This window comes from Lepidochelys olivacea, assembly GCF_965140295.1.
Source record: "Lepidochelys olivacea isolate rLepOli2 genome assembly, chromosome: 4".
Taxonomy (NCBI): domain Eukaryota; kingdom Metazoa; phylum Chordata; order Testudines; family Cheloniidae; genus Lepidochelys; species Lepidochelys olivacea.
In genome coordinates, this window is record NC_140414.1 from 126,977,438 (window position 1) to 127,038,385 (window position 60,948).

Here is a 60,948-nt window from a genome sequence, read left to right on the forward strand (position 1 = left end):
GTGGGAGGGAGAGGGGAGGAGCGGGAAGAGGGGGGGCCGGCACAGGGATTTGGGGAGGTGGTTGGAATGGGGGTGGGGCAGGGGCGGGACGTCAAGCACCCACCGGCACCAGCGCATGTGCCAATGAGAGTTCTTTCCAGGTAGAGTCAAGTGTTCCAGATAGCCATAAATTAGGAAATGCAGAAAAGAGATGATCTTTGGATGAACTGTGCGCATTTTCAGGGTCTCAATTATCCAGCTGTAGATCAGGGCCCCCATTTGCTAGGTGCTGTACAAACACAGAACAAAAGACAGTCCCTACCCCAAAGAGTTTACAACCTGCCACTGTTGATTTGTTGCTGTTCCAACAGATAAGTAATTTTTATTCCTTCCTGCAGCAGGGTGGGTTGCCCCTTTAGGGGCAAGAGGCCTGGCGCCAGCCAACCCTAATTACCAAGTAGGAACGCTTGAGCAGGGATCGGGTGACTCTCTTATCATGGGCAGCAGGAAGCTCCAACGTGAATGTCCAGAACCAGAGAGGAGAAGCTGCAGGAAGGGAGCGTCTCCTGCACTGGTTCCTGAGGAAGAGAGACTCCAGACGGGAAGCTTGAGAGTTGTAAGTGAGTAGAAAGCCCCAGATGGGAGTTTTGTTTTCTTTTGGCGAGAAGGCTAAGAAGGCAGGCTAAGCCTTGTGTTTTCTCCAGCTGCTCAGAGAGAAGAAGAGACAGCTCTCAGGAAGGAGGGGCTGTTCTCAATTCAAGGCAGCAGTGGAAAGCTTTTGTATTTATTTATGAATACAATCAGACCCTAAGGAGAAGTGTTGTCATTAGACTCACGAAAGCCTGTGTGGCATTTATCTGAGGAGCCCTTTGAGGGGAAACTGAGGCAGGGCACCTGCAGAGTGACTTTAGGCCATGAGGGGGCATCTAGGAACAGGCTACTTCTTACTCATGTTGAAAGTACCAACTCTTCAAGACATTCCAATGTCATTCCGATCAGCTCAATGGCACTAGTCATAAAGTGAGACACTGAATAGCATGACTATGGATGCAGAATCTGGCCCTAACGTGTCTGTCCTTAATATTATGACAGCATAGGTAGCCTACCTAGTGCAGACATTTCCAGTCCTAGTTTCACCAGATTCCTTGTCCCAATCTATTCCTTTCCCTCCCCTCTGGTCCAGCTTTTTGCCCCCGTCTGCATTGGAATCAGATAGAATCGTAGGACTGGAAGAGATTTCAAGAGGTCATCTAGTCCAGTCCCCTACACTCATGGCAGGACTAAGTATTATCTAGTATTATCCAGATGGCTTTTTTCTCCATGATGCTTCACTGCCAAGAAGGGCATTACTGAGAGCGCAGGAGAGACAGGCTCACTGTTCTTGGTTCCACTGCCTAACACCATACTGGCCCAGACCAGATGGGAGGAGCCATTACAGGAAAAATTTGGCTTCAGCCCCCAACCCTAGGTTGGAACATGCTCACTTACTCTGTGGTAATGGTACATGTGCAGTCTGGTCAGCATTAGTAGCTGTGAAAGACTTGAGCATGCTCAGTGAAGATGGAATCTTTGGTGATTTTAGCTACTTAAGTCTATCTCTACAGAGCATGCACAAACTGTGGGTTTTCAAAATCTTATCACTTAGCCAAGTTTGAGCAGCCCTTCATAGGGATGGCAAAAAAGCACATCCCTGGCACAAAGGCCACTCTCCCACCAAATGTCAAGTCTCTGCTCCAAACCATGGGGGCACTATAGCTGTTCAAAGAAAAAGTCATCAGAACTTTTTACTATGGGCAAAACAACATCGTTTCTTAGTCTCGTTCTTGGAAATGGCTAAACCCTTTCTGATAAAATTTCCCAGAAAAAATCAAACTGAGCTAGATGCTGAGTGTACAAAATTTCAGCTCGGATGTTTAAAGTTTGGCAAAGTTATAAGCCACTAAAAATAGGGTCATATAACGAGAAGCATAAGACAACTTTAATAATAGGTGGCAACTACCAGTCTTACCTATTGTTCTGTTTTATATAGGTTCTTGGACCAAGCCTCACAGTTAAAAGGGGCACTCCGGAAAGTTCTATGGCAAATGGGGTAAGATGCAGTCTTCCCGACAGTCACTGGCAGATTTTTTTAGTATGGAATCCAATCGGCATACAAGGCTGCAGACCAAATTAACAATTTGAGGACACTTATGTCATGTCCCATGTTCGTTTTGGAGACAATTCAGGGTGCCATCATATCATTATGTGTTATATGTTTAGACAAGCTTTAAAGGTCAAAAGAACCTTAGGGATGAAATTTGAAACCCAAAATACTTTTAGAAAAGATAAAGATGAATGAAAAATTGTCATTACTAAAATGAGCCAATCTGTGGATTTCCTTTCTTTCTACCAGTTGGTGAATGCATAGTGGTGTGAGCTAAATTGCAGAGGCAGATGCTTTGTAGGTGAGTTTCTTCTCCTCCTCCACCACCATATCTGTACCCTCAAGCTACTGAATTGTGAGACTCTTATTATATCTGGGTCATTGGGCAAGACTCTCTTCACTTACTTTCAATTGCTCTAAAGCCTTGAATTTGTTCATGTTCTCAAGAAAACCATAATGCCAGCCACCAAAATAACAGCCATAGAGCAATGAGACAGAGACGGGAATGAGCCTTATAACAAAAATAATAGGCAGGAAATGAGAAATAAGGGTAATAAAGATCTGGATTCCCTAAATTATTGGCTTTTAGCTGAGGCAATTCTGGCCTTGGAGAGTGAGTCAGAAGGAAGAGTACATAATAAGAACAGCAAATCTGACAGAGATTGAATCAGAAAGCGAAGTCACATTAGAAACAGGCTGGCACATATGGAGGAAGCAGAAAGTAGGCAGGAATTGTTGACAGATTGCATAAAATATCTAAGTGACACAATGAATGTCAGTGGACTGAAGAAAGGTGAAGAGCTCTTAAGTAAGGTAATTCACGCCATCAACATTTAACTGCAAGCAAACGTAATGTTCAGGTTTTAATTTCTGGCTTTAGAGATGTGATGGAACTTGCATAAATATTTCAGGGGTCTTGATTTCATGGTACGACATGCGCTATCAGTAGTTCTCAAGCAACAATGCATATGTATTTATATAGTTTTGTCTATACTACACTTTATCTCTCATGTGCATTTTTCCATTCCCTTAAAACATGCTCTTGACAGTAACCTTGTTTTCTCAACTCTCAGTGTTGCTTCTTCCTGACTGAACATGCTTGTGCTGTGCTACTTTGAACACAATATTTATTCCAAAAAAGCAAATTTAGGAAAAAATCTATGACCCCAATTCTTATTTCTGGCCAAACTGTGCTTGCTGAAGGGAGGGGGCAAAAGGTAGCTTTGCACTCCCCCAGTCCTGGGGCGACCAGTTGACTGGTTCAGTACAGTAGCAGTGTGGCTATGCAGTTACCCAGGGTGTGCCCCAGCATGGCCCCAGCACCAGCTGCTATGAAGAGAAGGTGGTGTAGAGACGGGCTCTGCACAACCTAAGTATTTCCCCACGCCGAAGGATTCCTCAACTGGCTGGCTAGGCCAACTGTATGGCCCCTTTCCACTGTTTATAGTGGGAGATCAGGATCTGGCCCTGTACTGAAAATGCAGGATGAGTCAAATTCCTGTCAGTGTCAACATCCACTCTTTCTTCTTGACATTTTATGGTGGTTTTAAAATGAACTATTTCATCACTGTCACTTCTCTCCCCTCCCAATCCTGTCCCACCAAGTTATGTAATGCCAATCAGTTGTTTTGAAGGGATGGACACTAAATCACTATTTCCTGAGTATCAAAAGCCATTCCATGACGCAGCATCAGCACGCAGAAATCATCAGTTTCCCAAAAGTTGACATGAATGTTTGTTTTTCAAAAGCTATATCTCAGAATGATGCAGAAAACAAACGTACTTAGGTGTCCATTGGGCTTTTTTGGTGAAACTCAATTTGATTGATGCGAATAACCTAACTAGTTTTAGGATGGAGCTTGATCCATTTATGACTGGGATGATAGGACAGGTTTGCCTGCAGGAGTAGGGGACCAGATACAATGATCCAGGAGGTCCCTTCCTATGTCAATGTTCCTATAACAACTTTTGGATTTCCTTTCTTCAACTTGGACTGCCCTGGGGCTAGGAACCTCCAGGCTTTCTGTCTACTTGGATAGCTGGCTTCCCAGGCTGCCTGACTCCAGCAGCCTAATGAGCCAGATGCCCTAGAATCAGGACACTTAGGGAGCCGGCTGGCCTGGCCAGCTAGAAGCCTTGGTGCTCCCCAGCCCTGGAGCTGTCTGTATGGCAGAGCTGCTGCCTGAAATTAGCATTCTTGTCAGTTTCACCATTGCTAATGTCAATTTCAGTCAACTGTCCCTGGTTTTGGGAGGGTATTTCATTTTGGAAACTATGTGTCAGTGTTTCTGAAAAAATTTTTGGTGTGGGGAGGAAGACGGGATTGCCAGTTCATGAGACTTTTTTTTAAAATTTGGTTTTGATCCGATTCAGAATGAACCAAATTTCAAAATCTTGAAATTTCTCATGAACTGGCATGAGAACTGTCAAGGTGCCTCCCCCACTCTGAACTCTAGGGTACAGATGTGGGGACCTGCATGAAAAACCTACTAAGCTTATCTTTACCAGCTTAGGTCAAAACTTCCCCAAGGTACAAAATATTCCACCCGTTGTCCTTGGACTGGCCGCTACCACCACCAAACTAATACTGGTTACTGGGGAAGAGCTGTTTGGACGCGTCTTTCCCCCCAAAATACTTCCCAAAACCTTGCACCCCACTTCCTGGACAAGGTTTGGTAAAAAGCCTCATCAATTTGCCTAGGTGACTACAGACCCAGACCCTTGGATCTTAAGAACAATGAACAATCCTCCCAACACTTGCACCCCCCCCCTTTCCTGGGAAATGTTGGATAAAAAGCCTCACCAATTTGCATAGGTGACCACAGACCCAAACCCTTGGATCTGAGAACAATGAAAAAGCATTCAGTTTTCTTACAAGAAGACTTTTAATAAAAATAGAAGTAAATAGAAATAAAGAAATCCCCCCTGTAAAATCAGGATGGTAGATACCTTACAGGGTAATTAGATTCAAAAACATAGAGAACCCCTCTAGGCAAAACCTTAAGTTACAAAAAGGATACACAGACAGAAATAGTTATTCTATTCAGCACAATTCTTTTCTCAGCCATTTCAAGAAATCATAATCTAACACATACCTAGCTAGATTACTTACTAAAAGTTCTAAGACTCCATTCCTGGTCTATCCCCGGTAAAGACCAGCATATAGACAGATAATAGTCCATAATAGTCTCTTGTGACAAAACAGTGGGCCTGAGTCTCATTTACACTAAAATCCCTTTACGCCACTCTGACATTGTGAAGAATGGTTACATTTACTCCTATTTTAAGTGGTGTAAAGGGACCGCACTGAAAATGTAAATTAGGTCCAGTAGCTCAAATGCAATGCTGACTGAAACATTGCTTGGAGTTGGTTCTAGTAATTTTAAGAGACGGAATGACTTAAACCTTACTGCTGCTATACTTTTTTCATTTCCAGCACTTCATATTAAACAGAAGCTGCTCTTAATCGAATAGTCATGCACAGTAGGAACCCACACAGTTCCTTCTGAAGGTGTTTAATTTCTTTAATTTCTTTTTACTCTGTGCTAACTCCTTAAAACCTATGCTAATTAAAACCTTTCATGCAGCATATTCCTGACTGAAACCAATAGAAACACCACTGGAAAAACAGCTCCCCCGCCCCTCCTCCAGAGACCCTCTGAGCATCCTGCCTTGTTCGCCATGCAAAGGCCACCACAGCTATAACAACCTCCGCAGAATCACTAGAGGAGAGAGAGGCAGCTCTGTAATGATGTTCTTCCTCTGCAATCAGTTATTACTTGTTTGCAAGTGGGGACAGAGGAGGGTTGATAGCAGGATAGTATTCATCCTCCCTGCTCCCACGCTTGCCTTGAGGCAAAGGGATTCTTCACCATGATATGCTCTGTCCCTCCCCTGGCTGGTCCATAGAGCTGTCAGCTCGGCTGCAATGTTCTCTGCATCTGACTGTCATGGTCCATTTCCTCTTATTGTATAGCCAGGGAGGCACTGCCTAGGCAGAGGTTATAAAGAATAGACCTTGGCAGGTGAACTTGATTAAAAAATCTACCCCATACCCAAAAAAGCAAAGGCCTCTTAGACACATAACTGCTACTGACAGTCAAAGGCGCATAAGTGCGATTTGAAAATGTACCCCTCATTTACAAAATATGTGTCTGAAGGGAACAAACGAGACATAATATATCTGGCTTTTAGGAAAGCATTTGGCACTGTGTTTCATGAAATCTTACTGCCAAATTAACTTGGATAGCAGCATAGTCAGGTGGGCTGAAAACTGTCTGACAGACTGTAAACAAAGAATGAAAAGCCACACGCTAAGCGACCACAGGGAGCTAACAAACAGGGGCAGCAAACAGGGAAGTTTGAGATGGAATTTGTAGGAGGGAGACAAAATAAACTTAGTATGGTTCAGAAAGGCTGCCTTGCCAGTGCCAACATTGTTCCTGGCTCCTCCATCTGCACCTGTGTCCAGACAGAAAATCAGACCATAGGCCTCTACTCAGGTCCTGGTGTGGATTTTCAAAGGCTGTGCCCTCCATTTCCCCCTCACAAAAAGCCAAGCAGAGGAGACCATCCTCTATGAGAGGTTCCTACTGGTGGAATCTTTCAGGAAGCAGGTGGGAGAGCTACAGGATGAGGTGGCTAGGCTGAGGAGCATCTGTGCACATGTATGCGGAAACCTTCAAGTTTGAGGAAGAAATCCAGCTCGAGAGGACTGCAGTAGCACCAGCAGGGGAGGAGAAACTGTTCCTTCACAGAGAGGAATGGGTCTGCCAGTTACTTGGGGCAGCAGGCAGTGCACCACCCTAGTTCCCAACCCACCATCCATAGAGATTTAAAAATGGTATGCTGCCCTGGCAAAGAGGGATGAGGAATCTCCCCCAAAGGTAGAAGAGGAGAAGCCATGTACCCCTAAGACGGGGGGATTGCCATCACTCTGAAGAGGAAATGAAGGGTGGTGGTGGTCAGTTGACTGCCTTTTAAGGGCGGGTGGAGACATCTGTTTGCAGGCCTGACCTGGCATCATGGGAGGTGTGCTGCCTGCTAAGGTCCTGTATCTGAGACATAATAGAAGGATTGCTGAGGATCATCTGGCCCTCTGCCTGCTACCTCACATTGCTCATCCAGAGTGAGGGTGAAAGAGTTGGGGGCACAGGTGGTGTTCTCATCAGTCCTTCTGGTCAAGGGTAGGGGCCCAAGCAGAGACAGCCACATCCTGGAGGTAAATACATAGCTGAGTAGATGGTGTCACCAGGAGGGCTTTGGCTTCCTTGTCCATGGGATTCTGTTCTGAGAAGGATTGCTAAGCAGAGGTGGGGTCCACCTATCAAGGAAGAGGAAGAGTATCTTTGGATACAGACTTGCTAACCTAGTGAGGTGAGCTTTAAACTAGGTTCGACGGGGCAGGAGACAAAAGTCCACAGGTAAGTCAAAAACATGGAGATTGGGTGAAGAGTCAGAATCTGGGGGGAACATGAACAATCACAGCAGGGACAAAGGAGAGACAAAGAGGGACTATGAGGGGAAATATATCTATATACTAATTCAATAAGTTTGGGGAATAAACAGGAAGAATTAGAAATACTAGTCAATAATCACAATTATGACATTATTGGCATCACAGTGGTATAATTCACAAGACTGGAATATTGGCATAGTGGATACAGCTTGTTATGGAAGGAGAGACGGGGGAAAAAGGGAGGAGGTGTTGCCTTGTATATCAAAGGTGTACACACTTGCAAGGAGGTTGAGATAAAAGTGGGAGTAAGTCCTGTTGAAAGTCTCTGGATAAGGATAAAAGGGGTGGAAGACAAAGGTGATGTCATAGTAGGTGTCTACTATACCAAACCAGTAAGAAGAGGTAGATGAGGCTTTTTTAAAACAACTAACAAAATCATCCAAAACACAGGATGTGGTGGTGATGGGAGACTTCAACTACCCAGACATCCGTTGGGAAAATAATACAGTAGGGCACAGATTATCCAACAAGATCTTGGAATGCATTGGAGACAACTTTTTATTACAGAAGGTGGAGAAAGCGACTAGGGCAGAGGATATTCTGGATTTGATTCTGACAAACAGTGAGGAACTAGTTAAGAATCTGAAGGTGGAAGGCAGCTTGGTGAAAGTGATCATGAAGATGAGAGTTCATGATCTGAAGGAATGGTAGGAGGGAAAACAACAGAATAAAGACAATGGACTTCAAGAAGGCAGACTTTAGCAAACTCAGAGAATTGGTAGGTAAGATCTCATAGGAAGCAAGTCTAAGGGAAAAAAGTGTTCAGGAGAGTTGGCAGGTTTGTTTTTTTTTAAAGAGACTTGATTAAGTGCACAAAAGCAAACTATGCCAATGCATAAGAAAGATAGGAAGTATGGTAAGAGACAAATCTGCCTTAACCAGGAGATCTTCAATGACCTGAAACTCAAAAAAGAGTCCTGTAAAAAGTGGAAACTGGGTTAAATTACAAAGGATGAATATATATATATAACAACCAACACAAGCGTTCAGGGACAAAATTAGAAAAGCCAAAGCACAGAATGAGATAAAACTAGCTAGTGGTATAAAGGTGTGATGCTGTATGATTGAATATGACCATTTATATCATTGTCGCTACCACTGTTATACAGTTGCATCAACTCTTGTACAAAGTATGTCACGTAAGGTGTCAATGGAAAAGTTATGATTTGCTAAGTATGATTATCCTGTTGATATACATGTATCATCTTTGTGTATCTGAAGTTAGGAGTCTAGTCTAGGTGGTGAGACAAGGGCTGGAATGCATAAGGAGGCTGCATTTCTAACTCCTTGTTAACCAGTGTGATGAGATAGAAGTTTACTTTAGTTACTGTATTGGTATAATCTAATGAGAGAATAACCACCAGTTTGGGGTGAGTCTGCCCTATTTCTGAGCAGTTTGTCCTGACTTTGGCATCCTCAGTTGTGACCCACTGAGGCATGGTGACAAAAGAGTAATGAGAGAACATTTTACAAATACATGATAAAGACCAAGGGCAGGTTAGGGCCATTACTCAATGAGGAGGGAGGGACAATAACAGAAAATGCAGCAGTGGCTTAGGAGTTAAATGCTTTTTTTGTTTCAGTTTTCACCAAGAAAGTTAGCTGTGATTAGAGGACTAACATAGAGAACATCAGTGTAAATGGGGTAGGCTCTGAGGCCAAAATAGGAAAAGAACAAGTTAAGAATTAGGCTATGGCTACAAATGCTAAGAGAGCTTACAGCAGTGCAGCTGTGTAGCCGCTCTAAGCCTATAGGAGAGAGCTTTCCTGTTGGCTTAATAATCAGAAACATGGATATTCAATGGGCTACAAAAGGCTGGGGAGCAGTAGTGATGAAAGAGACATCGGATTAATAGTGAAGAGTATATTTGACTGGAGTTTGCATCATGACAAAAGAGCAAAACAAGCCAATGAAATTTCAGGCTGGAGCTGCAGAGGTGTGTCATAGACTAGAGAAGGACTAAGGAGGCAGCTGTGACTACAGCATGCTGACCAGTATTGTTTCCTTAGGTTCTCCCCATCTATTGGTTGCATCCACTTGTTGTCTCTGAGCTTATATTTAGACTGTAAACTCTTCAAGGCAGGGGCTGTCTTTCTGTTCTGTGTTTGTACAGCGCCTAGCACAAAGGGGGTCTGGTCCATGACTAGAGCCCCAAGGCAACGCCTTTCCATACAGCTTTGGTTTGAGTGTACTCAGAACTCGGCATTTGTTTCTGAGTACCACGTTACCAGAAGTTATTTGCAAGTAGGAGGGAGTTCAGAGGAGAACATGAAAAATGATTAGGGATGGGAAGGACTGATTTATGGGGAAAGACTGAAAGAGCCAAATATGTGGAGCTTGAGCCATGTAGAGATGAAACAATATGGATATGATGATAATCTGCAAACACGGGGCTAGATTCCACCTTCCTTGTACTTGCACTCCATTGAACTCTATAGGACTACTCATGAAGTAAAGTACTACTTGGCATGAACACATGTGGCAGAGGCTAGCTTGTATTTATTGATTTAGGTTGCAGTTGCACTCAAAATGTGCTAGATTTTTTTTTAACACAAAGACAGACATAATATTTGTCCTGGAGAGCAAACAATCTAAAATTATTGATGGATGTAAATTTCCAAGGATCAAAAGGAATGACTTAGGGAGCTATGGGAGAATGGGAACAATGGGATAAAATTAAGAGAGGGAAGATCTGGTCTGCATTTAGTACGAGGAACATTTTACAGCCTTCAAGATGTGGAATAATCTGTCAAGGAGGTGGTGCAAGCCCTCATTGACTAGGATATCACTGCATAGTAAATAATCCTGCATGGAAATAAGATTTTCCACCTTGATGTTCCATGACTCACACAATTTGGGTAGGCCTGCTAGAAAATAGGTAAGAATTGTTTGTTAAACTGTCAATATACTGAGTTAAATGGGGAGTCTGGATATGTTATAAAACAATTGGAGACAGTGGAGGTGCACCAGGGATACATTTGGCCCAATGTAATGAATTTATTAAACTAAATTCGAGACTAAATTCTGGTTGCTGTGTTGAGGGAAATGCAGGGAGAGGGTGCGGACAGCCTCTTCCCCTCAAGCATGCGTATGCAGGACCCAGCCATAATGTTGACACTTGCACTTCCTCTATTCTGGGGAAGTCAGATACCGTGATTGGAGGTGCTCCAGTGGTCCTTGTCAAGGTTCCTTCCCCACTCTGAACTCTAAGGTACAGACGTGGGGACCTGCATGAAAGGCCACCTAAGCTTATTCTTACCAGCTTAGGTTAAAAACTTCCTCAAGGTACAAACTTTGCCTTCTCCTTGAACCCTATGCTGCCACCACCAAGTGTGTTAAACAAAGAACAGGGAAAGAGCCCACTTGGAGACATCTTCCTCCCAAAATATCCCCCCAAGCCCTACACCCCCTTTCCTGGGGAAGGCTTGATAAAAATCCTCACCAATTTGCATAGGTGAACACAGACCCAAACCCTTGGATCTTAAGAACAATGAAAAAGCCATCAGGTTCTTAAAAGAAGAATTTTAATTAAAGAAAAAGTAAAAGAATCACCTCTGTAAAATCAGGATGGTAAATACCTTACAGGGTAATCCGATTCAAAACATAGAGAATCCCTCTAGGCAAAACCTTAAGTTACAAAAAGACACAAAAACAGGAATATACATTCCATTCAGCACAACCTATTTTACCAGCCATTTAACAAAAGAAAATCTAACGCATTTCTCGCTGGATTGCTTACGAATTTTTTACAGGAGTTCTGAAGAGCATTCCTGATCTGTTCCCGGCAAAAGCATTACACAGACAGACAGACCCTTTGTCCCTCCCCCTCGCCCCCTCCCAGCTTTGAAAATATCCTGTCTCCTCATTGGTCATTGTGGTGAGGTGTCAGCGAGGTTATCTTAGCTTCTTAACCCTTTACAGGTGAAAGGGTTTTGCCTCTGGCCAGGAGGGATTTTATAGCTCTGTATACTGAAAGGTGGTTACCCTTCCCTTTATATTTATGACAGTCCCAAAGTCTTGTAGCCAGCTAAACGGGTTATGTCCATGACCCTGCCCTCCTTCATACCTCCATAATAGGTGAAGGAGGATGCTCAAGCTATATCTTTTCCAAGGGTTGTGCTGGATTTTCCATCACTTGCAAATCTTAACACAATATTGGATTTCCTCTCCTAAAAGATATACTCTAGTTCAAACAGGAATTATTTTGGGGAAGTTCTATGGCCTGTGTTATACTGGAGGTTGGACTAACTGATCATAATGGTCCCTATGAAACTTTAAAGAAAGGGCACGATTGGACAAGATGCTAAGTATCTCCTGAAAATTATTGAACATCCGGTGCTCCCACTGACATCAGTGGGAGTGGTCTGATGTTCTAGGGCAGCAACAAATGTCACTGCTAATTACACCCACAGATTTATTCTGGCTTCATTTGTCCTGAAGAGCCCTTTGTCCCAACCTCCTCTGCTGAACTACTACAGTTCTACATCTCCTCCTCCCACCAGAAAAGCCTGGATTTAGAATTTCATATTTTGATTCAGTTTGATAAAATGCACGTTTAAAATATATATTTTCATATCTGTTCTCACCCAAACTAAAGAGGATAAAATGGTGGTGAATGCTAAATCCGTTTTAAAAAAGGAACTTGTATCTGAAAGAGGAACAAAGGTAAAACAGATCCATGGGTTACCCATATTAATTAACTCAACATCCATTTATATATCTACATCCTAATAGTATTTACTTTTCAGACGTGCAATATAATGAAACACACTGGTCAAGTGGCCAATTTGCTTTAAGACTTGATTGGCAAGGCAGAGTGGTTTTCTTGTTAATCATTCTCCATTAGTGCTCGTTCAGTGGAAAGAGACACCAAATATAACTGCTTACTCTCCAGCACTAATGTTATACATTGAGAATAATTAGAGGCAGTCGATAATGAAGAAGAGAATATATTAATATGGTGCAGTTTATTCATAGTGCAACCAAGAATATACATGGATTGAAGGCAATTTCTTGTTTTTTTTCTGAAAACTTTGTCGCATTATAATTTCATATGCAAAAAATAAAAACAAAAGAACTTGATAAAATGGATGAATTACACATTTTTGTAGCCTAAAAATGTCTCCTGGTTAACACATAGTTCTCTTCTCTTTCCAGCATATCGATTCTAAACTCATCTTTTTTATTTTTGCTGCTTACATCATGAGTCAGCACCAGCTTTATTACCAGAAAGGATGGATTGCACTTGTCACATAATGTAGACTTACCGGTTTGGAAAGGCAGGGCATATGCTTAGTCACTCAAACTCAGTCTTGCTGAGTGTGTGGGACAGGGGTATAAAGTGAGGAAAAGGAAACTGAAGCTGAAGTAGAGTGGCGAGCCCTAAGCATTGCTGAAAAGGAACAGAACCAGTTCTCACTTGAAGGAGAAAGGGGATATGATTATGATCGGGTCACTTGTCTTTCAAACATATAGAACATAATTTTCAAAAATGTGAACTGTTTTATTGTAAATGCAAATGTGCTGCATAATATACAGTATTGTCTTACAACATGAATTAAGAAGGAAAATAAAAGATGCTTACAACACATTAGCCTGGGATATTCCAAGTTAGGTGTCCAGCTCCCAGTGATCACAGCCTTAGGCAATAAAGTATATTGTTTATTAGATTACAGCTGTTTCTTGTACAGTATAGCATATCACTGCCTGCTATAATTGTACATTGACCTTTGACCCCTGACTGGTTTTTGGGAGGTCCATGACTAGGATCAAACTATAATCTATATGTTAGGAAAAACTAAGATGCTTATGGAAGTGATACTACAAACAATTAAAGCTATAACACGAGTAGGGAAAAATATGATGCAAAAGTATTTGAAATAAACTTTGCAATAAGCTTGAGGCCTCACAGGGCCTCATGGTTTATATAAGGCCTGAATAGATAGCCTAAGTGTTTGACTTAAGGTTATAAGATTTAGCAATATGGAACTGGTGATGAACACACAAACAACAAAATAACAGATTGAGTTTAAATTATCAGATTTTTAGGGACTTTTTGGTACATGTAACCCTGGAGTTTATGTGCCAAAACCATTGGGGAATGTATTGATGTAATTAGCTGACGCCAGCAGTCAGAACCCTAATTATGGTCCCCCAGAATAATAAACATGGGCAAGAGGTTGAGACCTAATCAAATATAGTCCCAGATGTATGGGGATGTAATGAAAAAGGGTTCTAAAAGATTGTCAGAAAAACCCCTAATTGGGATGACCAGATACGGTGGAAACCGTATCATCATTCCCATATCTGGTGCTTTTCCACTTCCTGTTCTTTCCATTTTCACTTCTGATGATCTCCATAAGGCTGTGATTATGCACAATGCAGGGGATCATTTTGCTATGTTTACCTTACTTTTCTATAATTGCTATTATATGTGTATGTATTTAAGTACTAAATAAAGTTTTCATGTCTCTACATACATGACTCACCAATCTCATTTCCAATAACAAATAGTCAAGTAGCCACCTGACTAAAAGAACCTGTTATTAGTGACTTATGCATTTTGCATCCTAAGTTAGTTAAAGGCAAAGTGTATCACATCTTATTAGTTGCAGATTCTGAATACATAAATGGTCAGATCTGAAGTCTTAAAGTTTGGAAAGGAATTTTCTCCAAAAACTACAATAAACTTATCAGTTTTTACCTACTACCTGGTTACTATGAAAATTAATATATGTATTCATTGAATGGGCATCTCCTCTAGAATCCTGTTTGTATCTTGATTACTGATTTTTAATATTAACAGTTTTTTAAAATGTAATTACAATGCTACACAACCCTAAAATTAGTAATGTTCATGAACATCCAGGTTTTAGAATGCCACTTTTGCAAAATAATTTGAGTGCAATAACATTGATACACCCTTAAATCGTGTACAATATCTTATACAAAATAGCTTACAGAACCAGCTGTTATATTCTCTACTAGGCTTAGCTAAGTATGTGCAAAGAGAATATTTCTTGTAAATTTTCTGGTTTAAGGCCTTAAGATATGACTGACCAATACATTATCAGTATATTATAAATATATTATCCAAAAATTATAAGCCTTTTGGGGACAGAGACTGTAAACTCTTCTGTGTTGGTTCAGTACCCATCACATTTGGAGCTACTGGAATAATAATAACAACAGCAATAGTAATTCATTATCTATACTACAGTAGTGCCTGTCACTTCAATCTGAATCAGGGCCTCATTGTAATTAGGTTTGGGTAGATTTAGATTGAAAGACAGTCTGTGCCCAAAGATTTTACAATTTAAATGTAAGACAAGACACAACAAGTTGCTTAAACTAACAAAAGGACGGATGGGGAAGAGTTTGGGATTAACAGTGACAAAATAATGCAGCACCACAGAGGAGGCAGGTCAGCCTGATTGTTTCTGAAGAGAGCTGGCGGGCAAACAATTCCATTTTTCAAAACACGTTGAGGTTTTGAAATGTGTTTTTGTTCCCACTGGAATGAAAACAAGACCTTTCAAAAATTTCGTGAAAGTCTGGCAGGGGGAAAGACGAGTGGGTTGAAGTCCCTATAGTCTGGTGGTTAGGGCCCTAGCCTGGAAAGTGCAAGACCAAGGTCAAATCCCTGCTCTGGCCGATTCAGAGCAGAGTTTATATGCCAGATCACTCTGAAGCAGGCCCTCAAACCTCTCTCTCTCTCATACCTGAACCCAAGTACCGTAACCACTGGGCTCCAGAGAAAGAGTCTTGCTCTCCAGATACTTTCCCAGCATTTTTGTTTGTTTGTTTGTTTGTTTGTTTGTTTGTTTGTTTGTTTGTTTGACACAGGAAGAGTTCTGCAAAACATTTCAGTTTCAAAGAAACTTTTTCCCATCAAAAACTTTTTGAAGAGCTCTATATATGAATCAGTTGCATTTTCTCTTTCTTTTTGATAGCCATAGGAACCAAAACGTAGCTGCAGTTTCAGTATTCTTCTGAAAACAGACGTAGATCTAAACAGTCCTAGAAGACCTTTGTCTGGTGTTGTCTCACTTGAGAAAATGGGCACAGTGATTTTTCACTTGCCTGTCTTGCCACATCGAATTTGTATAACCCTTTTTGATATGATAAAGGTGTGCACCTGGCTGCTGGATATGTGGTTACAGAAATCCAGATCCAGAGCTAAGGCTGTGTTAATGAAAATGACTATGCTGTCCAGACACAGAGGCTAAATGTGACCTGCAAAGGGGCAAAAATGAATTTCACAATTCATAATCAATCAATAATTTACCAGTTTGTTTCTGTAGAAATTATAAAAGCTGCTCTATGAGACAGCTCAGATGAGACCTTTTCAAGAGTCAGATCAGTATAAAGTTAAGTACGGGAAGGATCCCCTTGCTGAAAATAAATGAAATCATAATGAGTTTCTAAACAAAGTAAGGTCAGATAAGCCACACAGTATTTTCTCTGGGGCTGTGATTGGTTAGTGAAAGCCATGTTGACTCAGTTGCTCCGAGGAACTGTTTATATTTTATGTGATCTCCCTGAGCCAGTTCAAACAAAAGGCTGGTGATCACCGGAGAGAAGAGCCATGTGGTGTTTCTTCTTTTAGTGTGTATGAGAGGGTCATTACTGACCCTGATGACCAAGAATTGAAGAGATGATCCCCCACATAGAAGCCAAAGGGGAGAGGGGGGGCACAAGGTTAACTGTTCACCTAGTCCTTTTCCTCAATAAAATAGTACTAGCTATGTGTGGAGGGGTTCAAAGGGGTGGGAGATCCGTCCCAGGAACTTATATCTAGATCAGTGGTTCTCAGCTGTGGTCCATCGCTTGCTCAGGGAAAGCCCCTGGCGCACCGGGACCGTTTGTTTACCTGCCGCGTCCGCAGGTTCGGCCGATTGCAGCTCCCCTGGCCATGGTTCGCTGCTCCAGGCCAATGGGGGCTGCCGGAAGCGGCGCGGGCCGAGGGATGTGCTGGCCACCCTCCCCACAGCCCCCATTGGCCTGGAGCGGCGAAACGTGGCCAGTGGGAGCTGCAATCGGCTGAACCTGCGGACGCAGCAGGTAAACAAACTGGCCTGGCCCGCCAGGGGCTTTCCCTGAACAAGCAGTGGACCACAGTTGAGAACCACTGATCTAGATAGATTGCTATAAGTAAACTGGTTGGATAGGAACTATATGAGAACAGAGGATCATGTGGCCTCCATAGATTTGCTGAGTGGCTCTGCACAAAAGCTTACTGACCCCAGCAGCATTACCTTTTGGGTGGATTCATGGCGCAGCTGGTGCTGGAGTCCACCCACTCTCCACAAATAGAGCCCTAGACCAAAGCTGGGACGTTAGCAGAATCCGAGGGAAGGAACAATGCTGCTGCAAAAGACATGCTCCCTGCTTCTTGTTTCCTGGCAAGGGTTTCAGTTTCTCCTTCTGCAGTAATGGAAGGGATGACTTGGGCCTGTATTGTAGTTAGTCCTATTATTGTTCCTAGGCAACAACACACAATGTGCTGGAACTCCTGCTATAACAAGGCACAGTAGCTTGTTATAGAGTGTCAGCCCTAACCTGGCATTTCCTTGATTTTCTTTCTTTACTGTAATGGTTGGAGTTTTTTAAAAAAACTGCTCAGTGAAACATACCGGGAAACGTGCATGACAATGGTGATTTCTGTAACAGCTATGCGTACACAATAGCTACAGTTTAAATTTAAATGCCTTGGCCACTTAGAGCATTTGTTTTGAGAGTAGCACATTATAGACCGATTTACTGCCTGCCAATCCCAGTTTTTTAAACTGATGTCCTTTCTGAGTTTGAATCTTCCCATGGGAACGTGTTCATGTATGTGTGAGAGCGTGTCAGTGGGTGGGCTGGAGGAGGAGGATGGGAATATACTTAGGTATCACAAGAAAGATTTAGGTTGAAAATAGCTCGCTATTTCTCTCATGAAGCAGATGCTGCCAGTCGCTTACCTTCACCAACAGAGGCTGCACCTACTAGTGGGGGTGTGAAAAAACCATTCTACAGTGATTAGTGAGAGGAAGGCAAGCCAGGGGCGATGGATTCTTTCTAATAGTGGTGGTGAGGGATGAGGCCCCCATCCCCTCCATGGCCCCACCCCTGCCCATCCGCTTCCCCTTGTGGACCTGCCCCCTGGCGAAGCTGGAAGCTGGAGTCGGGCCAGGGATCCCAGGCTTCTCCACCTACCTAGGGGTATGGGGCCGAAGAGCAGCGACTCCCCCCAGCAGCCAGCGTGGCTCTTACCCCAACCCGTCCGGCTTCCGGCCTGACCTGGGGGAGGGGCCTTGGGGGCCTAAGAGCTGTAGCCAGGCCATGGTAAGAGAGTCACCGGGCAGCTGTGAGGGACTGCAGACCCTCAATCTGCCCTGGTTGGGGGCACCAGGGCGGGCCAGGGGCTGCTCTCAGGCACCCCCACACCAGGCAGGTGAAGAGTCTGCAGCTCCCCACAGGTGCCCAGACTCCCTGGGCTGCTCTTACCCAGGCCGGGCTCCAGCTTCCAGCCTGGCTGGGAGGCAGGGCCTCAGGAGAGAAAAGGAGGGGCGGGGGCTGCGTTTTTCACTTTCAAAAGTGGGAGGGCCATGGCCCCTTGGCCCTCCCCCTATTCCAGCACCTCTGAGGCAAGCTATAGCTTAGTGGGCTCAAGCAAATGCTTTCCTGGACATACCTCTGCAAGACTAAAACATGAGGGTTAAAGGAGGGAAAAAAAGCAACCTGGTTAATTCTGTGTATTGAGGGATGGTGAGTTCATTGGCCTGAATATGCGCTAGGAATAGTTTGGGGGAATTTCTGTGGCCTGTATTATACAGGAGGCTAAACTAGATGATCACAGCAGTCCCTTCTGGCCTTGGAATCTATAAATTAATAGGGCTAGATGACAACACTTATGTCACTGCCCAGCATAGGGGGTTGTACGGAGCTGCACTGACCCAGGATGACACCAGAGACATCGTGCCATCAGTTCTGCCCAAGAGGCCTGTGTCCCTGGTGAGCTGGCCCCACTCCAATACCTCTTTTCCTTCCCACCCCTCTTTGCCCCTGTTCAGAAATACTAATATTGTGAGTAGCCCTTGAACAGCTGTGCAGTGGGGGAAGGTGGAAAGGCCTCTGCCAACATGGCCCTTAGAATTGAAAATCCAGAGGATGGATCTTTCTCTGTGCTTTGTCCAGTGCAAAGCTCACTACATGCTCCAAACTGCATTTTATGTTTATAGGTGTGTTCTTTACAACACTGCCTTGCACTACAAGTCTGGTTCTACTTTCATTTACACTGGTTTGGTTTTCTGCAGTGTAATCTCATTGACTTTAATGCAGTTACTCCTGATTTACATTAGCACAATGAAAGCAGAATGGTGTGGTTTATGCAAAGAATTTAGGGTAATCTGTAGGAAGAGAAGATCAGAAATGTGGATATTTGAAGTCGAACCCAGTAACCACCTCCATTAGCAATATATTTTGTGGTGATTTTCTTAGCATGGACATGTTATAAAAATAGAAGACCAACAAATTTCGAAGTGTGTGTACCAAGGAACGTGGCTAGACAGTTGGCGAATATGTGGTTGCCAAAAGCTTTGGTTTCATGACAAAACTACCAGTGATATAATAAACTGAATATACAATCAGACCTCCTTAAGCACCTGACCAGAGATTATTCTGTGAGGCAGCCTATTTGCAAGGAGGCCATGTCCCTTTCAGATTTGCCATGATGATGATGTAGTCAGATAGGAGTTCATAGGCTGGTTCTTCATACTCCAGCTCCTGGAATGCTCTACAGTTAATACATTCTCTCAGCAGTTTCATAAAATGCCACTTAATGTCTGCTGGCTCCAGGGAGTGCTAACCATTGTCACATTCATTGAAAAATACAAAAAAAAGTAGACCCCCCCCGGGAATTTCATCAGCATGCCTGCAGTCACAATAGTTTTATTACAAGCTGGGACAATACAAAGTTGTTAGCATGAAGTATTGTATTTCTGGGCTGCGGTGGCAGAAAAATTACATGAAAGAGGGATATTAATATATTCCTATCTGATTTAAACAAATCAATATGAGGCACCTAGGAACTACAGTGATTGGCACGATTGAGAGCCAGAAAGAAGGAAGGAAAGCTACATATTCTCTACTTTCAGTTCATAATAACTATTGAATCTCAGTGAAATTCCTTGATCATTCTATTTTTTTCTTCACTATTACAGTAACACTTAACTTGGTAAAGTAGTGACCTCCAGTTAAAGGACTAATTCTGCTGTCTTGGATGCTATTGTAAATCAGGGGTAATGATAGTGTAAAGCTGGCACGAGATAAGAATCAGGCCCTATATTTCAAATAATATACATTTTTCTTCGATTTTTCTTTATTTTCTTTATTTCTTTTCTGCTACCTTAATGAAATGGATACTTTTTGGCAAATAACAGGATGCTGTTGAATTATTTAGGTACCAAAATCAGTTCAATATTAATATTAATATTAGTTGATATTCACTCCTTCTTGTCAACTGTTGGGAATGGGCCACATCCATCCTAATTGAATTGGCCTCCTTAGCACTGACCCCCCCACATGGTAAAGCAACTCCCATCTTTTCATGTGCTATATATTTATACCTGCCTACTGTATTTTCCACTCTATGCATCTGATGAAGTGGGTTATATCGCACAAAAGCTTATGCCCAAATAAATTTGTTAGTCTCTTAGGTACCACATGAGGAACATCTTTACACTGAGGGTATTCCCCAGGTACCAAATCTGCTGTTTTTGGACTGGAGTGCACTGTAAAAGAATTGCATTAGACTGATAAATAAGGCTTATAGATTTTCTACTGCAGTTGCTGATGTGTTAATTATCATACCATTATCATTATGTATCTTATTGCTATTTATTTTATTATTTCATATTTGTATATAGCATTATATATATGCATAATGCTCTACTTAGCAGATAAGGACACTGCTTGCCCCAAACACCCTACAATCCAAATCAGTCATGATGAAACAGGACACTGGAATAGAGGAAGGAATACACAGAACAAGGCCCTGCTGCTGCTTGGGTGGGATTGTGCAAATTAAGCTAGCAATGCTAATGCTGTAGCACTAATTAAAGCCAGTGATATGATGCCAACATGCCTTGTTATAATGGCGGTGATCAGGATTACATGACATTCATGTCTGTCCATTGGTAAGTGCACTGAAACCACTACGTCAGTTTACATAGCCCTTTGAAAACCAGTCACATGGTTATGACTTTTGCTCACTTCTGACTTGGGCCATATTTAAACCAGTGACCTATAGCTTAAAGGTACTGTTCTCACTAACAGTCTCCTGAGTCATTCCATTCTACGATACAGTTCATTTAATTTAACCCTGCCAGTGAAAGAAAGAAAGAAAAAGAATTTGTAAGGAAGTGGAAAGTTTCCCCTCTATCCTTGTCCCTGCCTGGCTATACTTTCAGATAATCTGACGCAATTTTTCTGAGGTCTTCTTCCTGTTTCATATCCATTAAAATTCATGCAAATTGAATGCATTCCTAGCTATTGCAAAATGCATGGATTACAGCTACATTATGTTCAGCTGTGATCTATATTGGAATTTTTCATGACACATCTCTCCTGGTGTGAAACTGAAAGGGAATTTGAATCATCCCTTCTTCCTTTCCAATTTAATGCAGTCCATTAACACTAAATCGAATAAAATGTAGTCAATATTTAGAATGGATGAGTGTGAAGATTTAAGAATTTATGCATCCGTTAAAAGAAAAGGAACAAAGTAATTATCTGATTTGTGTCTACTAGATGGTATCTACTTTTAAGGAATAATTCATTATAAAGAACTTGTTCTTATTTATTATTTGTATCACAGTACTCCCCAGAGACCCCAATGAAGACTGGGGTCCATTGTGTGGGGTGCTGAACAAACATACAGTAAGGGCCTGATCCTGCTAACACTTGTGTCATAAATGTAAAGGGAAGGGTAAACACCTTTAAATCCCTCCTGGCCAGAGGAAAAACCCTTTCACCTGTAAAAGGTTAAGAAGCTAGGATAACCTCACTGGCACCTGACCAAAATGACCAGCGAGGAGACAAGATACTTTCAAAGCTGGAGGCGGGGATAAACAAAGGTTCTCTCGGTCTGTGTGATGCTTTTGCCAGGAACAGATCAGGAATGCTCTTCAGAACTCCTGTAAAAAGTTAGTAAGCAATGCAGGGAGAAATGCGTTAGATTTTCTTTTGTTAAATGGCTGGTAAAATAGGTTGTGCTGAATGGAATGTATATTCCTGTTTTTGTGTCTTTTTGTAACTTAAGGTTTTGCCTAGAGGGATTCTCTATGCTTTGAATCGGATTACCCTGTAAGGTATTTACCATCCTGATTTTACAGAGGTGATTCTTTTACTTTTTCTTTAATTAAAATTCTTCTTTTAAGAACCTGATTGCTTTTTCATTGTTCTTAAGATCCAAGGGTTTGGGTCTGTGTTCACCTATGCAAATTGGTGAGGATTTTTATCAAGCCTTCCCCAGGAAAGGGGGTGTAGGGCTAGGGGGGATTTTCAGGGGAAAGACGTTTCCAAGTGGGCTCTTTCCCTGTTCTTTGTGTAACACTTTGGTGGTGGCAGCTTTTAACCTAAGCTAGTAAGAATAAGCTTAGGGGGTCTTTCATGCTGGTCCCCACATCTGTACCCTAGAGTTCAGAGTGGGGAAGGAACCTTGACAACTTGTTTTACTTAACTCACGAGTCGTTCCATCGATTTTAAATGTGACTGTTCACATGCATAAAATGAAGCATGTGCATAAATCTTTGCAGGATTAGGGCCTAAGGGCATGTCTACACTTACCAGGGATCGGCACTGCAGCGACTGATGGACCTGTGGTCGATTTAGTGAGTCTAGTGATGACCTGCTAAATTGACTAAAGGTGTTCGTGTTATTCTCTCTCTTTCATAGAATTTTTTGAAACATTGATATGAATTTACAACTGCATTGGCAGTCAGATTTATTCACTGTTTTGTGACTTGGGAAGTGACACCTTACTAATTAGACAAAACATTCATCCTACTTCAGGGTTGTCCTCAGGTATAACACAGCACACATTTCCAGATAACACACTTCATGCTACTCTGCTCTGTGCTTTCATTAAAATATAAAATCTTACCATGGCAACCCTTTCAATTAGGACCTGTTCCAAACCCCACAGAAATCAATGGAAAGATTCCTGTTGACTTCCATGGGCTTTAGATCAGGCCCTTAAAGAGCATTTTTAAAATAACATTATTCCTACTGTGGGAACATGTACTTTACAGGTCTACATTGTGTAATTGCATATGTATTGCACTAGCTTCTTGGGATCATAATGCTCATTTCTGGTGGCAGGCAAGCTCTCTCTCTTTTTTCTTCCTTTCAGCACTGGAGATCAACTAAAAAATGTGACAGTGGTTAGACCTGGCAGTTTATTTCTGTGCCACTGTTTTGATGCAGCAGAATAAATTCATTTCTTTCTTATGTAAGGACAAGGCTTGTGGAGTCTCTAGGTGCTGGCTGTGTGATCAACCTTCTGTGAGGCATGTAGGGATAGTGTCTGTCCACATGTCATTTCTGCCAATAACTCCCAAACTTTCCCTAATATTCTATGGGTCCTCCTTGGGTATGCCTTATAAAATCTTGTTCGGCTCTCCCCTGTGACTATTAGATGAAAGAAAACAAATGGAGTCTTCTAACTATAGAAATATTTTCCCTATCAACTAAAAGTGGCTGTCTGTAGTGTGTGTTTGTGTTTGGGGGTTACATGCTGTGTGCTGAGCTTGTGTTTGTCTGCCTGTCTGTTTGTTTGTTTGTAGGACCGTGTGCTGTGGCCAGCAGTTGGAAGCTGTGAGCTTCTAAACAAGGTTTGAAATCTAGAAGCCTCTGTTCATTGGCTGAGCCTTAGCCCTGGTCTACACTAGGACTTTAGGTCGAATTTAGCAGCATTAAATCGATGTAAACTTGCACCTGTCCACACGATGAAGCCCTTTATTTCGACTTAAAGGGGTCTTAAAATCGATTTCCTTACTCCACCCCTGACAAGTGGATTAGCGCTTAAATCAGCCTTGCTGGCTTGAATTTGGGGTACTGTGGACACAATTTGACGGTATTGGCCTCCGGGAGTTATCCCAGAGTGCTCCATTGTGACCGTTCTGGACAGCACTCTCAACTCAGATGCACTGGCCAGGTAGACAGGAAAAGAACCGCCAACTTTTGAATCTCATTTCCTGTTTGGCCAGCGTGGCAAGCTGCAGGTGACCATGCAGAGCTCATCAGCAGAGGTGACCATGATGGAGTCCCAGAATCGCAAAAGAGCTCCAGCATGGACCGAACGGGAGGTACGGGATCTGATTGCTGTATGGAGAGAGGAATCCGTGCTATCAGAACTCTGTTCCAGTTTTCGAAATGCCAAAACCTTTGTCAAAATCTCCCAGGGCATGAAGGACAAAGGCCATAACAGGGACCCGAAGCAGTGCCGCGTGAAACTGAAGGAGCTGAGGCAAGCCTACCAGAAAACCAGAGAAGCGAACAGCCTCTCCGGGTCAGAGCCCCAAACATGCCGCTTCTGTGATGAGCTGCATGCCATTTTAGGGGGTTCAGCCACCACTACCCCAGCCGTGTTGTTTGACTCCTTCAATGGAGATGGAGGCAATACGGAAGCAGGTTTTGGGGATGAAGATGATGATGATGATGAGGTTGTAGATAGCTCACAGCAAGCAAAAGGAGAAACCGGTTTTCCCGACAGCCAGGAACTGTTTCTCACCCTGGACCTGGAGCCAGTACCCCCCGAACCCACCCAAGGCTGCCTCCTGGACCCAGCAGGTGGAGAAGGGACCTCCGGTGAGTGTACCTTTTAAAATACTATACATGGTTTAAAAGCAAGCATGTGAAAGGATTACTTTGCCCTGGCATTCGCGGCTCTCCTGGATATACTCCCAAAGCTTTTGCAAAAGGTTTCTGGGGAGGGCAGCCTTATTGCGTCCTTCATGGTAGGACACTTTACCACTCCAGGCCAGTAACACGTACTTGGGAATCATTGTACAACAAAGCATTGCAGTTTGCTGGCGTTCAAACAACATCGGTTCTTTATCTCTCTGTGTTATCCTCAGGAGAGTGAGATATAATTCATGGTCACCTGGTTGAAATAGAGTGCTTTTCTTCAGGGGACACTCAGAGGAGCCCATTCCTGCTGGGCTGTTTGCCTGTGGCTAAACAGACTTGTTCCCTGCTGTTAGCCACAGGGAGGGGGAAAGGTTGAGGGGGTAGCCACGCGGTGGGGGGAGGCAAAATGCGACCTTGTAACGAAAGCACATGTGCTATGTATGTAATGTTAACAGCAAGGTTTACCCTGAAAGAGTGTAGCCACTGTTTTATAAAATGTGTCTTTTTAAATACTGCTGTCCCTTTTTTTTTCTCCACCAGCCGCATGTGTTTCAATGATCACAGGATCTTCTCCTTGCCAGAGGCTAGTGAAGATTAGAAAGAAAAAAAAAACGCAATCGAGATGAAATGTTCTCCGAGCTCATGCTGTCCTCCCACACTGACAGAGCACAGACGAATGCGTAGAGGCAAATAATGTCAGAGTGCAGGAAAGCACAAAATGACCGGGAGGAGAGGTGGCGGGCTGAAGAGAGTAAGTGGCGGGCTGAAGAGAGTAAGTAAGTGGTGGGCTGAAGACAGGGCTGAAGCTCAAATGTGGTGGCAGCGTGATGAGAGGAGGCAGGATTCAATGCTGAGGCTGCTGGAGGACCAAACCAGTATGCTCCAGTGTATGGTTGAGCTGCAGCAAAGGCAGCTGGAGCACAGACTGCCACTACAGCCCCTGTGTAACCAACCGCCCTCCTCCCCAAGTTCCAGAGCCTCCACACCCAGATGCCCAAGAACGCGGTGGGGGGGCCACTGGCCAACCAGCCACTCCGCCACAGAGGATTGCCCAAAAAAAAGAAGGCTGGCATTCAATAAATTTTAAAGTTGTAAACTTTTAAAGTGCTGTGTGGCATTTTCCTTCCCTCCTCCACCACCCCTCCTGGGCTACCTTGGTAGTCATCCCCCTATTTGTGTGATGAATGAATAAAGAATGCATGAATGTGAAGCAACAATGACTTTATTGCCTCTGCAAGTGGTGATTGAAGGGAGGAGGGGAGGGTGGTTAGCTTACAGGGAAGTAGAGTGAACCAAGGGGCGGGGGATTTCATCAAGGAGAAACAAACAGAACTTTCACACCGTAGCCTGGCCAGTCATGAAACTGGTTTTCAAAGCTTCTCTGATGCGTACCGCACCCTCCTGTGCTCTTCTAACCGCCCTGGTGTCTGGCTGCATGTAACCAGCAGCCAGACGATTTGCCTCAACCTCCCACTCCGCCATAAACATCTCTCCCTTACTCTCACAGATATTGTGGAGCACACAGCAAGCAGTAATAACAGTGGGAATATTGGTTTCGCTGAGGTCTAAGCGAGTCAGTAAACTGCGCCAGCGTGCCTTTAAACGTCCAAATGCACATTCTACCACCATTCTGCACTTGCTCAGCCTGTAGTTGAACAGCTCCTGACTACTGTCCAGGCTGCCTGTGTATGGCTTCATGAGCCATGGCATTAAGGGGTAGGCTGGGTCCCCAAGGATACATATAGGCATTTCAACATCCCCAACAGTTATTTTCTGGTCTGGGAATAAAGTCCCTTCTTGCAGCTTTTGAAACAGACCAGGGTTCCTGAAGATGCGAGCGTCATGTACCTTTCCCGGCCATCCCACGTTGATGTTGGTGAAACGTCCCTTGTGATCCACCAGAGCTTGCAGCACTATTGAAAAGTACCCCTTGCGGTTTATGTACTCGGTGGCTTGGTGCTCCGGTGCCAAGATAGGGATATGGGTTCCGTCTATGGCCCCACCACAGTTGGGGAATCCCGTTGCAGCAAAGCCATCCACTATGACCTGCACATTTCCCAGGGTCACTACCCTTGATATCAGCAGATCTTTGATTGCGTGGGCTACTTGCATCACAGCAGCCCCCACAGTAAATTTGCCCACTCCAAATTGATTCCCACCTGACCGGTAGCTGTCTGGCATTGCAAGCTTCCACAGGGCTATCGCCACTCGCTTCTCAACAGTGAGGGCTGCTCTCATCTTGGTATTCATGCGACTCAGGGCAGGGGAAAGCAAGTCACAAAGTTCCATGAAAGTGCCCTTACGCATGCGAAAGTTTCGCAGCCACTGGGAATCGTCCCAGATCTGCAACACTATGCGGCCCCACCAGTCTGTGCTTGTTTCCCGAGCCCAGAATTGGCATTCCACAGCATGAACCTGCCCTATTAGCACCATGATGCATGCATTGGCAGGGCCCATGCTTTCAGAGAAATCTGTGTCCATGTCCTGATCACTCACGTGACCGCGCTGACGTCGCCTCCTCTCCCCGGTATCGCTTTGCCAGGTTCTGGTGCTGCATATACTGCTGGATAATGCGTGTGGTGTTTAATGTGCTCCTAATTGCCAAAGTGAGCTGAGCGGCCTCCATGCTTGCCTTGGTATGGTGTCCGCACAGAAAAAAGGCGCGGAACGATTGTCTGCCGTTGCTCTGATGGAGGGAGGGGCGACTGATGACACGGCTTACAGGGTTGGCTTCAGGGAGCTAAAATCAACAAAGGGGGTGTCTTTACATCAAGGAGTATTTCAGGCAGGACTTCACGGAGCGTTCCAATAAGAAATGGTGCACCTAAGTTATTGTTCTTATTGGAACAAGGAGGTTAGCCTGGCCTCTGATTAATACATGGCTAGATTTACCTCGCTGCACCTTCTCTGTGAGTGACTGCAGTGTGACCTAGAGGAATGAGTCCCCTAGACGGGGGAGGAGGCAAATGAGTACAAAACAAATCTGGTCTATTTCTTGTTTTGATCCACTCCATCTATCTTTTACATCTTTGGCTGGCAGCAGACGGTGCAGAAGGACTGCATGCCATCCACATCTCATGGCTGCTCGGCAGAAGATGGTACAGTACGACTGCTAGCCATCCTCATCTCTTGCCTGCCCGGCAGAAGATGGTACAGTACGACTGCTAGCAATCCGTATCGCCTGCCTGCTCACCATAAGACGGTTCAATAGGACTGACTGCAGGACTAAAGAGAATGACCTGATCAAGTCACTCCAAATTTAGTCCCTGCGCCCATGTCTGCCCAGGCGCTCCCAGCCGACGTGGCCAGAAGCACCTCAGACACGACGAGGACGGCTACCAGTCGTACTGCACCATCTGCTGCTGTGTAGCAATGCAGTACCACGTCTGCCAGCACCCAGGAGACATACGGTGATGGTTACCTGAGCGGGCTCCATGCTTGCTGTGATATGGCATCTGCACAGGCAACTCAGGAAAAAAGGCGCGAAACGATTGTCTGCCCTTGCTTTCACGGAGGGAGGGAGGGAAGGGGGGCCTGACAATATGTACCCAGGACCACCCGCGATAATGTTTTAGCCCCATCAGGCATTGGGATCTCAACCCAGAATTCCAATGGGCAGCGGAGACTGCGGGAACTGTGGGATAGCTACCCACAGTGCAATGCTCCGGAAGCCGACTCTAGCTTCGGTACTGTGGAAGCACTCCGCCAAGTTAATGCACTTAGAGCATTTTCTGTGGGGACACACACACTCGAATGCATAAAACCGATTTCTAAAAAAACGACTTCTAGAAATTCGACCTTATTCCGTAGTGTAGACATACCCTTAGTCATGGGGCAGGGCTATCAAGGAGGCCAGGGCTTTATAAAGCAGTGAGCAAGTGACCAGGGAGCTTTGCAACCAGGGGCCACTAACAGGGAGTTTTGAGAGGGAGTTTGGAAGGGAAGTGGGAAGGGGGCAAGGTACACTTGCCATTCTTTAAAACCTTTACACTAAACTATAATCAGAACTTCTTGATTTAAACAAAAACCCTATCCTTAACCTAGGTAACTGTAGGAGAAAATGCAGGCAGAAGCCCAGCTGCAAAGAAGGGGCTATCCTGTTTATTGCACTCAGTGTAGCATGTATGATTACCTGCCCTGTGGGTGGGTGACGTATTTTTGCATTCTGTACAAGTAGCTCCTGGCCCTCAGACGGTGCACGGGCTTTGGAGACCAGGGTGATGGAACTGGAGGAGCTAAGGGAGGCAGAGAGGTATGTTGATGAGGCTTTCTGGGACACTGTAGATTTGTCCCACTTCCAGTCAGACAGCCCCTGTGCCATTAAGCAGGATGAAAGGCCCAGAGAAGGAGAGCAGTCAATGGGAATAGAGTGAAACCTTCCCATAGTTGGGACCCTCCTTCCAGATGACGATGAGGTATCCTCTCGCACTGAGGTTACCTTTCCGGGGGAGGGAACTTCAGTCATTAGGAAAAGGCAGGTGTTAGTAATGGGAGATTCGATAGTTAGAAACATAGATAGCTGTGCTTGTGATGACCAGGAGAACCATGTGGTGACTTGCCTGCCTGGTGCGAAGGTTGTGGATCTCTTGAGGCATCTAGATAGACTTATGTGTAGTGCTGGGAAGAAGCTGGTGGTCGTGGTACATGTAGGTACCAATGACATAGGGAAGGGTAGGAGAGACGTCCTGGAGGCCAAATTTAGGCTGCTAGGAAAGAGAATGAAATCCAGGACCTCTATGGTGGCATTCTCAGAAATGCTTCCAGTTCCACCCTCAGGGCCAGGTAGGCAGGCAGAGTATCAGAGTCCCAATGGATGAATGAGACGATGGTGTAGAGAGGAGGGGTTTAGATTTATTAGGAACTGGGGAAACGTTTGGGATGGGGGAGCCTATACAGGAAGGGTGGGCTCCACCTATACCAGAGTGGATCCAGGCTGCAGGAACTTAACATTAAAAAGGTTGCAGAGCAGTTTTTAAACTAAGAGATGGGGAAAGCCGATGACTGCAGAGGTGCACGTGGATCGGACAGAGACTTCTCTTAGAGGAGAGTCTATTGATAGAGAGTCTCTAGGTTTTAGTCAGGAGGAGAGGATGAAAGAGGATAAAGCATGGGCCAGATCAGATTAGAAACATTCACATAAAGAATCTGACACATCAGAAAAGGGCAGACAAATAAACAGTGACAAGTTTTTACAGTGCTTGTACACAAATGCTAGAAGTCTAAATAATAAGATGGGTGAACTAGAGTGCCTCATGTTAAAGGAGGATATTGATATAATAGGCACCACAGAAAGCTGATGGAGTGAGGACAATCAATGGGACACAATCATTCCAGGGTACAAAAGATATTGGTAGGACAGAACAGGTCGTGCGGGTGGGGTGGGGTGGGTGGGGGGGCACTATATGTGAAAGAAAATGTAGAATCAAATGAAATAAAAATCTTAAATGAATCCATATGTTCCATAGAATCTTTATGGATAGTAATTCCATGCTCTAATAAGAATATAACAGTAGGGATCTATTATCGACCACCTGACCAGGACAGTGATAGCGACGATGAAATGCTAAGGGAGTACCGGGCAAATTAGTTGAAACAATAGTAAAGAATAAAATTGTCAGACACATAGAAGAACATAAATTGTTGCGCAAAAGTCAGTATGGTTTCTGTAAAGGCAGATCATGACTTACTAATCTATTAGAGTTCTTTGGGGGGGGTCCACAAACATGTGGACAAGGGGGATCCAGTGGACATAGTGTACTTAGATTTCCAGAAAGCCTTTGACAAGGTCCCTCATCAAAGGCTCTTACGTAAATTAAGTAGTCATGGGATGAGAGGGAAGATCTTTTCATGGATTGAGAACTGGTTAAAAGACAGGGAACAAAGGGTAGGAATAAATGCTAAATTTTCAGAATGGAGAGGGGTAACTAGTGGTGTTCCCCAACCGTCAGTCCTAGGACCAGTCCTATTCAACCTATTCATAAATGATCTGGAGAAAAGGGTAAACAGAGAGGTGGCAAAGTTTGCAGATGATGCTAAACTGCTCAAGATAGTTAAGAACCAAAGCAGTCTGTGAAGAACTTCAAAAAGATCTCACAAAACTAAGTGATTAGGTAACAAAATGGCAAACTAAATTTAATGTGGATAAATGTAAAGTAATGCACATTGGAAAAAATAATGCCAACTATACATACAGTATGATGGGGGCTAATTTAGCTAAAACTAATCAGGAGAAAGATCTTGGTGTCATCGTGGATAGTTCTCTAAAGACATCCACGCAGTGTGCAGCAGCAGTCAAAAAAGCAAACGGGATGTTAGGAATCATTAAAAATGGGATAGAGAATAAGATGGAGAATATCTTATTGCCCATATATAAATCCATGGTACGCCCACATCTTGAATACTGCGTACAGGTGTGGTCCCCTCATCTCAAAAAAGATATACTGGCATTAGAAAAGGTTTAGAAAAGGGCAACTAAAATGATTAGGGGTTTGGAACGGGTCCCATATGAGGAGAGATTAAAGAGGCTAGACTTTTCAGCTTGGAAAAGAGGAGACTAAGGGGGGATCTGATAGAGGTATATAAAATCATGAGTGGTGTGGAGAAAGTGAATAAGGAAAAGTTATTTATTTGTTCCCATAAGAACTAGGGGCCACCAAATGAAATTAATGGGTAGCAGGTTTAGAACAAATAAAAGGAAGTTCTTCTTCACTCAGCACAGTCAACATGTGGAACTCCTTGCCTGAGGAGGTTGTGAAGGCTAGGACAATAACAGGGTTTAAAAGAGAACTAGATAAATTCATGGAGGTTAAGTCCATTAATGGCTATTAGCCAGGATGGGTAAGGAATGGTGTCCCTAGCCTCTATTTGTCAGAGGATGGAGATGGATGGCAGGAGAGAGATCACAAGATCATTACCTGTTAGGTTCACTCCCTCTGGGGCAGCTGGCATTGGGCACTGTCGGTAGACAGGGATACTGGGCTGGATGGACCTTTGGTCTGACCCAGTAGGGTTATTCTTATGTTCTTCTGTTAACAATTTGATTTGAAAGTGGTTTCCGAGAGACCTTAGGTGTCTACTGAAAGTGCTATCACAGCCTTGGGCCCATCCCTTCTTTAGCCAGCAGGGTCTGCAGGTTTAATAGAAGGGTTAGTCCAGGGCTAGCAGGCTGTGCGGTACATTAATACTGCCCACTGGTGGATTTCTTTGCTCTGGTGATGCGCCATGGGAGATGATCCCCGTCCCTGAATGCTGACTGCACCCGTGGGCTCTTTGAGGCGGTAGGGGAAACGGTGCCAGAGAATACATCACTCCAAATGAGCAGGGGGGAACCTGCTATGGGACACGGGGGCCAGGTTTGCGACAGCCACCCCCCTCCCCACCCCACCCCCCAAATAAGACTAAATAAAGTAACCGCCTCACCCTCACGGGCATCATAACTCCTAGTATACTGGCGTGGCTTGCAAAGCACCAGGCAGCTTGCCAGCGATGAATGCGCGCCGTCAATCGCCGAAGGATTGATAACCGGTTGGCAGCTGGCTGCACGGACCCCGCCCCTGCCGCGCGCCAGCGGGAAGTTTGTCTCGCCCTTGGCGGCCGGCGGCTCTCCCCGCTGCTCGGGGCCGAGCGAAGAAGGGAGGCAAGGCTGCTCCGCGCTCCTCGTCTGCGCATGAGTCACCCCGGGAGGCTGGGGCGGTTTGACTATTTCAGGGGCTGAGCACCGGAGTTGCCGAGCGGCCGAGGAGACGCCGGAGGGGCTCGCTGGGAGCTGAGCAGGCGCCTCCCCCCTGGGGCCGGGGTCGGGTCGGTCGGTCGGTCGGGGAAGGGGAAGGGGAAGGGAGGAACTTCTGCCTGCGGTTTGAAGCGGGCAGGTCGGGTGGGACCTGGGCAGAGGGTGGGCTCGTTTCAGGACCCTGGACAGCGCCGGGCGGGCCGGTCGCTTGTGCTTTCTGGCAGCCGGAGCTTCAGATCCTCCCGGAGTCTCCACCAACATGCCGGCGGATCTCCGGAAGTCCCCCCGAGAGGCACCTGCCATGTCCCCTTGCCGCTCCGTCTCTGAAGCCTGCCTTCTGCTCACCAAGGGGCGCATGGCCACCTGGTAAGAAATGGACTTGGCAGGAGTTCTCTTGGCTTTCTTCCTGGTGCTGGTGCTGGTGATTTCTCTGCTGTCCAACCTCCTGGTGCTGCTATGCTTCATCTACAGTACCGAGCTCCGCAAGCAAGTCCCCGGGGTCTTCCTGGTGAACTTGTCCTTCTGCAACCTGCTCCTGACGGTCTTAAACATGCCCTTCACTTTGCTGGGGATCCTGAGAAACCAGCCGCCCGTCGGTGACTGCATCTGCAAAGCGGTGGGCTTCCTGGAAACTTTCCTCACCTCCAACACCATGCTGAGCATGGCAGCCCTCAGCATAGACAAGTGGATTGCCGTGGTGTTCCCCTTGAGTTACACCAGCAAGATGCGGTACAAAGACGCCGTGATTCTGATGAGCTATTCCTGGATTCATTCCTTGACCTTCCCTTTGGTCTCGCTGTTTTTCTCTTGGGTAGATTACAGCAACGTGTACGCCTCTTGCACCTTGCACCTGAGAGAAGAGACGGAGAGGAGGAGGTTTACCGTGTTCACCATCGTGTTTCACGCCACCAGTTTCATGCTCTCCCTGGTGATACTGTGTTTCACCTACTTAAAGGTGTTTAAAGTGGCCAGGTTCCACTGCAAAAGGATAGACATTATTACAATGCAAACGCTGGTTTTGCTGGTAGATATCCATCCCAGGTAATGTGTGTGTGTGTGTGTGTATGTTAATTCGATGTGTTCATTTTTTTTTAAATCACCCCCTTCATTAAGGACCCAAACCCATGTCTTGCTTTTCTGAGCACCTTTTGACGTCTTAATTCATGTCCTGCAGATATGATGACCCCTTCTGGTACAGCGTTTCTTTTCAAACTTCAAAAGCTGTTTAATGAATTCAGCTGTTCATTCAGTGTCAGAGCCTGTGGCTCTATATTGATAGGCAGCTTTGTTTAAACGGGAAGCGAAGGTTCCCAGAAAAGCCAGGATACTGAACGGCTGAGTCCCTCATGTAGCTGATACGCATGCAGGGTTTATGTCGCTAACAGTATCCAGAGGGTTGGTGGGTTCTGGGCTTTTGTTCGGTCTCATACCCTTCATTTGCCAAGTTCCCGCACCTGAGACCGAGTCTCCATGGCTGACTTTACTCTTGGCTCAAGAGTCTCCTCGCTTCTTGTCTTAACGCAGTGATTGTTATTTTCCCTTTTCAGCGTGAAACAGCGTTGTGTTAATGAGCAGAAAAGGAGGCGGCAGCGGGCTACTAAGAAAATCAGTATTTTTATAGGGTCTTTCGTGATCTGCTTTGCTCCTTACATTATCACCAGGTTAGTACTCCCTGCCTCTTCCGGGAGCCTTAGGGGGCAATATGTCATCAAGAATAAGCTACCCCAAGATTCCTGGGACAGCAAAAAGACATTGAGATGATAGCAATAAACAAACAAACCTTCCTAAAAGTCATTAGGGATACTGGGTTGGACCAAGGGTGATAAATTTGGGGAAATATGAACATAAGAACAACCATACTAGGTCAGACCAAAGGTCCATCAAGCCCAGTATCCTGTCCTCTGACAGGTGCCAATGGCAGATGCCCCAAGGGGAATGAACAGACAGTTATCATCAAGTGATCCATGCCCTGTCACCCAATCCCAGCTTCTGGCAAACAGAGGCTAGGTACACCATTCCTGCCCATCCTAGCAATAGCCATTGTTGGACCTACCTTCCATGAATCTATCTAGCTCCCTTTTGAACCCTGTTATAGTATTGGCCTTCACAACACACTCTGGCAAGGAGTTCCAGAAGTTGACAGTATGTTGCATGAAAAAATACTTTCTTGTGTTTGTTTTAAACCTGCTACCTATTAATTTCATTTGGTGGCCCCTCGTTTTTGTATTATGAGACGGAGTAAATAACATTTCCTTATTTACTGTCTCATTTACCACTCATGATTTTATAGACCTCTATCATATCCCCCCTTATTCACCTCTTTTCCGAGCTGAAAAGTCCCTGTCTTATTAATCTCTCCTCATACAGAAGCTGTTCTATACCCTAATCATTTTTGTTGCCCTTTTCTGAACCTTTTCCAATTCCAATATATCTTTTTTGTGGCGACCACATCTGCATGCAGTATTCAAGATGTGGGCATACCATGGATTTGTATAGGCATATATAACATATAAACACAGGGAGCCAAATCATCCTAAAATAGATTTATTGGTAAACTGATAAAGTAATATGAGACTTTGCAGTCTTATAAGATCTTTTTGTTTGTTTTTTACAACAAGGTATAGATGCCTCTTCCAGAAAGAGTGGGCTTTTAGGACTGGAACCAGGAGTTCATCACATGTCATTGGTTTTTTTTTAGCAGTTTGGCTTATCATCAGCACATCCCTTATTATAGTCCAAAGGTTGAAGCTCATTGACTTAAATGGAGCCACAAAGATTTGCACCAGCTGATGATCTGGCCCATAGTTTCTATGCCTGGAAATATCATTGATGAAATAATCTAGAGTTTGATCCTGTGCCCATGGAAGTCAGTGGCAAAACTCCCACTAACTTCAGTGGTACAGGATAGTTTTCCAGGAAGAGTCAGCTCCTGAACACTAAGAAATATCCAGTTTAAATCAGAGGTTGGTTAAAATGTCAGCAGACTAGATCTTCAGTTGGTGTAAATCTGCAGGGTAGAAGCCAATGGAGCTAAACTGATGTACACCAACTGATGTAAGCCCATTATTTTTACCATGGCTGAACCTGAGTCATGATTTTCAAAAGTGACTAGTTTTTGTGGGAATCTGAATTTTTGGGGTGACCAATTTATGATACCTTGAAGGGGCCTGATTTTCAGAAAGTGTTGAGCATCTATATTCTTACAATCAGGCCCTCTGAAGACACATCAGATAGGAGACCCAAACACTGAGGCACCCAAAATACTACTAACTTTTGAAAATCTTGAGTTTGATATGCTGGTTTTGCATAATTAGGGACATATTCTATCATCTTTCCTCACCCTGTTCCTACCACACTTGCCTTCAGTGGTACAGCTGGACCAAGGAAAGCTATGTTTTAACTTTTGAGATGACACTTTTTAGTATTTCACTTTTTTATTAGTTGAAAGGTTCTTGTCTGATTGGCTAGACAGCTGCATTTCCTCTTCTTTTGGAAGAATTGTTACAAATATTAACTTGACACCAGAAAGTTAAAAGGTTAATTGATTAATGTTCAGTATCTTATGAGTCATTTTCTGTTCATTATTGTGACCATCAAGCTATAACTTTATACCAAGCAAAGGATGAATTCTGCCATCTTCATTCAGGCTGTATTATACCCTGTTCAGCACATTCTGGCCTCCAGACACTCTTTAATTCTGAAATATTTCCCATAAACAATTGAAACAAAAAGCCACTGCATTCCTCAGACAAGGTGTTTTGTAAATGTCAGCTAATGCATTTTCTTAATGCATTAAGTGACACTGCATATGTCAGTAGAGAGAAAGTTAAAATAAACTTATCAAGGGGTGAATTCTGTCCCTGCTCCCATGGCCTCAGAGGGCAGCAGAATGGAAAGGATTTGGGGAGGGCTATGTAGGCATCTATGAGGGCTCCTTACAGGGTTAGGCCAGGGGGTAAAGTTGGGGTAGGGCTGGAGTATTTGTTGCCATGCAGGCCTTCTGTTCTTTCCCTACTTGATGGGCTGTGTCGGGTTCACAGAGACCACGCCATCCTTTTAGTTAGAAGAGTCTTCATGGATGCTCTGGGATAGAGGATTCCCCAGCACATGGCCTGGCTACTCAGGCTATGCTCTGAGATCAGGATTTGCCCCTATCTGAAGAAATGTTAATGAGATTTTGGAAATCAACAATAAATTCTGTCTGTTGGGACTAAACCCAATGGATGAAGTTCATCCTTGATATAACAGCATTGCTATTAATGGGATACTCCCCTTTATCTCAATGAGGTCAAAGGGAGTTTTTCCATTTACTTTAGATTAGGATTGGGACCACAATCTACCATATAATACACATACACACTCAAGTATATCTATATATACAGATCTTCTGTTTGACAGTGTTCTACAAAAATATTCATTTTGTACAGATCAAGCATATATGCCATATGTGGAGGTGATATCTAAGATAGGATAAACTGAGGTACCATGTGATAAATTGCAGATCCACATGATACTCTTATTTATAATGCACTTTTTGACTTCCTTGCTTGCTTTCTGTCATTAATCCATCTCCCTGAGGCTTGTTCTAACATTCCAAGCACTGGAGCATCTACCTTCTTTAAATTCACTTGCCAGAGAAGTGTTCTTCCCTCCACACCCTATGCACACACACAGCTGTGGAATTTGCTGCAGTATTTCACCTATCTGAGGCTCAGGATGGGCAAGATTCAGTCCTGGATGTGTGCCAGGTTTTATAGGAATATAACTTTAAAATCCAATATTCTTCAGCCCTAAAAAATGGGAGTTTTGAACTACAAGAAAAGGGAAATCCCAAGCTTCCCAAAGAGACCAATAGCTCATTCCTAGCTCTGGGAATGTCTGGGATATCACACTTTGAAGTCATTACATTTTAATGTATAGAAAAGCTAGGTTAGGTCATTCTCAAAGGTATTTATGGTGTCTTCTGAGCTCTGTGCAGTTGGCCCCATGGTAATTAAGGCTTTGTGGGTAAATAGATATGAAAAATTGTACAAATAATTTTGTAAAGAAACCTCTCCACTCTATTCAAAGAGTTTTTCAGTAGCAGATGTGACATACGCAGAATACATGATGTTATAGTACGGTGTACTGTATGCAGTTTATTGTCGCTCATTTGAGATGACCTTCTTAACGCAGTTATAGTTTCACCACTCATGATTAAGGCTATGTTTTAGTCACGGGTATTTTTAGTAAAAGTTGTGGACAGGTCACAGGCAGTAAACAAAAATTCACAGCCTGTGACCTATTCATGACTGTACTATATACCCCTGACTAAAACTTGGGTGCTCTGGGGCAGGGGTTGTCCCAGACGTGCTGCAGGTGCTTTTGGGGGGGCACCCCGGGGGCACTGCACGTGCTCTGGGGGAGCGGCCTGGGACCCCCACTGCTGCTGGGGATGAGGAGAGAGTTGGCAGGGACCCACGGCCAATAGGAGCTCCGGAGGCGGTGCCTGCAGGTGGAGGCAGCATGCGGAGCTGCCAAGCCACACCTCCGCCTAGGAGCCAAGGGAGGGACATGTTGCTTCTTCCTGGAAGAGCCCTCACCCCCTCCCGCACCCCAAGCCCAACCCTCTGCCTCAGCCCTGAGCCCCCTAACACACCCAAACTCCTGCTGCTGCTGTGGGGGAGGGGTGCCATGGTCTGAGACTGCTCCAGCAGTAGTCAGAGCAGCTGGCTCGGGGGCCAGCCGAGTTGCTCAGGCAGTCCCTGGGTCAGCCGCACCAGCCACTACAGAAGTCATGCAGATCCCGGAAAGTCACGGAATTCATGACTTCCATGACATCCATGATAGACTCGCAGCCTTACTCATGATTAATGCACCCATATCAAAGTCATGCTGATAAATCTTTATGCCCAAGATTCTAAAACTGGGGTCAGTGACTACTGGTTATTCACAGAGCACATGTTGGTGGTCTAAAGGCAGGTAGCTGGTCACATAGCAATAACATCTCTTGCTTGTTTCCATCTGCTAAATAACATTAACAGACAGTTAAAATGCATAAATACTTTCCTAATTTCACTTTTCCAAGTAAGCAATTGTAGTAGTTTGCACATGGATATCTTGTGATTGCAAAAGAGAGGGGAAGTAGTCTGAATGATCGAGAAGGAGAGTAAATGTCCATGAGACAATGTGTATTATCTTGAGGTGCTTTATATCACACCAATGCATCATGTATTCTCTCTTCATACATTACATTTCACAATATCATTAAGTAAGGATATATTAATATATAGCTCCATATACTATAGTACATATTACATGCCTTTCTACAGCTTGTCTAGGGAGACAGGAGGAGTCAGGAAGGCAATACCTTGTCAGACAGCACTGAGAACTTGAATATATTGCCAATTACTAGGACAGCTCACCAAGTAGAATTAAGCAGAAGTTTTGCAATAAGTTGCTACACTTCTTTGTATACAAGGCCTCAGTGCTTAAATATATAGTTAAAGCACTTTTTCCTCCTCATGGCTGTCCTTACTCAGGAAAATCTCCCATAAATTTACCTGTGCAATGACTGCAGGATCATCCCTCAGATGCTGCACAGTATAAAAATTAATTCTTAAGATGCTATTATTCCTGAAAATGTGAGTTGAACGGTTTGCTTGTGTCGATGTAACATTCAGCTTTTCCTCTTTGTTAATGTTTAACAGGTTGATAGAGCTTCTTCCTTTTGTTACCATAAACTACTACTGGGGAATTGTAAGCAAGTGCCTCACCTACAGTAAGGCTGCATCAGATCCATTTGTTTATTCTCTTTTACGTCAACAGTACAAGAAAGTCATGATCAATATTGCCAATAGGATACTTAAAAGGGATCTGTATCCTTCATCTGGCTACAACAGCTCTCTAGACACTGAAAATGATTATTGCTTACACAGAACATGCTAACTTCATGACAGTCATTAGTCTTCAAGTTAGGCCTGACTTTTGCCACCATAAGGATATCACCTGATCTATCACATGTTGACTGGACAATGGTGACACATACCTTTTGGATATGAAAGCTGGATTCCTGCAATGCATTTGATTATGGGCTTTCAAAACAGGCTCTTCCATTGTCTGCATTTAGTACAGAATGTAGCTGCATAGTCACTGTCAGGGATGGGCAGAGGTGATTCTGTCTAACCACTGCTTTGCCTTCTGCACTGACTGCTTCTTGGTAAGTGGAATAAGTTCAAGGTTTGGGGTTTAACTTGTAAAGCCTATAACATTCCAGATGCCATGTCCTGGTATTTTACTGAGGATCCAGCAACCTACTCTCTTAAAGCAAAGATTATGGGACCATTGGAGCCTAGGGCATGAACAGATAGTTGGAGCACCACTTGTACAGTATATTTGCATCTGTAATCCTGGATTTGTCTTAATTTTAGAACATTTTAAAAGAGTATTTCAATTGATGACTTGTTGTATTGATGCCTAGAATGAGTATTATGGCTGGGCACTTTGAAAACGAGATTACTATTGTTTATTATAAGGCAACATGATTGTAACATAGACTTTAAAAGTGATATGTGTATTCAATGTGCCAGTATCAAGCATAACCAAAGGCCATGTATCTGATTTACTAATATTTAGCACTTTTGTGATACTACATAATTACAATAATCGCAGTGACAGCAACAAAAACATAATCAGAGTTTCGTTAACTAGCATTGTAATTTATGTCACTGAGCCAGGTCCACTCAATACACCTTTCATTAGGAGGAAATCAGGTCAATTAGACTGTAGAAGTGACACTATATTTAAGATATTTTTTGTTCAAGAGCTATCCGATAACATATACCAGGATAAAATAGAGTAATTATTTTTAAAGAAAGTATAATGGGGAAAAAATCTTTCATACATCAGGTAAATTTGGTGAATAGCTGCAATATGGTATGAGCTTTTCCCTTTGATTTACCTATTTAATTACTTATTACTTATTATAATAAGTATTATTATTCATCTGAAAAGTCTTTTGGAAAATACTGGAACAAATTATGAACAGTAGTCCATCAATTATATGTTATAATGGATATGAATGAGCAGTGTTTTGTGGAGCTCAATAAACTAATGCTTTGTAGCCAAACAAAAGCAATTTTAAAATGTATTTTTAAGAAGAAGCATACCTGTAAGACAACGTATAAAGTTTGTCTTTGTTTTTTGGGTTATAGTAGCATTAAAAATTAGGGATAGAATATTGGCTTTGATCCTGCAAAAGGCTGAGAATTCTGGTCTTGATTCAGCAAAGCACTTAAGCATGTGATTTACTTTAAGCACTTACATAAATCCTATTGAAGTCAATGGGACTATGCACATGATTAAAGTTAAGCATATGTTTAAGCACTTTGCAGGACCAGGGTCAGGTGTTCAGCAGCTTGAAGGACTGCAATCTGCAGAGGATTAAAGGGCCGTATTGAAATTTCATTGAGGCCAATGAAAAGGCTCATACTGCATAACAAATACAATGTCATTATGTTATCCTCTGCTTTCAAAAGTTGAGGCCTTTCTAATGCTCTATTGCCATGCAAGTAAATTAGGCCTCCATGTTCTGCATCTATAGCTGGCTAGTATTAAAGCTGAATGTGCTATCATGTTTTTGTCTACTTAGTAAAGTATTTGTACTCTCTCTAACTTTGTGTAAATACAATATTTCAGAAAGAGTATTTGTGTATGACATGTTCAGTTTCTTTTCTTCCTTCTCCTCCCCTCCCTCTACTCCCTATAATAATGAAACCTGGTGTTTAAATCTTTTATAGCAACGGCATCAGAAGTGTAATAATTAGACATCTCTCCTGGAGGAATGTTAATTTGTTTTAGAGTCAAGCATTTTTGTGCCAAAAAGTTTCGATGTGCTCTGACATCTGTCACTACGACATTGATCTGTAAACTTTGGTGAGTTTAATGATAGCTGCAATGTTTAGCTGGGCTATAGTTTTTTAAAGAAAATGCTGCTCCCTTTGAATATTACATTTAATACTTAGCTGAATGTATTGCAAAATGTGACCTCCAAAACAATATGGAAATGAATAAAAATATTATTTGTGTTTACATTTTCTAGTGTTAAATGAATATGAGAGGAGAAACATAAGATATTGTGACAATATCTGAAATCAGGACAGCACTCTTTTAAAAATCAAGAGCCAGAACCCGGTGAAGCCTGATACACCTCTTCTGAAGTCAAGTGAACCGTGCTGATTCATACCAGCTGAGGACAGAGTGTCATGCATGTATTTTAGAATAGAAGCTCAATGCAGCAAGATGCTGAGTACCTACCGGAGGTGCTTAGTGCCTTCAGGTCCCATGAACTTCAATTCCAGAAGTTGCTAAGCACCTTTCAGGATGGAGCCCTAAGAGCAGATAATTCAGATGTATAAATTAGCACTTGATGTACCTTTGTGAATAATCATCATCACAGAATGATTACTGAATATGGAATTATCCCACCCTAGTCTGACTAACACAGAGAGATTTTTAACTCCACTGTGACAGACATATGCAGCATTCTTCTGTTTCAGGCTTTCTATATGAAAATACAGTGGAATCAGAATTCTTTAAGCATCGTTTGTACCCCACGTGTTACAGTGCATTTAGAAAGCAATCTTAAGTTCAGTGAGTGGGGGTTAAACTTAAGGTTGCTTGAAAAAATAGCAGCTTTGAATCTTAATGTGTTAAAATTACCCTTAGAAATGCAGTTCATCATTTTGTGAGATACTTAATACTCAGCTAGACAAAGCCCTTGAAAAGATACTGTAGAGAAAGAAGCCTATACTAGCAGGGAGAAGGGGACTAGATGACACGATGAGCACCTTCTTTTTCATAAAAGCTACATGTGCAGTTGTGCATACAGAAATGCCTGTGCAATTATGTGTACAATTTCATGGACACTTAGCATGATTCACGTATTTGTATCTGCAAGTGTCCTGGTATGTTTGTAATTAATGTGGCTAGCCAGTGTGTGTATCTTGTCATGGTAACTACACGAGCGGGTTAGGTGCACAGTTGTGCATCTGATTTTTTGAAAAGCAGGTCCAAGTAAATCTCTCCAGTCTGTGGGTCAGATTCTGTGCTGTACATTGACAAAGCACAGAAGGCCGAGGCAAGGATTTAAACCACCTTTATGTCCTGCCAGTGTTGGCAAAATGGCAACTGGCATAATTTATGCAGCCCAGGGGATGCTCTAAATTACAGCAGCCTCTCCCCACTACCTAGGGCAGTAACACAAGCCAGATTACAGCAGTGGAGAGTGCTATGATTTGTCCCACTCCCATCTTTCCCAGTCCTCCTCTCACCATCGGTATTCCCTTTTCCCCCAGACATGCAGGGAGGTCAGCATGATAGTGGGTGCAGAGTCGTGGCTGAATCATTTCTGGTGACTTTTATGAGTATGCAATAAAACTTCAGTGGCTCTTAACTAGAATCGTGTTCATTCATTGTAAATAAAATACTTGGGATTTTTGGTGTGTATAAATGGGAACAAAACCATGTTTGAACAGAGAGAACCATCAATCATTTTAGTCCACTCCTGCCATCTCCTTTTTAAGCAGGTGTGCTTAGAAATGTTATTGATTACTGAAAAAGTCCTCATCCTAGATTTCAGTCCATTAGCACTAACGGCTCCCGTTAGGTTGCTAGGAGTCCTATTGTATATGTTAAAGACCCCCTGGATGAAAATGTCATTTTTGATATCCAACCTAAACTTTTCTTTCTGCATCCTGTGTCCATTCCCTTTGTTGCCTGGGTTTTTTGGGGTTAATATGGGCTACATTCTGAATCTTGCCCTTTTCACATCGCGTGAACAGATTCTTATTCAAGCCTTTGTGGCATCATGTCAGGTGTTTGTAAACCTTAATTAGGTATGCAACTAAACTTCCTTTCTCTTTCTAGGATAAATGTGTTCAATTCTTGAAACCTTTACTAAGAAGAAAAGGAGTACTAGTGGCACCTTAGAGACGAACAAATTTATTTGAGCATAAGCTTTCGTGAGCTACAGCTCATCTGATGAAGTGAGCTCTAGCTCATGAAAGCTTATGCTCAAATAAATTTGTTAGTCTCTAAGGTGCCACAAGTACTCTTTTTTTTGCGAATACAGACTAACCCGGCTGCAACTCTGAGACCTTTACTAAGAAGACAGTCTTCCCATACACTAAGTTAGCTTTGCTTCCCTTCTCTAGACACATTCAACATTCTAACATTCAAATGTCTTTTTTTTTAAGTATTAAGCTCAAGCTTTAATACTCCCACAATATTCCAAATGAGGCCTGACGAGGCCCTTATACAGCAGCCTCATTACCACCTTCACTTCACTTTATAATTCCTCTCTTTATACACCCAAATCACCCTGTTTTCTTTCTTTGCAGCAGCCACTATGCTGCAGCTCATTTTCAGACTGTTTTGTTCAAACACAGTAAATAACTGTCCTGTGCCTTACACGGAGAACGCAGCAGCACCCTCGCTGATTGGCCAGGTATTTCAACAATAATACTGTTTGTTTTTTTTTAACACCATTGCCTTCGTATTAGACTTGTACTTCACTGGTAGAAAATGCTATTTGGCTCGACATGACCTTTGTGCAATGGAACTAACGTATATCCCTCCTTGCATTTGCACAGCTCAGATTGAAATTCAGCTTTGAATCTGGCCTGCAGGCTAAACAAACACTGCCTCTTTATTCATTGTTGATGAAGGCTGTGCCGAGCAAGTGAGGGGAAAATCAACTGATCAGAGAGATCACGAGGGAGAGATGTGCCCTAAATTTGGACAAGGGATTGCTGAAGCACTGAAGGCCTCCAGTGTGTTAACGCTGCTGTACAACTGGCAAAGGAAAAACTTAAAGAGGACCAGTAAAGCCATTTTTTTCTTGGTGATAACAAACATGTTAATCTATTTTTAATACATTTGGTTTGGGAAATAAGTCGTGACTGCTATATCTGATTATTCAAACCACCAGGCTCTGATATAAAGCACTGAGCTGACCTCAGTCCAACAAGACATGGAACATGCTGGTCCCCTGCCTTCAGAGCTGTGTAACAGGCTTGATGCAGGAGTCAGGGCTTGTCTGCTTGACGCTTGCAAACGTGTTTGAGTGGTGTGATTTGTAAAGCATGCTAACGTGTTGCACTCTAACTGCCCATGTAGACTATGCTAGTGCACTCTGAAAGGTACCTAGTTTGCCTGTAAATACTGGTAAACAGGATCTTGAATTGTGTTTATTGTTTGATTGTGATTTTTGTGATCTGCAAGGGAAAGTATAATCTGTGATTTTGGATTATACTGCATGTTATTTTAAAATATAAAAACCATTATAGGAGTAAGTTTGATGCTCTGAAGAGGGCATTGGATTTGGCTTTATGAAACCTGGGCCTTATTTCTGGATCCATCATTGACACTGTATTTCTTTGACTTATCTGCACTGTGCCTCAGTTTCCTCACCTGTAAAATGGGCATAATATTGTTTACTCACCTTTATAAAGCATCTGGAGAGCCAGAGATGAAGAGCACTTGAATACGTGGTAAGTATTATTAAATACAGCCAGAAAGCCTCTTCTTGCAACGTTTAAACCCTGTGCAGCATCTGTCTAGCTGCATTGACAAAGACCCTTCCCCACACCCTAATCACAAATAACTAAAAAGTAAGAGGCAAAATCTTGACCTGGCTTAAAAACTGGTACAGCAATAGGAAACTGAGTTGGAAGGACTCATCCTGTGTCATTCAAATCAACAGGAGTTTTGACATTGACTTAAAGGGGAGCAGGAGCAGATCCAAAGTGATTGGGGCCCAGATCCACCAAAGGACGTAGCACCTGACTCTCACTTTAGGTGCCTAATTCCAAAAGTTAAGTGCCACTGAGATCCTCACCGCCCTGATCAGCTGCTGCCTAACCCTGGAAGTACTGAAGCCCTTTGCACATAAGTTTTTGATGTTAAAGTCCTTGAGATGCCTAAATTTCTGCCTCTGGGCACCCATGCTACTGCCTCAGTCCTGAGGCTGGAGCTTATCTCACACCTAAGCCCCAGGAGGATCCTCAAACCATTGCCTAACCTATCTCTCCTGCAGGACCAATCTGGTAGGTGTACTCAGAGTACTCCCAACTCCACACAAAATGACATGGGCAAGGGAGGAGAAGTCCCTTGTAACCTTTAGTCCAGTGGTTTGGGAACTCACCCAAGATACAGGAGACCTGTGGTCAACTCTCCCCTCTGCTGATGCAGAGCAGGGATTTGTATTTGGGTTCCCCTACTCTCAGCTGAATGCCCTGGGGGTGATGGAAATTACATTGGGGTGGAGGGAGAACCTTTTGACATGCAGACATTTTGACTCCCCATAGAAGGGAATGACTTGGGCTGACACCACCACTCGAGAGGTAGCATATGGGTCCGACACTGAGAGAGGGAGTTACTCAGCCGGGAGACTCTGCTCTCCACAGAGGGACACTGGAGGGATCACTACTCCCTTGTGACCCAGCAGCAATATATAGCAGCAGGGCCACTGGAGCCTGGGTCACCACCTTGAGGCTCAGCCTCAGAGCAGCTCTGCAGCTATTCTCCAGGAGGCATTGTGGTGTCCTCTCCTCTCAGGATGTGAACAGTGCTCCAGAGGTGTGCTGGGAAGCAGTGATTTGTCCCGCTCCTTGGTAGGACCTGACTGAAGTCATTAGAATTCTGAAGGGCACAGTGAGGCATTTAGAAGAATAAGTCTTCCTCTTTCTTCCCCTTCCCCTATGGAAAGAACAACAATGGATAACCCACGGAAACTAATGGCTGGGAAATTTAGAACAAGCAACAGCGTACCGTCATCCTGTAGAAGCTGTTGGCATGGTAGGTCCTGGAGTTAAATAGTATGGCTAGATATTAAAAAGGGCTGGATCATGCTAAGATTACTGATGACAGTTGTAGTTGTGCCCATTATGGTCCTTTTTCTGCAATCTTTAATTAGGAAAAGCTTCTATCAAATTGAATTGTGTAAGGACATTATTTGTAATAGCTCATCTTCTTCCAAACACTATCAGCAAGGGCCAGATCCTCAGATGGTACAAACTGGTGTAGCTCCATTGATGTAAATGACTTACACCTGCTGAGGATTGGGCTCAAAATACTGACCACTGCCAGAAGCAGGAGAATTGGCTTGATTGGCCTGTGGGAGATGTACACATGTAACTAAGAGGAAGCTTTAGCCGAAGATCAGTGCTGATATTGCAGATCCTATTTTCCTCTGAAAAGTATCCTGCTATTCAGTTTCATTTTCTTTTCATTCATTTTAATCCGGGTCCCACTAACACTCACTTGGGCCACCCTTAACAATTCATTACTTCCTCCATTTTGTACATACATCCAATACTTGTAAATGGTTCTTGCATCTGCCCTTAATCATCATTTGGCCAAGGAAAACATATATACTGACGTTCATATATTACTTCCTGATGAATCAGTCCTTCAAGCCCTTTCACAATTTTTGTTGCTCCTCTACAAATTTCCTTTCAATTTGTTGACATTTCTGGTACTGAAATACCTGTGCTTTCAATGTTTTAGTGGCAAGATGGGAATAAGGGAGGGGTGCACAGTGGTGCTGATAAGTCTGAACTTTGTTTTCTAGGCTGAACTGCATAACAGGAGCCATTGAGTCCACTGGATAGTGTTACAACCAATATGTTTTTTCTCTTTTCAGGTGCAGGACCTAATGAGCTTCCTGCTAATACTCAGACCAAAATCACTGCATCTAGAGCTCATTGTACACATGATTTCTTTGGAGGGAAGAGCTGCTATATATAGGTTTGGCCTAATGCCTATTGAGGCCAATCAAAAAGCTCTCACTGATTAGGATAGGTAAGCCTACCTTTGTGATTGATGGTCCCCTACACCAAACATCACAGCAGTATTCAGTATCCAATCCCAAAGGACCGGTCACTTACCCCAGGTCAATTGCACATTAGCTCTGACACCAAAGACAATGCTGGTAGCCAATCCTATAATAAACTATCAAAAGATTTATTAACTAGGAAAAATAAATGAGAGTTATTTACAAGGTTAAAGCAGGTAAACATATAAACACAAATGAGTTGCAGTTTTAAGTTTCAAAAGGTAATAGAAACTTCTATAATAAGCAAGTTGTGCGTGTCCTTTACTGAGGCTAAGTACTGGGGATCTTTTGCATATGCTTAGTAATCCTCGCTCCTCAGAGTCCAAGAAGCATAAAAGATACAGTTTCTTCTTGTTATGGCCTTTTATTTCTTCCCCATTATGCTTCAAGTTGCAACTTCAGCTTTTGGGAGGAATTCAGTTGCATGTGTCCTCTTCACAGGGGCGGAATGGAAGGGGAAACAATCAACAAAGTCTTTTTGTCCTCTGATGTTCCACAATGCTTTGTCTGGTGTTGATGGGCCTCCTTTTGTTAGACAGGAGATAACACTTCCTGTGGCAAACTAGTATTTCACACTTGTTAATGCTTCTTTCCTGACTGGTGATTTGCAATTATAGAGCAAACACTTAAATATTACCTTATAACATGGGATTTAGATATTATAAGTGAGATTAATGCATGCAGCAACTTACAAGCATTCCATAAAGTCTAAACACTGAGCTCTTTTTTAAATAATTCTAATACTTATTTTAACAGTACTAACACACAGGTGAGCCAGACTGGTTCCAGCTAGGTATTGGCAGTGTTCAGCTGAAAACTAAGGGCCCTGGCATAAGCTGGCACCTGGTTTGCCAGTGTCACAACACTATCCCAAGTTAGCCCTGGAGAACATTCTTACACCTTTTGACTATAAAGCTTTCTGCGCTGAGAAAGAGAGTAATTGAACTGAGCCTCAAAATAGGACTTTTAAGTTCTTTTCTGGTAGAGCTTATACTAATTTTTAATATTCCATCTGTGATCAGGAGAAGAGAAAGACCTTTGATTCTCAGCACAAATCTTTTCAGCATACTTATTTCCCCTTGTTTAGTTCTGTGGTGTTCAGATATATTCAAATTTTCAGTCACATTTTAAGGGAGCTAGAGATTCGTCACTCATGGACCTCATCTTTCCTAACAAGCCAAACTGGATGTCCACAACTTCCCTTAACAATGTTCATGCAAGCCCACTAGGCATTTAAAAAGCAATGCAGCAACATTAAGGGGACTAGGTAAAAATAAATGCCCTTTGGTGCCTTTGAGAGGCAGCTTGGCTTTGCAGTTGAAATGCTGGACTGGGACTTGGAAGTTCTGGGTTGAATTTCCAGCTCTGCCACAGACTTTTAATGTGACCTTGTGCAAATCACTCTCTCTCTCTCGCTGGACCTCAGTTCCCCATCAGTAAATAATATTGATTTCTTTCTCCCACCCTTCATCTCCCCCCCGCATTAAATTGTAAGCTGCCCAGGGCAGGGACTGTTTCATGCTATGGGTACAATGCCTAGCAGAATGGGGCCCTGCCCTGAGTTGCAGCCTCAGAGTATTACTATAATGCACATAATAACACATGTTGCTCAGCTGCTTGAAACCCAGACCAGTAAGGGGTTGTATCACCACTGGCCATGCCTTAAATGGATGCCTATGGATGCCTTACCTATGGATGCCTTAAATACTATGCTACTGTCTCTCATAGCCTGAGTACCAAAGCCAGTGAACACGCATGAAGCTCCATTACCCAGTAACTTTTTGCAGCATGACTCCAACACTCTCCCCAATCCCAAATTTCCCCCAAACTGTCAGTGGTATAGTGTCCTGCCTTCTCCTGCAACACTCACAGAAGTTATTCAGTTTGCTGCACCTTTAAAGAGACAGTAAACTGCATCTCATTAATTTAAGTGGGGTTTGACTAACACCTCTTCTTTCAATCACAGAACTGTGTTGATTTACGTTAAAAGTTGTATTAAAAGTAAAGCAAGTATTAATCAAAAAGGCATTGATTTAAGTGATATCATGCATAAGGAATTAAGATAGAAAGGTTACATATAAACAAGAGTAAAAATACATTTCTAAAACTAAAACTTAATTTCAGCCTAAGAAGATTTCTCATCTAAACTCAGTTCCCAGAGACTTCAGCTCCTTTGTTTGGAAGAGCCAATGTTCTGTAATTTCAAGAGCTCTGGCCTCTTTACTCCCTCAAGTGATGGATGTAAAAATGCCAATTTCTCTCTCCTTATGTCCTCCCAAAGACCACTGACCCTGTTCCAAGGGGCAGGAATGCCTACTGGGGCAGTGCAGTCTCCATCCCCCATACAGATTGTTGAGTAGTCATCCTTCCTAATTACTTTCCTGATGGCTTTGTTCACCTTGCATATAAATGTGCTTTCCTTTGTCTTTTGTCACACCTTGCCTAATTTACATTGGAGACACATTCAGGAAAGAAGAACCACATTCCTTGGTCTGCAACAACGTGGCTTAGGCACTGCTTGGCAAATATATTTTAAGAACACGTTTCCAGCACATGTCTATCAAGTCCTCTGTGGGGTTACTGTACAGACATCATGCAAGAATATGAATGATCAGTAGGTTATTAGTTTTCCAATATCACCTTTTCGGTATATATTATGACATCAGTGTGCCAACTGGCATTGGGCTGCTCTTAAGGTCACACTGATGTCCTCCCATTTTGTATCTCTGCTGCTTATTTCGTCTCTCTGGGCATAAGGCTTTTGTCATAAATATAAAGGGAAGGGTAACCACCTTTCTGTATACGGTGCTATAAAATCCCTCCTGGCCAGAGGCAAAACCCTTTCATCTGTAAAGGGTTAAGAAGCGAAGGTAACCTTTCTGGCACCTGACCCAAAATGACCAATGAGGGGACAAGATACTTTCAAATCTGGAGGTGGGGGGGAACAAATGGGTCTGTCTGTCTGTGTGATGCTTTTTCCAGGAACAGATCAAGGCTGCAAGCCTTCCAACTCCTGTTAAGTTAGTAAGTAATCTAGCTAGAAAATGCTTTAGATTTTCTTTTGTTTAATGGCTGGTAAAATAAGCTGTGCTGGAGGGAATGTGCTGTTTTTGTGTCTTTTTGTAACTTAAGGTTTTGCCTAGAGGTATTCTCTATGTTTTGAATCGGATTACCCTGTAAGGTATTTACCATCCTGATTTTACAGAGGTGATTCTTTTACCTTTTTTTTAATTAAAATTCTTCTTTTAAGAACCTGATTGATTTTTCATTGTTCTTAAGATCCAAGAGTTTGGGTCTGTGTTCACCTGTACCAATTGGTGAGGATTTTTATCAACCCTTCCCCAGGAAAAGCGGGTGTAGGGCTTGAGGGGATATTTTGGGGGAAGACGTCTCCAAGTGAGCTCTTTCCCCATTCTTTGTTTAAAACGCTCGGTGGTGGCAGCATACTGTTCAAGGAGAAGGCAAAGTTTGTACCTTGAGGAAGTTTTTAACCTAAGCTGGTATGAATAAGCTTAGGGGGTCTTCCATGCAGGTCCCCACATTTGTGCCCTAGAGTTCAGAGTGGTGAAGAAACCTTAACAGCTTTATATTTATTAATACCTAATATCTCTTCACTGTCATTTAAAGCCCATCCTGAATCACTTTGCAGCATGGTTCTATCCTCTTGTGTTTGTTCCTTTTCCAGTTTTGGTGTCATCCATAAATTTGATTGCAGTTGAATTTTCATCACAGAGAACTTGCACCCGACAAAGAAAAAGACCTTTTAAGAGACTTCACTTCTTATGCATCAGCCAAAATAAGCAGAAAGTACAAGGGAACTGTGGCTGGCACCCATGGTACTGCATACCCGTAGACTGACATATGCACAGTTGAATCTTTCTAAGATGATAAGACAGTTTTCAGTTTTAATAGCATGCTTCAGCACTATAACAGAATCAGCTCTGTGGACCACCTGGAATGGGTATAAGGACCTTATTTTGAGGGTCATTGATTTTGTTAACCTGTGACCAGCTGGGAAGAGAATGCAAAATAAAATATAATTATCACTGTAGGTGTTTTTATTGAATTTAAATGAGTTGGAGTTCTTTTAAGTGCTTATTTTATTTTTATTTTATTTTATTTTATTTATTTTGGTAAATTTATTTTTTGTTATTACATTTATCCAGAAAGAGTCAAAAGTTTTCTGATCCTAGCATAAACTGTGCCCATCATTATTATTTTATTTTGGTTTCCTTTCTAATATATGAGAAAATTCAGGGAAAGAGAAATAGGGGAAAAAACCAGTAAAATAATTAAATGGTTAAAGCCATATTTTAAACTCACTGCAGAAAATCTAATTTTTAAATTGCTCTGAGAATTTCTGACAGTACACTTATCCTTTTGCCATTAGTGAACTGATTCAAATATGGGCTCAGGTTGATAATGATAAAAATAATTACTAGTTGACAGAGATTCAGAGTCATAATTGAGATGAGTAGATGATTTTGCCCATGATCCATTAGAGGTAAAAATCCTAGGGTGCAATTTAGGAAAAGCATATTCTTCCACCCTCTTTTTCTAATACCGTCCTATTTTAATCCATAAATTAAATTTCAATTTCTTCCTCTGCTACAGATACTCGTATGCATTAACTGCTAAGACTGATACAGTGGCATGGATCATAAAGGAGGATAAACAGAATGTTGAGATAAACGTTGCTCAGGGCCATATTTGCAGAAAAATTCCAACCTTGCTAAATATTGTGAAAATTGTCATAAAAGGCAGAGATGTGTGAGGACGGAGGGGAACTGATCAAAACACCCACTGCCTCTCTCTTGGCAAGTGCAGGATTTTTCTCTAGTCCTTTGGCCGGTCTAAATTCTAATATCTTCTGCTTGTTTTGGTGCTGTAGATTAATCAGATCCAGATTCTTGTGTCCTTAATCACGTTAAATAATAAATTGAAATACTAATTAAATGGGCAAGTCTTTCATGGGTTGTTAGCTGCTTTTAACACAATTTAGCAGCTGGAAGCAGAGAGGGGAGCCAGGGCCACGTGTCTAGCCAGTCCTGCTCAGACCACTTGTAGTCCATAAACCACAATTGAGGAAACACTAATCTAGGCTGCTTTGGCTTTGGCTTTGGCTCCCTTAATGTTCACAAGTGTGATTTTTTGAGCACAAGTGGCCTATACAGGTTTTGCAGACAGTCATATAGGGGAAAATATTCTGGGCCTGATTCTTGTAGAATCACAGAAATGTAGGGCTAGAAGGGACCTTGAGGCCATCTAATCCAGTCCCAAATGTTGAGGCAGAACCAAGTAAATCTGACAGGTATTTCTTCAACCTGTTTGTAAAATCCTCCAGTCATGGGGATTCCACAACTTCCCTTGGAAGCCTATTCTAGTGCTTAACTACCCTTCTAGTTAGAAAGTGTTTCCTGATACATAACCTAAATCTTCCTTGGTGAGATTAAACCCATTACTTCTTGTCCAACCTTCAGTGGACATGGAGAACAATGGATCACAGTTGTCTTTATAACAGACCTTAACATAGTTGAAGACTGATATCAAGTCTTCTTTTCTCAAGACTAAATCTGCCCAGTCTTTTTAACCTTTCCTCATAGGTCAGGTTTTCTAAACCTTTTATCATTTTTGTTGCTCTCCTCTGGACTCTCTCCAGTTGCTCCACATCTTTCATACAGTGTGGCTCCCAGAATGGGACACAGTACTCTAGCTGAGTATTTATACAATGTCTTTCTGGCAGTCTAAAGAGGCCTTAAAGTGAGACTAAATTAGAATTAAGGAGACTGCCTTCGGGTAAATACGAATCAAGCCCTTTTGTGGCTGCAGTGTTGTGAAGTGTGGAGCAGCAGAGGAATCCTAATGTGGTTTTCAGTTGGTGTTTAATTATGGTCATAGCGCATTGGCTCTGGTCAGAGGGAAAGGAATGGATTTGGCATAGGTGACATAGGTCAGTAATAAGCATTAGTAACACTGTCTCCTGGCATGTCTGCAATAACCTGCAAGTGGCTCTGCTCAAGTCAGCCCTTGCTGCAAGTTATTCTGCTGCATCCAACCAGAGCCAATCCAATCTTTTTATTTACAATTCTCTTGTCTACTGCTGGGAAATGCGTTGATAATACAATTAAACTGAAGCCAGAGCCAGGTATCAATGAATTCCCCTGCCTGGAAGGTTTAACAGTAGCCAGAGGGGCGAATGGACACCATTGCTTTGAGTGCAAACACTTTTAGGTCCCAAACCTGCAAACGCTTGTGTGCATGTATAATCCTTCTGCCAGGTGGAGTCGGCAGCAACATGGCTGGGTTCAATGGCCAGAGGTTCCTCTTAACAATACAAAACCACCAGCTAATAATGGGGGAAAACTTAACACCACCTCTGGGTGTGTCTAGAAGGCAATATGTCCCCTCGCTCAAGCACTGAGTCTGTGTATAACAAAAGAGAACTTTTATTAGGAGGGAAGGGGAACCTGGCATTAATTTGGGAAAACACCACAACCACTTACCAAAGCATGTGACCATAAGCAAACCCAACCCCAGCCTGTACTGGGTATTGTCCTTTGCCTCAGTCCAACGAATGAATGCTCCTTTAAGACATCACTCCCCTCTCTCTTGCAGCACCCCACTCACAGTTGGTGGTCCTTGGTTAGTGAAGACCCAGAGGTCAGGAAGAGAGCTCATGGGAGTTCACCTCCCTCTCTGGGATCAAGCCAGGTCTCTGTTGCTGCCTCTGCAACTGGCTCACTGGCTGCTGTCCCTCTGCAGCTGCTGACTACTGCTGCCATTGCTTCCCTGCCACTGCTGGCCACTGTCCCTCTGCTGCCACTAGCCACTGCTGCTTGCTCCGCCCACAACAGCACTTTCTGAGGTTCTACCATTTAACCCAGCTCTCAGTGATTTCAGCAAGTTGTGGGGAACCTCACGGCTAGTACAGTCTCTATGCTGTCTTTCACTGTCCCCGAACAAGGCCTAAGGCTCAGCAGTGATGTCATCTCTGGGAATCACCAACCGGAAACGTGGACTTTCAACTGAGTCCAATCAGCTCTATTGTTAACTTCTGGAAAGATGCCAATCAAATAGCATCAAGGAGTCCTTGGGCAAAGTCTGTGCTACCAGATAAGAACACCTCTCCCCCTCGCCCCCAACAACTATCCCCTTCACTGGGATTTGGCATCCTTACCCTCTGGTTAGCAAGTGAGGTTCAGTTTAGGGTCACCCCCTAAATCAGGGCTTGCTTCTTTGTCCATATCAGCTATCTTTTGCTTTTCCTACAATCAAAGATCTGCCACTTTTTGTTCATGTTCAAACTATAGCTTGTTTTTCACTAATAGCATTCTCACTGCTTCTGCTTCAGCAGCTGCAACTGGGGCAGGTGAGGGCAGAACCCCTGCTCCCTGGTCATTGTCCATAAGCAAATCTCTCATTACCTGATCTGAGCTATCTCCTTTAAGGGTTATTTTTCGTTCTTTACATAATTATTTAAACTTCTTTGAGTCACAATCCACATATGATTGTGATTCACTCATTGTCAGTCCTCTTCAATCACCAAATCTCTCAATATCAAATTGCGAGTGTCTGATTAGCATGGGGTTCTGACCCAAAGCTTAATTGATTTGGTTCTATGGATCCTGCCAACTACACCAAATGTCACCATGCTTCAGTGGGTCACAGCTGAGGATACCAGATTTGGGACAAACCGCTGAGAAATAGGGCAGACTCACCCCAAACTGGTGGTTATTCTATTATTAGATATACCAAGCCAGAAACAAAAGTAAACTTCTGTCTGACCACACTGGTTAACAAGAAGTCCAAACATCAGTCTCCTTAGGCTTCCCAGCCCTTGTTTCACCACCCAGACACTAGACTTTATGATCGGTGGCTACTTAAAATCAATTTAATCAAACAAAGGGTTCTTCAGATCTCAAAAGATTAGCCATATACTCAGGTCAATATATAACCCAGATCTTAGCCAATAATCATGCTGATGCCAATCCTTTAATATCTAATATCTAAAGGTTTACTTGTAAGAGAAAAGAATAAGGAGAGATTTTGAAACAGTCAAAGAAATCACATACATATAATCATTGCAAAGTTCTTGGAGCAAGTTTGTAGCAATGATGTTACAGACTCCTGGCTTGTAAAGTCTCTGATAACTTCTAAAAGATTGGAAGGTCCTCAGTCCATTGGTTGTAATGTTCCTGTTAGTGTAAGTCCATAGTCCAGAAATCAGAGCAGGAAAGAGGGAACTTTTCCATTGATACCTTACATGACATGACATACTTTGTACAAGATTTGTTGCGATTGTATAACAATGGCAATATTAATGACATAACTGGTCATTTTTCAATCATACAGTGTCACATATGGATAATAAATAATGGCTTATTAGATTAGGATAAATACTGGATGATTGGAGGAGTAAGTGACTAGACTGGTAATGATTCCAGGCCACCCATCTCAGATGATGAGGATGACAATTTCCATTTCTGTTGCACATAGGAGCCCTAGATATGGAGCAGGACCCAACAAGAATGGTAGGGGAATGAAAAAAACAATCCTATAGAAAGATATTGGGACTCGGATGTAAAGACTAGGATTGTTTACCTTAGAAAGGAGACAAATAAGAGGCATCCTGATAAAAGTATATAAAATAATGAATGGCCTAGAGAAGGGACATTGGGAGCTTGTGCTCTCCATGTCTCCCAAAAAAAGAACAAGGTAAAAGGTGGCAAATTAAAAATTGATATAAGGAAATACTTCTACACAATGCATATGTCAGGATTCCCTCCTCACTCTGAACTCTAGAGTACAGATGTGGAGACCCACATAAAATACCCCCTAAGCTTACTTCTACCAGCTCAGGTTAAAACTTCCCCAAAGCACAAATTCTTTGCCCTTGGAGGGTACGCTGCCACCACCAAGTGATTTAACAAAGAATCAGGGAAAGGACCACTTGGAGTTCCTATTCCTCCAAAATATCCCCCCAAACCCTTATACCCCCTTTCTTGGGGAGGCTTGAGAATAATATCCTAACCAATTGGTTACAAAGTGATCACAGACCCAAACCCCTGGGTCTTAGGACTATAGAGAAATCAGTCAGGTTCTTAAAAGAAGGATTTTATTTAAAAAAAAAGGTAAAAATCACCTCTGTAAAATCAGGATGGAAAATAACTTTACAGGGTAACAGAAGATTCAAAAATACAGCAGAACTTCCCCTAGGCTTAGTTTCAAAGTTACAAAAAACAGGAATAAACCTCCCTCCAGCAAAGGATAAATTCACAAGCAAAACAAAAGATAATCTAACATGCCTTGCCTGCCTTTTACTTACAATTTTTGTAATATGAAAGACTTTTAGGATGGTTTATAGGAGAAGGAGTTTTTTGACCTGATGCTTCTCTGCTTCCCAAGAGAACACACACAACAAAGCCTTCTCCCACCCCCACCCAAGATTTGAAAGTATCTTCTTTCCCCATTGGTCCTTTTGGTCAGGTGCCAACCAGTTTATTTGAGCTTCTTAACCCCTTACAGATAAGGAGGAATTCTAGGTTACCCTTAGCTGTATGGTTATGACTGCATAGACTGGGGAACTCATTGCCACAGGTGGTTGTTGAGGCCAAGAATTTAGCAAGGTTCACAGAGGGACTGGTCATTTGTAAGGTAACAAGAATAGTCCAAGTTATACTGGTTAGTGCTATGAAAAATTTGGAAGGGATATTAAATCTCATGCACCAGGGTTTAAGACAGTCTCTCAGTATTATGGATTAAGATGAGATCTCCATGGGAGCCGATTATCCCATTTCTGCCTATTGTGGGTTTCTTGCATCTTCCTCTGAAGCATCCAGCACTGGCCACTGTTTGAGACAGGATATGGACTAGATGGACCTTTGGTCTGATCCAGTGTGATCATTCTTGTGTACCTCTGACTAATGTGCGGGAATGAATGGGGTAAATCAGAGTGAGTCAAGGCAGTGAGTGAAAGGTGAGGTGGTGTAGTGTGGGGCTGGAGAGTGTGTGAGAAACTTATGGGAAGTGTGCTTTTGTGATGTGGGGAGTATGTATGTTTGTGTGTGATAGTTGAGGTGCGAGCATGCATCCACACATAAGAAAATCCAGAATGTGTATGTGCGTGTGTAATGAATGAGAGTGACACAGGTGGTGTGAGAGACACAGAGAGATAGAGAGTCCATTCAGAGCTGTGCAGTAGGTGAGGGGTGCCTGGACTTGAGGAAGGGAGACACCTGTATTTATGGTGGAGGTGGGGGGCGGAGAGGATAACAGAGTTTTGCTTGGGCTAATTTGTTTTCTTGCCCACTTTTCAATGCTGAGGAAATAGCAATACAACTGTAGGAGCTTCCTGCAAACTGACAAAATCCAACAGACATTAATATAACTGTTCCTGGGAGTATCTTCAATCGAATCTCTCAGTCTTAAATGTACATTCCTACAATCCAGTCTCTTTGGGGAAAAGTGGGTATTTATTGTATTTATTTATTTATTTAGAGATTTTTAGAGTTTAATTCTGACAACTGAATCCCCTCCTTATACCTTAGGACTCACCCACACTGTGGGGAGTGCAATACTTGGGTTATACTGTTTTCTACTTACCTGTACCTTCAAGGGCAGACCAGACCAGAGGGGTACATGTGTAGTATAGTGCTTAGTATGATGGCAACATGGTCTCAGTTGCGGTCTCTAAGTGCTGCTGTAATACAGAATGCTGGCTCTCTAACTTTCTGAGTGTCAGATCCTCACAAGGCAAAGACAGTCAAACTAGGTACAGCATTTCTCTTAAGACACTGGGGCCCAGATCCTCAGCTGGTGTAAACTGGGAGAGCTCTGTTGAAGTCAGCTGAGGAGTTGGCCCTTTATTGTCTTCTGTTTGATACTGCTAAATAGGATCTCATTCACTGCACATGACAGCTTGTCTGTTGGGACAGGCAAATGAATTGTATATAACATACAATACAATTCTAAATGCATAAAATCTTTTTCAGAAAGAAAGCAGATCTAATGTTATGGCTCCCCAGAATACTTCCTTCAGAGAAATAATTGATAGCTGTGGTTATTTCTAAAATAATCTGAATAAGTATTCCCAGAATGACAGGCAATCGTTACTTTATTTTATTAGTATTTGACATTAGGGTCAAGTTGTTATAAAAACAAATAGCTGAGCTAATGCAGCTGTTGAAAGCTGGATACTGTGGTTTACAGAATGATTTGGCAGAACCTAATAAACTGAGCTTCTGTTTGCTGATCTACTTAGCTGCCGAAAATGTAAATTACAGGATCTGTGGTATGTAAATAAGTGTAGAGAACCTGAAAAATTGTATAGTGGAGAGGAAAAAGGAATCCAGGGAAGAAATGTCGTCCAGGCATAGGAATGGGAGACAATGGGAAGGACATCAGAGGGCACTGTAGGAAAAAGCAGTGGGACATGGGAAAGCTTTTAGGAGCCAAACATTTAGGGATCAGTTCTGCAACCCTTCCTCACCCCTGAATAGCATAGAAATGAACCCTTCTAATCATGTGATCAAGTGCCACTCGAGGTGAATAAGGTTGTAGATTTTGCCCTTTTAACTGGTGGAAATTAAGAGATTTCATGGAAAAAATCAATAGTTCTAGAGATAATTTGAGCCAAATTCAACCATCAAATAAAATCTGAGCAACCCCAACAGTTTCAAGGAGGTTACCACCACTGAGACTAGAGAGGAGCTCTTTTTGTTAATACACACACACAGATATGATCAGAAAAGAGCCATACAAATGGAATGCGTCTCCCTAGAATTTTTTTTTAATAAATTGCTTATGACCTTTGTTGTAATTATCACACATGTCTATGGTGCACTTCACCATAGCATCTTGGAACCCAGCATGGATCTTGCATTCTTCAGATCTAGAGTGAAGTAGTGGAGCAGCATGGAGGCAGGAGGTGCTCATGCAAATGTCTCCTGCCTCTGCGCACCTGGGGAGCAAAAGAGGTTCCTATTCTGCTGATCCCCAGAAGCCACGTGGTTGCCTCACCCATTCCAAATTCCAAGAGGAATCAAATGCTTCTGCAGATGCTATTGATATTTTCCTGTCCTGTGGGCTTCTCTGTGGGAGGGGGTAGTTACCCTTTGATTACATTACCGTACAGTGCAATATTTTACTTACAATTATATTTGATAGTCATCAGTGTGAGTCAGTCTACTATGATTAGAGGGTTTGATTCTCTGTTAGGCCAGGATCCACTCAGCACTGCAGAGCTATTCTAAACTCTGCAGGCAGGTTATTGTCCCCAACGGACCATATGCTAGAGCAATAGCTGGTGTGCAGCACGCTCTGGCCACACCCCTCCCATGCCCCTGTTGTGATCATTTCTATGATCAAAATTCAAGATTCAAAAGTGTTAATGTAACCCTGTCACTATACAACACTAAACAGTTAAACATGACTCAGGGTTTCAAGTACAGAGACCTTGTCCTGCTTAGTGCCATGGCAAACACATAATTAAACATCATTTAAACCTTTTATTAAAGATACAAAAAAGAAGGAAAAACAGTTAAAGTACTCGAAATATGAAGTATTAAGTAAAGGCTTTTGTTTTAACAATACAATTTTGTTTCCCTTTCCCTTTAGCTGTAAAGAGTTTCTATAAGGAAAACACGATTGTTTGGGGGGGGAAAGAGGAAAAGTAAGCTGAGATGGACTGGAGCTGTTGTTATTGCTGTTGTTGAAGTCCAGTCCACTTTTAATAAGACAAAACAAGACAAACACACACAACAGGAAAAAAGAGAAGAATAACGAAGAGAGAAACACAAGATTGCATCTCCAGTGCTGACTCTCACTTTCAACCTCACTGCTGGAAAAACATTGACATAGCATATGGTCTTAGCCACTTTGAAACCTGGAGAAGTCATACTTGCGTAAGGCTGTTTAGGGCATTGCTTTTAATTGCCTTATTTGTCACAGGCTCACAGCAGTAGCAAAATATACAGACCTGGCTGGCTAAGACAGGCTCTTATTAGACAGAAGACAAAAGGAGAGGGAAAGAAGAGGGAAGAAATAAAGTGGGGAAGGAAAAGGCCATATACAGGGGTGTGTGACAGCCACATGGCATTTGGGATTTAGCAGAAACCAATGGAGATGATGATGTTGTCTGGGTCCTTTTCTCTGGCCCAGTCCGGTCAGGATCAGGTCAACAAAGGCCCAATGATACCAAGGTGGATCTCTGGGACCCAGAAGATGGTGGGAATAGCAGCCATTATGGTAATGCTTGCTCCTTCCCAGACCATCTGTCTCCACCAGCCAGTTAATTTGGTTCATCTCCTCTGAAGTTTTTTTTAGGATCTCAAAAGGGAGTGATGGTTGGAATAGCCCATGGTCTCATTTTGCTGAGCAAATAGGTTTAATTTCTGACACACCAATTTTTGTCCATTGATTTAAGAACATAAGAACGGCCATACTGGGTCAGACCAATGGTCCATCTAGCTCAGTATCCTGTCTGCCAACCGTGGCCAATGCCAGGTGCCCCAGAGGGAATGAACAGAACAGGTAATCGTCAAGTGATCCATCCTCTGTCACCCATTCCCAGCTTCTGGCAAGCAGAGGCTAGGGACACTCAGAGCATGGGGTCGAGTCCCACACCTCTTGTTTACCAGACATGACCTTAGTACAGTCCTTAAGTTATATCACGAGACTTTTTGTTTGGATTAACACAACCTTTTGCCTCCCTTTTCCCATCAACATTTTTTTATAGATGACTGGAACATTTTATAAACTTTTCTCCACTTTCCAACAGTTGAGCTCACATTTGGGGTAGCCCTACGAG

The 60,948-nt window shown here is 43.0% G+C and overlaps 1 protein-coding gene across 1 annotated transcript; it reads left to right on the forward strand.

Annotated features, from left to right (window-relative positions):
* The first annotated feature begins 32,541 nt into the window (after positions 1 to 32,541).
* On the forward strand, positions 32,542 to 39,669 carry GPR78 (G protein-coupled receptor 78). Its single transcript, XM_084625458.1, has 3 exons — positions 32,542 to 33,307; positions 33,814 to 33,927; positions 38,956 to 39,669. The coding sequence occupies exons 1-3, from the start codon at positions 32,640 to 32,642 to the stop codon at positions 39,191 to 39,193; spliced, it is 1,020 nt and encodes a 339-aa protein (XP_084481584.1). The 5' UTR covers positions 32,542 to 32,639; the 3' UTR covers positions 39,194 to 39,669.
* Positions 39,670 to 60,948: the final 21,279 nt, after the last annotated feature.

Coding starts and splice junctions, on each gene's coding strand:
- GPR78 (XM_084625458.1), top strand. CDS start 32,640: ATGGACTTGGCAGGAGTTCTCTTGGCTTTCTTCCTGGTGCTGGTGCTG. Junction 33,308..33,813: donor CTGGTAGATATCCATCCCAG/GTAATGTGTGTG, acceptor TTCCCTTTTCAG/CGTGAAACAGCGTTGTGTTA. Junction 33,928..38,955: donor GCTCCTTACATTATCACCAG/GTTAGTACTCCC, acceptor AATGTTTAACAG/GTTGATAGAGCTTCTTCCTT.